General features: G+C 48.8%; 2 protein-coding genes and 1 long non-coding RNA gene across 6 annotated transcripts in view; 1 reads left to right on the top strand and 2 right to left on the bottom strand.

Annotated features, from left to right (window-relative positions):
* Nucleotides 1–25823: 25823 nt before the first annotated feature.
* On the bottom strand, nucleotides 25824–29039 carry LOC124235912 (uncharacterized). The gene is made up of 3 exons (XR_006887600.1): nucleotides 28189–29039; nucleotides 27438–27558; nucleotides 25824–25879 (listed from the first exon to the last, which is right to left on the bottom strand). It is a non-coding gene; the product is annotated as an uncharacterized LOC124235912 (long non-coding RNA).
* Nucleotides 29040–29163: 124 nt separating this feature from the next.
* On the top strand, nucleotides 29164–43076 carry BNIP3 (BCL2 interacting protein 3). Its single transcript, XM_046654453.1, has 6 exons — nucleotides 29164–29320; nucleotides 37195–37345; nucleotides 37975–38059; nucleotides 39920–40026; nucleotides 40100–40249; nucleotides 42252–43076. The coding sequence occupies exons 1-6, from the start codon at nucleotides 29275–29277 to the stop codon at nucleotides 42295–42297; spliced, it is 585 nt and encodes a 194-aa protein (XP_046510409.1). The 5' UTR covers nucleotides 29164–29274; the 3' UTR covers nucleotides 42298–43076.
* Nucleotides 43077–52253: 9177 nt separating this feature from the next.
* PPP2R2D (protein phosphatase 2 regulatory subunit Bdelta) overlaps nucleotides 52254–66484 on the bottom strand; it is a 49740-nt gene continuing 35509 nt past the window's right edge. For 2 of the 4 annotated variants that reach the window (XM_046654449.1, XM_046654452.1), the window contains 5 exons: nucleotides 66148–66325; nucleotides 62384–62548; nucleotides 60328–60497; nucleotides 60164–60255; nucleotides 52254–54103 (listed from right to left, as the gene is read on the bottom strand). In XM_046654449.1, coding sequence (XP_046510405.1) covers nucleotides 53824–54103; nucleotides 60164–60255; nucleotides 60328–60497; nucleotides 62384–62548; nucleotides 66148–66325 — 885 coding nt within the window. In that variant the 3' untranslated portion in view covers nucleotides 52254–53823. The other 2 variants (XM_046654450.1, XM_046654451.1) reach the window with 2 other exon arrangements.

Below are 66484 nucleotides of genomic sequence, written 5' to 3'. Positions count from 1 at the left end.
CCCGGCAGCACAGCACATGCCCGATGTTCGGACCTCAAGCTGGCAGTCCTCCCGAATTCCTTTCTTTCCTCACTCCCTGTCTAATCCATCAACAACTCCTGTTGGTTCTATCTTAAAGCGGCTATACCTCCAAATCTGACCAGCTTCCACCTTTTTCAACCCCATCCCCAGGACCAGACCACCACTCTGGATTCTTGCTATCCCCTAAGTGATGCCCCTGTCCCCTGCCTTGTCCAACGGCAGTTCATTCCACGCCTCTGCCCGAGCCCCACCCAATGGTGTCCTGCTGGCCTGCAAAGTCCCCCATGTTCGGGCCTCCTCCCACTCTCTGCCTGTCTCCTCCCCTGTCCCCTCCCTCTTCTGCCCCAGCCACACTGGATCTTTGCTGGCTTCCTCTGGGCCTCCGTATTGGCTGTTCCTCTTTGGAGAACACTCTTCCCCAAGGTGCCTCCATGACTTCCTCCCTCACTTCCTTCAAGACTCCAAGAAGGGGCCGGCCTGGTGGCGCAGCAGTTAAGTTTGCACATCCACTTTGGTGGCCTGGGATTCGCCAGTTCGGATCCCCGGTGCAGACATGGCACCACTTGGCACGCCATGCTGTGATAGGCGGCCCACATAGAAAGTAGAGGAAGATGGGCACAGATGTTAGCTCAGGGCCAATCTTCCTCAAAAAAAAAAGACTCCAAGAAGATGTCACCCCTTGAAACAGCCCTCCCTAGACAGCCCAGGTAAGGTAGCAACCCTCCTGTGTCCCCAGTCTGGGTCCGTACTCCACTGTACTTTTTTCATTATACGAATTAACCTCTGAAATGCCACGTGTTCATCTGAGCACTAACTGTTTATATGTCTCTCCCCACTATAATGTAAAATTCACAAGGACACAGACTGTCCTTGTGGCTCCTGTCCATGCCGTCCTCCCAGAGCCTAGAACAGTGCCTGTCGCATCTCAGGACTCCACTCAAACGCATGCAAGGATTACAGCAAATACCTGCCACTTTCTTTCTCCATTTCCACTCTGGATGCCATCTTAGTCCTTTAGCAGGATCTCCTAAAAACCCAAATCTGATCACGCCCATCCCCTGCCGGTTAGCTTCATTAAGCATTTTAACCATCTCACGATCCTCAGACTAAGTCCGAAATGTTTCGCGTGCCTCTGAGGCCCTCCACAGTCTGGCCTCTTCCTGTCTCTCCAGACTCCTCTTAGACCACCCTCTCTGTTTGCTCAGTGTGCTCCATGATGAACAGGCTTCTTTCCCTTAAATCTTCCTACTTTCTGTAGCCTCAGGATTTTTTAATGTGTTCTTCATATGAAGAGGAACACTTTTTCTCCTACATTTTTGCTTCAACTTAATGTCACTTCTTCAGGGAACTTTGGATGGATGGATGCAGGGATGGAGGTAGGGAGGGAGGCGGGGGGAGAAAGGAGGAATGGATGAAGTGAGGGATGGATGGATGGATGGATGGATGGATGGGTGAAGTGAGGGATGAAATGATGGAGGGAGGAAGGGAAGGAGGGAGGGATGGATAGATGGATGGATGGAGGCAGGGAGAGATGGATGGATGAAGTGAGGGATGGCTGGGTGGAGGGATGGATGGATGGATGGATTGTTGACAGGTGAATAAATGAATAAAGCTGCACTTAATTGCACTGTTTCTTGGAAATGCAGGCATTGTTTCTGGATCAGGTCTTAGAGAGATAAACAATCTCTGTAAGTCAGGTAATGAGAAACGTTCACAGAGGTGCCTCAGCCCCAAGCAACCATCTTAGCCTGGCCAAGTAGCATAGACACACTGGCACAACTTTGCCCCTCCTGACATCCCGTGATGGCACCTATTGAGGATGAGCTCCACTCTCCCGGGCGCCTGAACTCAGCAGTCGTCACCAGCGCAGCTTGATAGTAAAGAGCACACACTCAGCAGCCACATTGCCTGAGTTCAACTTCCAGTTCTGCTATTTACTCTTGGTGACCAAGATACTAACCCCACTGTGTCTCGGACCCCTCATCTGTAAAATGAGGATTAACTGTCTTCCTGGGAAGTAACCACACAGGATCTTGTGCTCCTGTTATCACGTGGGCAACACCAAACCTCTTTGGCATAAAAATCAGGACTTGAATAAACTGGTCCCAGCCTACCTTTCTAGCCTCTTGTTATGGAGTAAAAGTCTGTGTGCCCCCAAAGTTCATATGTTGAAACCCTACCCCCCAATGTGATGGCATCAGGGGTCTTTGGGAGGTCATTGGGGTTAGATGGGGCGTGAGGGTGGGGCCCTCAGGATGGGATCAGGGCCCTTGTAAGAGTCATGAGAGAGCTTATTCCTGTCCCTCTCTCTCCCACATGAGGACACAGCAAGAAGTCAGCCGTCTGCAGCCTGGAAGAAGGCTCCCACCAGAACCCAAGTGGACTTCCAGCCTCAAGGACTGTGAGAAATTGTGTTAGCCGCTTACGCCGCCCAGCCCGATGGTAATTTGTTATAGCAGCTCAGGCTAGGCCACCGATGGTCTGCCGTTCCACACAGACACGTGCCTTCTGCTCAGTTCATTCAAAACGCTTATGGGTACCTCCTCATTCCCGGCCCACACCCCAACATGATGGCATATATATCTGATTAAGATGCAAACCCCACCCCGTGCCTCCCAGTCCACTTCGACTCGCTTCACAGACCCGGCTCAAAGTCCACAGCTCGGCCAGGTCTGGAGGGACTCTCCCTGCCGCCCCCCGAGGCACTTCGCACACCCCCTGTATCCACAGCGTATGCGCTTTATACACTGTGGCTGAACGCTGTGCAATTCTTCACTGATACTGCAGTTTCACTCAGCTCACGGCTCCTCCGGGCTCTAGGTTTCATCCACTTGGAATCCTCCCCTTCGCAAAGCCAGAGCTCAGCTAGGGTGGGAGGCTAATAAATAGTGGATGCTCAAAAATGTTCTGAATAAATGACTGAAACAGAGGGGGGAGTAAACAGACCAACGAGTAAACATGTCGCTGTCTCCAGGCAAAAGACGAGTCTTATCTGGGAAAGTGTTCCCAGCGTCAGCCCCAGGCCTGGCAGCACCACCCACGCGGCGGGCTCCTCGCACCTCTCAGCAGCCCACACACACGCACGCTGTTTCTTCGTCTCCAGAACAGCTCAGCTCGGTTTGTACACTTTGTGTGGTCATTCATAGCATCTCACTAGTACGTGCGCCAAAGAGACAACCTCCTTGTCTTTCCTTTTTTGAAGAAGAAGATTAGCCCTGAACTAACATCTGCCGCCAATCCTCCTCTTTTTGCTGAGGAAGACTGGCCCTGAGCTAACATCATGCCTATCTTCCTCTACTTTGCGTGGGACACCTGCCTCAGCATGCCTTGACAAGCAGTGGGTAGGTCCACACCCAGCATCTGAACCTGCGAACCCGGGGCCACCGAAGTAGAATGTGTGAACTTAACCACTGCACCACCAGGCGGGCCCCTGTCTTTTCTTTTAAAGCAAAGTTAAACACTTTATAAAATTCTGCATTTTCCCTAACTCGTTTTTCTCAATATTTTATTATGAAAATTTCCAAACATATAGGAAAGTTGAAAGAATTGCAGGTGAACATATATATATATATGCACTGTCTAGATTCTTTGATTAATATAATGCAATATTTCCTTTATCACTGTCTGTCCATCCCTCAATCCATCTTACCTTTTGAAGCATCTCAAAGTGAGGTGCAGACTGAGTTCCCCCTGAACACTGACTTCCCAGTCATTCCCTGGAGTTCCACGTTTGTTTCTAGCTGCTTTCTTGGGAAGGAGAGAGGAAGTTAAGATTCAACGAAAGGCACAGATCTCAAGTGTACCGCTCAGTGAGTTTTGCCGATGGGGCACACCTGTGTAACCCAAACCCCTATCACCACACAGAACGTGGCCACCTCCCAGACCACTCCTGGTGCCCCTTCCTGGTCATCCTGCCCCACGCTCCCAGGGGCAACCATTTCCTGAAGTCCACATCAGTGGAAGCATACAGTGTGCTGCTGTGAGCGAGACTTCCACACAAGGGCGTATACTGGTATTTTGTTCCTTTTTCCTGCTGGAAATTCTTGTGTTGTTTGAATTTTCCCTGGTTTGTTTCTCTCTTCTCCTGGTGAGGGCCACCTGGGCTCTTTCCAGTTGGGTCTGTTAGCAATAAAACTGTGGTCAACGTCCCTGCACAGCTTGCGTCTCAGGCTCTTTCAGGTTTCTGAGTCTTGGACAGCAGGAGGCAGCAGTGAGCCAGTGGATGGAAATGCCAGATTTCCCCTGAGGGAGGAAGCGTCGCCCTTACCACCTTCACATTAGCAGGGCTCAGGAAGAAAGTCATCACGCCGCATATTAATGAATTTGTCAGAGGGACAAGCCTTAGCTATCACTAGTGTGCGGGCCTGGTGGGTTTCCTCCTTGGCAGGGAAGGCCGCACAGGACTACTGGACAAGGGAAGGAGCGGAGGAGGAGAGATGGACGGAGGCCCCCCCACCCCTCAGGCCTCACCCGCACTGCCAATAGACTCCAGCGGGCACCTTCCCCCTAGGGTATTACGCAGATGTCACTCCACATGGTGTCACCTCGAGGCCCTGTGACACGTGTCCTTTGTGACATGCGTCCTTCCTGGCCTGCTCTGCGATGGAAGTCCTCAGACAGTCATTATTTGGGCCCCTAGTACTGCCACTTTGTGCTGTTGTGACCTCTGTATTTCTCACACCAGGTCTCACTCGGGGTGTTATGTCCCGGGTGTACCTGTTCTGCCGAAGCGGAACATGCGAACTTAACCGCTGTGCCACCAGGCTGGACCCAGAAAGGCTGATTATGATGCAAAATCACAGTGCGGTTTCCAGAATCACTAGGAACTCTGTTTAAAATTCTGAGTCCTGGTCCCCATCCCCAAGAATCCCTGGGTCTAGGGTGGGACCTGGGAATTAATCACTTGAACGAGCTCCCAGAAGAGGCTGCTGTGCAGCCAGGTTCGGAAACTGTTGGTCAGGGCAGCTGGTGGGAGTGGGGGCAGGGGTGCAGTATAAGGTCCTGAGCGACCTTATGACCTTATAAGGTCCTTATGATCTCCAAGGGCACAGGAGCAGGCAAGGAGTGCCAAGTGGGCTCTGAGACCCTGTTCCCACAGAGGCCAGTCAGGAAAGGCGCCGGCTGGTGCTTCCCGAGTGCTGTTGGCTCTGCCCTGAGAAGGTGTCCGGGGCCATTGTGCAGCGAGGGGCCAGGCTGCACATCATGGCAGTCGGGGCTGCCCTTGCTTCTGGTCCCCTCCTGCTTCACACCCCTCCTACCTCCCGAATGATGAGGACCGCTGTGCTCACACACGAGGGGCCTGGGCCATCTCTCCCCACCGTCCGCAGGACCCTGAACAGCGGGCTCCTCTGAGTCTCTCCTTTCTCCTTCCCTCATCTAAATCCACATGAAACAGCGGCAACGGCAGCCCCGGCCCGACAGCGACGAGGTGGCCCCCTCGGTGCGACAGCAGACAAAGGGCATCCAGCGGGGTGGATTGGGGTGAAGCCAAATTGGGCATTTTTATATTATTTTCATTATCAGCTGCAGGAGCCGCCAGAAGTGCCCAGCAGCACACACTGCTGTGCATGCTTGATCATCACAGGCTGCTCCTCAGTTACAAGTTGCCCAGCTCTGGGACAAGCTTCATGGGGGATGGAAAGAAGTCTGTCCTGCAGTCCATTTGAAAAAACACACAGGTCCACACCTGAAATGTAAGTGAGCACAGAGGACAGGTGCCAAATGAGCAACAAGACCGAGTGTCATAGGGCCCAGAGGAGAGAGCGAGCCGGGGACAGTGCCCGGGAGGGGGCTTAGTAGGACGTGGGGAGCGTGGCTCAGAGATGGGGGAGCCGGGCTGCGGCAGGAGAGACCAAACATTGCCCTCGTTACTGGTGATGGCTAGTTGAGGGGGTAGTTCAAAGGTTAAGCAGGTCAGCTAACCAAGCCCCAGGAGGAGGCCACTGCCCAGCCTGCCGCAGGCCATGCTGACGGAGGCCGCCCCACCACTGCCGCCGCCTCCCCCCGCACAGCTGTCCCGCGCAGAGCCATTCTCCCGGGACGAGCGCGGCGGGCTGTGCAGGACCGCGTCTTCTTCCGGATGCTGGCAATCGGACGAATTCCTCCGCTTGCCAGCCCCGTCTCAGCCCCCAGGAAATGGAGTAAGGGCAGAAATTACGAGAGAGAGCACTCCCTCCTCAGGGAAGAAACATTAGAAGTGCGAACGCGTTTCCTCCGCCATCAGCTTCTGCGTCCCCCTCTCCAGGCTGGCGGTACGTCGTGGACGCCTCGCTTGGGAAGGGGCGGGGTCAACCATAGGAGTCTGTGGTCTGATGGGGCAGAGGCGGGGCCACAGTGTTGGCAGCCTCCCCGTGCACAGGGCACCATCAGGAGGCTGCCAGATGGGGACAGAGGTTTGCCAAGCAAGTGGCCTCAGGGACGGGAGAGGGCCTGGAACTCTCCGTGTGTGCGTTGCGGGGGGGGCGGGGGGGGGGGGGGGGGCAGGGCGAAGGCTGTGGTCTGGGAGGGAGGGCCTGTCACCTTGGGAACATGCGGTGTGTGCAGCACATGGATCCTGCGTCTCGCGGAGCACTGGGGTGCCCTTTGCTCCCAGCAGCTGATGCAAAGGGGGCTCAGGAAGAGATCCAGTTGTCATAGACAAGAGCGAGGTTTCTAGAGGACCATGGCGGGGTTAGACAGGAATGCGAGGGCCTGGGACAGGAGGGTGACAGGAGGTGGGCCATCAGGAGACGTGCTGGCTTGAAGAAAGGACAGAAATTGCACAGCAGCAATTCTGTACAGGGTGGGAGCCCCCACAGCTGCATTCCCTCCTTCTCAGTTGTCTGTGTGGAGGAGTGAACGTGACGCCAGAGGCAGAGAGAAGGCTCTACAGGGTCGCCACTTGCTTGCCAGGCTGCCTTGTGGTTAGACCCTCTCTCTGCTGCAACCTCGTCGTCTCGGCTTTCCGGGCCACCAGCCAAACCGAACCTGGTTCAGTAAGAAGACTGGCCCAGTGCAGGTCCCCTCAGCTGGACCACTGCCTTCCACCCCCGGCCCCCGGCTCATCACCCACCCTGTCTTTCTAGTGGTGCAACAACACGGGCTGAGACGGGCCTTGGCGCCAGGGAGGCCTGCTTTCAAACCCCAGCTCGTCGCCGGACCTCTCTGGACCTCAGCCTCTTCCTTGCAAAATGAGGACACCTCACAGGGGGCTTTGCCCTCCACTGCTGCCAGAGGGCACGGCCTCCTGCAGCGTCCCCTGAGCACAGGCCAAGTGCACCGCCTCGTCCCGTGAGGGCCCATCCCTGTGCCCTGCTCGCTGCAGGGCCGCAGGACAGTGAGCCTGCAGGAGGTGCTCAGGCCTTCAAGAGCCAGCTCCACCCCTTGCAGGGCCAGCCCAGCCCCGGAGCCTCTTTCCCCAGGGCCCCTGAGGTGCGGTGGGCACTGGAGCTGTGCCCCTGGACCTGCCACCCTGGCCAAGCCGCTGAGCAGGCCTGCTGGCTCGGCTTCTCCTTCTCTCCCGCCAGCCAGCCTGCCCCTCGGCCATCCCGTGAGGGGCCACATGAAAATGTGCCCTCTGCGCCTGGGTCCCATGCCACCCTGCTTGTGATCACAGTGCGTTCTGCAGCCTTGCAGAGAGCAGCTGAGCCACGTATCCAATGGCAAATAAACAGCACCGCCCAGCCCTCGGGGACACCTGTCCAGCCCAGGGCCCGGCAGGAATGTGCCTCTGCCGTGGGAGCTCCTTCCTGTTTTGAACAGTTTCAGGCAAGTGCAGGCCAGGCTCTTATCAAAGAACGCACCTGCCTTTGGAAAGGATCCTGTTCCTTAACCACTGGGGACGGGGACGCAAACAAGCACAACTGGAGACACACAGTGAGGGCACATTGTTTACGACTCTAAATGTTTCATCACACCGACTCCTAAAAATAGCCCCGGCGTAGTGCAGACACCATTGGGAAGTCGTGGAAAAGTTCATGTTTTCCTGGAAGAGGAGGGAAACAGAACAGCGCAGCCAGTGCAGCGGCTCCTTCGCAGGACGCGTTTCCTCGAGGACTCGCTCGCCCTGGAAAGGTGGAAGATGACCTCGGCCTGCGGCCGCTGGGCGCTGTGCAGCCCTCCGTTGGAGGAGAACTAGAAGCACCAAGTGCGTTTGAATACTCACCCCACCCTCTCCGACAGCGCCACAGGTCCAGGGAAACAAATGACTTATAGCAGGATTCCTTTCCCCAGGGCAACTTTCCTGCCCCCCAGGCAAAACCATGCCCCAGACCTTTCTAGCCACTTCTAGATCACACAAACTGCTCTCCTTTGCGCTTCAGTCTCAGTGCAATAACAGTTGTACCCTGGCCAGAGTAACCGTCAGACCCTCCTCCAGCTCGGGTGCGTGCCTAGGAAAGCTGCCTGTGAACTGGAGGAGGCTGCTGCCCCTGCCTCCTGCACAGCCCCTGGGCAGGCGCCAGGCAAGCGGGAGCCCAGGAAGGTCTCGGCTGCCTGTGCACTGCCTGGGGGGGAGGGGATCAAACCTGACCGTGCCCCTCGGCGGGCTGCTGCTTCTCTGGGGTAATCCATAACCAACCTATAAATCAAAATTGGGGTGAGTTTATTATGAGCCAGAGTGAGGATTATAACCCGAGAAGGGTTTGGAAGGCGTTCCAGAGAAGCACGGGTTTCAGTACAGTCTTATATCTTTTTAGAACACAGAAGATACATTAAACACACCCAGGAGACATTTTCAAAGAGGTGTTCCGTTGCAGATTAGCAGGTGAACATGACCAGGATGCCAGGAAAGGGACTAATCCGGGCCTTACCAATAGGCTGTTGTTACCAATAGGGCGAAGGAGGGGAGGTAGGCATTCTTTATCTCAAGAGAGTGCGTTTCTTACTTTAATGGATGAGTACATGTACAAAGTATGTTTGAAAAGCCATAAATCAGGCTTTCTACTTCAAGCCGAATCAGTTTTGGGTTTTTTTTTTTTTAAAGATTGGCAGCTGAGCTGATGACTGTTGCCAATTTTTTTTTTTTGCTTTTTCTCCCAGAAGCCCCCCAGTACATCGTTGTGCATTCTAGTTGTGAGTGCCTCTGGTTGTGGCATGTGGGACGCCGCCTCAGCATGGCCTGATGAGCGGTGCCATGTCCACACCCAGGATCCGAACCCGTGAAACCCTGGGCCACCGAAGCGGAGCGCTCAAACTTAACCACTTGGCCACGGGGCTGGCCCCTGGGTCAGTTTTGAATTTGAATAGTTACCCCATCTACCCCAATATGTGAACATCTCTTGTCAGGGGTCTTGGAGGCTCCAATAAATGCTGGGCCTCTCCCACCTGCAGTCGCTGGCCCTGGCTGCTTGATCCTCATTTGGATCCTGGAGAACCCCAGGCCCACTCCCCACCCACCAGAGCCCATCTGGGCCATGGGCAGCATGCACCTCAGGCCTGCTGGCAATGGGAGTGTGCCTCCTTCTCCAGCTCAGCCCTCTTTATCGAGAGATGGGCAGGCAGCATCGCCCCAACTGTCTCCTCTGTGTGCCACGGCCCGAAAGCAAGCTTGGGTGCATAGGGCTGGGGAGGGAAGAGTGCTCCCGGCCACCAGGAGCCCACTTGGAGTGAGTGGTCATGAGCTTAAAGTGAGACCGGTCAGCACAGTTGTGTCTTTTCTCTTCCACTTCTGGGAGCTTGGATGCAGGCATGGTGCCCAGTGGGGGTCAGAAGGGTAGGTACTGTGCAGGGAGAGGAGACTAGGGCACTGAGGGCATTTACAGGGATGACCAGGTGACCAAAGCAAGGAGATGAAGGCAGTGAGGGGCAGCGAGGGTAGAGATGAGTGGTCTGAGAATAGGATGCTGAACTGGAGCCTAGAGGGCCGGCCACTGTTGATGACAGATGATGACGGGAGATGGTCTCCATTGTTTCGACTAGAACCCCCCATGACTGTAAGCCCGAGCATCTTCCCACGTGCTCATTGGCCATTTGAGCTTTGTCTTTCACGAGTCAGTTCTTCGTCCACTGATCACTGGGTTGTTTGTACGTTAGTTGAGTTTTATTGGGCTATTTGCATATTCTGTGCTGATCCTTTGCTGTCCTGGGGATTGCGATGCCTTCTGCCACGCTGAGTCACTTTGCGTACACAATGCGCTTCACTTCAGTAAAACATGTCCTCCTCTTGTATAAAGAGAACAATAATCCCGCCTACCTGACTGCATCCTTGCGAGGGTGACATGGGGTCACAGAGGGCAGTGCACGGAACTTGGTGGGGCCCACAATGAGGTCACAGTGGTCTTAGCTGTCCTGAGGCCAGTCATTATTACCAATCTTGTCCTTTAAGGACATGCTATGTCTTTACAATTGTCGACGAAAATAATCCATAACCAATCTATAAATGAGCATTTGGGTGAGTTTATTCTGAGCTGAAATCTGAGGACCCTGGCCCGGGGCCTTTCTTCCCGAAGGAAGAAAGGACACCAAAGAAGTGAGGTGTACAGAGTGGTTATATACCCCCAAACAGGCTGTTTCACATATGATTGAAATGTCCCTCCCACAATAGTCACAAGATTGCCCTGTCGCACAGCACTTGATGGACACAGCAGGTAGTGGGTCTGCTCTCTTGGAGGGCATAGCAGGAGGCAAGTCTATTGTCTCGAGCTGGGCGGTCACAGGTGAGCACAGCAATCAGTTCCTAGCCTAAGGAAAGATGCTTAATCCTTAAGGAAATGCCAACATTGGGAGGGGGAGGGAAGTTGCACCTTTATGTCAAGGGCCTTTGTTCTTGCCATAGGGAATATCTAAAGCAGATATACAATGCATGCTCAACGGCCTCAGTTAGGCCCTTTTGGAAAGACAAGGTCAGGCCGAATTAGGTTTACACAAAATGGCTTCCTCATATTCTCCAATATATCCTATTGCTTGCCATTTCTATTTGTCACAATCATTGGTAACGTCTTTTCACGTCTTCCTGCAACATTTCTTTGCATCTTGAACATTTCTTATTAAGTTTATTCTTAGATATTTTGTTGTTGCTCTTATGAGATTTTCCCCATGTTCAAACTGGTCACTGCCAGTATTTAAGAAAGTGATTGATTTTCACATTCTTATACACATTTTACTGAATTCTTATTTGTTTAAAGACTTTCTCCACTGGTCGTCTTGAATTATCTAGGTAAATGACTTTATCATTCTTTGTTAATTTGTTGACTTAATTAACAAATATCAACTGAACACCTACCTGACAAGAGATTTGCACATATTGAGGTATATGGGACTATTCAGGTTCAAAACTGATTCGGCTTGAACTAGAAAGCCTGACTTATGGCCTGTCAAACACACAGTTGTCCGTCTGCTTAACCATTAAAGGAAAGAATGCCCTCTGTCAAGATAAGAACGCAGACTTCCCCTCCTAAACCCTATTGGTGACGCCTGGATTAGTCCCTTTCAGACATCAAGGGTCCTGTTGACCTGCTAATTTGCAACTAAATACCTCTTTGAAACTTTGATGGGAATGTCTCCTGGGTGTATTTAATGTATGTTCTTTGTTCTAAAAAGATATAAGACTGCACTGAAACCCATGCTTCTCTGGAACACCTTCTGATGCCTTCCCAGGTTACAATCCTCACTCTGGCTCAAGTAAAACTCACCTTATTTCTCTTCTCTATAGAATGTGATGTGGATTAAGGCTGCCCCAGCTAGAGAAGCCCAAGGTGACCTGGCCTACATGCCAAACTATATGACCCGGTGGATTTTTTTATGGTATGAATTAGGGCTGCCCCAGGGAGAGAAGCCCAGGGCATCCTCACCTACATGCCGATCTATATGGCCAGATTCGTATCTAAAGTTATATGACCGCACAATAACCAGACCCCATCTGCACTGAAATCATTTAATGACTTTTTACATCATCTTTTCTTTCACCAGTAAAAATAAGTCATGTACCCATGCCTTATAAAATTAGCCCTAACCCTCAACTCAGGGCAGCAGCAGGAGCTCTGACTGCCCACGGGTCCTGTCCCCATGCTATTCCACACTATTCTCTAAATAAAAAGAGCACTACTGCCAGATCTTGAGAGTCCAAGAAATCTTTCTTTCGACTCCTCGGCTCACCGACCCAACATCAGAATGGTTATTGGTGGGGCGAGCCAGGTGGTGCAGCAGTTAAGTCCACACATTCAGGTTCAGCAGCCCAGTGTTCGCTGGTTCGGATCCTGGATGTGGACATGGCACAAAGCCATGCTGTGGCAAAAAGCCATGCTGTGGTAGATGTCCCACATATAAAGTAGAGGAAGATGGGCACGGATGTTAGCTCAGGGCCAGTCTACCTCAGCAAAAAGAGGAGGCTTGGCAGCAGATGTTAGCTCAGGGCTAATCTTCCTCAAAAAAAAAAAAAAAAGTAAATAGAATGGTTATTGGTTATTTTGCATCAACATAACAAGTGCCAGGTCTGGTTCTGGGTGTTCAACATCCGTCAGTGAGCCTAAAAGTCGACGCCTGCCCTCATGGAACTGACACGGGGTGGGGAGGAGAGTGTGTCACTAAGGACAGTTTTGCCTCTTCCTTTTTGGTACTTTAAAAATCCCATTGCTGTTTCCTGTCTTCCTGCAGCACCTTAGACCGCTGACAGCGCCAGGCGTGCTGGCTCCCTCCCGACTTTGGGGGAAGGCAGCAGGGTTCCAGTTAAGTGTGATGTTTACCGTAGGTTTCAGGCGAATACTTTCAGTGGAAGGCTTCTTAGCTGCAAGTCATAGAAGCCAGCTCTGGCTGATGTCAGCGGAAAACGAATTTAAGGAAGGAATACTGGAGGGCTCACAGACTTGCTGGTGACAAGAGATTTGCACATATTGAGGCACATGGTGTAACTATTCGAGTTCAAAACTGATTCGGCTTGAACTAGAGAGCCTGACTTATGGCCTATCAAGCACACATTGTACATCTGCTTAATCGTTAAAGCAAGGAATCTCTCTCTCTCTCTTTTTTTTTTTTTGAGGAAGATTAGCCCTGAGCTAACTGCTGCTAATCCTCCTCTTTTTGCTGAGGAAGACTGGCCCTGAGCTAACATCTGTGTCCATCTTCCTCTACTTTCTTGTGGGACGCCTACCACAGCATGGCGTGCCAAGCGGTGCCATGTCTGAACCCGAGATCCGAACCAGGGAACCCTGGGGCGGCGAAGCGGAACAAGTGCACTTAACTTCTGTGCCACCAGGCCAGCCCCAAGGAATCTCTCTTGAGATAAAGAATGCAGATTTCTCTCTTACGCCCTATTAGTAACAACGCCCCATTGCTAAGGCCTGGATTAGTCCCTGCTAATCTGCAACTGAACACCTCTTTGAAAATGTCCCCTGGGTGTGTTTAATGTATGTTCTGTGTTCTAAAAAGATAGAACACTGTACTGAGACCCGTGCTTCTCTGGAATGCCTTCTAAACCCTTCTCGGGTTATAATCCTCACTCTGGCTCATAATAAACTCACCCCAATTTTGATTTGTAGGTAGGTTATGGATTATTTGTGTCGACACCAGTACAGCCTGAGTACTCGCCTTGGAAAATGGCAGGAACACAGGGCAGAGACACAGCCAGAGGACCTGGGGTCAGACTGCCCTGCTGGTCCAGGGCATAAACTGCTGCAGGACACGGGAACACGTGTCACTGCCCTGCCCACCACCAGAGCCCCTGCTGCCACAGCCTCTTGTTGACGTTCAGCCAGAAGAAACCAGAGTGGGTAGAGGAAATGTCTTCTTCCCCTACATGAACACGGGTCCTATGAAGAGGCGTTAAGTCTGCCTACTCTTGCACAGATCATCAATTCCCTTACTGCTCCTCACCTCCAGTCACCTACCTCCACACTTCAGACCACCTTGTCCTCAGCCCATAAATATCCCTGAGTCCCTATTTTTGGGAAGCAAATTTGAGGCTCTTGCTCTCGCTTCCGCACGTGGCTGCCCTGTGAGTAAACCCCCTCTCTGCTACAATATCCTCGTCTCAGTGTTCGGCTTTCCAGGTGGCGTGCAGAAACGAACCTGGTTTGGTAACAGATGGAGAGCCAGCCAGGAGCTCAGTCCAGACAGACCTTTTTGCCTGAGACCCATCATCCCCCTGCCAGGGTGGAGAGGCTGTGGGCGAGGCCAGCAGCTGCCAGCAGCGTTTCTCTGGGACTGTTCCAGGATCCTTTCCCTGCTTAGCGCAGCTGACTCCATGACGCCTATTTTCACTTTCAGTAGAGAGACGGTTTCTGTGTTTGGAAGACGTCTTTTTGGTGAGTATGTTTCGTACAAGTGACTGCATTGTCGACGAAAATAATGCATAACCAATCTATAAATGAAAATTTGGGTGAGTTTATTCTGAGCTGAAATCTGAGGACCATGACCCAGGGCCTTTCTTCCCGAAGGAAGAAAGGGCACCAAGGAAGTGAGGTATATAGAGTGGTTATATACCCCCAAACAGGGTCTTTCACATATGATTGAAATGTCCCTCCCACAATAGTCACAAGATTGCCCTGTCGCACAGCACTTGATGGACACAGCAGGTAGTGGGTCTGCTATCTTGGTGGGCATAGCAGGAGGCAAGTCTATTGTCTCGAGCTGGGTGGTCACAGGTGAGCACAGCAATCAGTTTCTAGCCTAAGGAAAAATGCTTAATCCTTAAGGAAATGCCAACATTGGGAGGGGGAGGGAAGTTGCACCTTTATCTCAAGGACCTTCGCTCTTGCCATAGGGAATATCTAAAGCAGATATACAATGCATGCTCAACGGCCTCAGTTAGGCCCTTTTGGAAAGACAAGGTCAGGCTGAATTAGGTTTACACAAAATGGCTTCCTCATATTCTCCAATATATCCTATTACTTGCCATTTTTATTTGTCAGCATTTTTATTTCTTCTTCCTTTAAGTCTGACTTCTGAAAGGAAGCCTTGGTCTGGCCTTCATCGTGAGGGTCTTGGTTTTGGGGACTCTTGATATTAAGGAAGAATTAGGGGATCCGCTCACAGAAGTGCGCTGGGTTTGGTTTGGTGTTGAGATCTGGTTCTCGCTGCAGCATGCGTATACTGTGACTGCCCGCGTCTGCATTCTGAAACAATGGGTAATGCTAGCTCGATTCCCACCTGCAGGCTCCGAGGCTGCATTCTTCAAAATTGGGCAACTTTCAGTTATGAGTCCATGAAAAAGAAAATGATGGTATTTTTCTGTAATACCACGTGGCCACAATCAGAGAGCTCTTGCAATGACTCGTCTTAAGAACTTAATCAGGGGCTGGCCCCGTGGCCGAGTGGTTAAGTTCGCGCATTCCGCTGCAGGCGGCCCAGTGTTTCATTGGTTCAAATCCTGGGTGCGGACATGGCACTGCTCATCAGACCAAATAGATGTGAACTAAACTAAACTAAACTAAATAGATGTGAAAATAAAAGTGTTGGGTAAACTTTCGAAAAAAAAAAAAAGAACTTAATCAAATTTGGGATCTCAGCTTCCTCTCTCAGTTTTATAGATGCTAATGTAACCTCCACACTCCCCCCCCACCCCGGGAGCTCTCTGCCTGGTTTTTGGGCACCTGGAGTGATCTCAGGTTGGCCCCTTGGTCAATCCTTTGACTGACAATCTGGAACCCCGTTTTTTTTTTTTTCTGAAAGATTTTATTTTTTTCCTTTTTCTCCCCAAAGCCCCCCAGTACATAGTTGTGTATTTTTAGTTGTGAGTCCTTCTAGTTGTGGCATGTGGGATGCTGCCTCAGCGTGGCCTGACGAGCGGTGCCATGTCCGCACCCAGGATCCAAACCAGTGAAACCCTGGGCCGCCGAAGCAGAGCGCACAAATCATTCGGCCACGGGCCCGGCCCCTGGAACCCTGTTTTGCCTCCTGTCAAGAGCTTGTTGAGGATTTTAGGCTCCTACTGAGTCAGGTATGGGGACAGGAGATCTGTAATTTATTCTCTAAACTGTCTTGCCCTGGAACTGTCGTTTGTGTGACCTTCATCTTGATATCTCTTGGGAAGAGGCTGGGAGGGTGAGGCCGGATGACCTCTTTCCCTTCTTTGTCTGGTTGTCGCCTCCTCTGTTGTCACCAAGTTGGGATTCAGTTCAGGCTGGACCTGAGCAGAGCCTAAACCTTCTGTAACACGAAAACTTGAAAAACGTTCTGTCAGGGACTTAGCTCTCACCCCTGGCATTGGGAGCCCGCCCCGGCCTGCTCCAGGCCTTGGCCTCTTGCCCGCCTGGCTTGCCTTGTGCTGGCTCAGGGACTGAGTGCCTGGGCTGAACAGGACTTGACCCAATCTCATAACTATGTTGACACCTGCAGTGGGGCTCTGCCCCATTCTCCGCCCGCTGTCAGCCAGGCACTGACGGTGCTTTACCAGCACGGGGAAGGCCCCAAGCATCCCCGGAGACTCACCCCTCGGGTGCATTTTAAATAATTGGAAACGATTTCAACTTCGGTGGCTTATGCCCCAGAAACTCTGTCTTGGAGAAAACTTGAGTGGTTCCTCTGTGCCTTCGTGATGTAGCTGGACAGATGGATCAACCCGTAATGTCGTTTGAGTTACAACACAATTTCTGAGAAATCAAGAGCTACTGTCCTAGGAAATCCTCGTAAGACTGGAAAGGCAGCTGTGGAGCCATTCAGGTTCCACCCAATTCCCTCATCTCAGAGAGCTTGCAAATCCTCAGGGGACTACCTAACCCATCACTGATACCTAAGAGTGAAGAAAAAAAAAGGAAAAAGGCCGAAAAACAGCCAGAAGAGCACCCTTGCCAAAAATCTAGCATCTTGAGTGTCTTCACAAATATTAGTAAAAAGGCTTAGAACAAAATTTGGATTCATACCTAGGGAGCTTTGTCTTACTGTACCTGATTCATGGCAGTAATTTGTAAAGCAATAGCTGTGGACACGGTGCAGGTGTGTCTGTATGTGTGTCAGATGTGTGTGGTATTTTTACCTCCGGATGGTATGGCCAAAATTAAGAGCTCTGTTTAATTGGCTAAAAGTAAGCACTTACGTAAATTGTAGATATAATAGAAACTAACCCAAATGTCTTTCAAGTTAACATGATATAAATTAACCTTTGGTAACTGAAAACTTATTCAAATTTGTTGGTTTGATTAAAATGGACATGTCCCCCAGAGTTAGTGCTGGATATGATGCAGACATGTCTGGGTTTATTGGTCAAATAAGCTGATGTTATCTCTATTACAAAACTGGTTAGCAAAAATAATAACTTAAAATGATGGCTAATTTTGTCTAATGTCTCATGAAGTATTACAGGCAATCTAAATAATTATTGGAAACGAGTAAACTAAATAGATGTGAAAATAAAAGTGTTGGGTAAACTTTCAAAAATAATTATGTCTTACGACATGCATATTTAAAATAACTTCCAAAATCTTTCTGGTGACTTGAAACTTTGAAGTGTTGCTAGATAAAATTGAGTGATAAAAAAACTCACTGAGGGGCTGGCCCCATGGCCGAGTGGTTGGGTTTGAGCGCTCCGCTTCCATGGCCCAGAGTTTCACCAGTTCGGGTCCTGGGCGCAGACGTGGCACGGCTCATCAGGCCACGTTGAGGCAGCGTCCCACATGCCACAACTAGAAGGACCCACAACTAAAATATACAACTATGTACTGGGGGACTTTGGGGAGAAAAAGCAGAAAAAAAAAGAGAAGAAATCCTCACTGAACATCTGGGTCATTTTTCAAATAAGATAAAATACTGAAACATTATTGTTAGACGTGTCTAGCTTTATCTATGTTTGACTTATTACAAATAAACTAAAAGGTATTTGGGTCTATGAATAAACATGTTTTATATTTTATTAAGATTGCACTGTGAAGTAGCATGTTTCTAGAAATTATAAAAACTATTTATAAATTTGCCAAGCCACAGTATGCTAATGGAAAAGACACTTCATAATTGCTTAGATTTTAGTTTTTGCTAGGGTGTGTAAGGGTTAAAAATTCTAATTAATACAAGTACTTAAAGCTACTAAAAATTAATAAGGCAAACATCTTCATATCTAAGGAAAGTAAAATGTATGTTTTCAGTAAAGAAGGTATAAAGAATGGAAATATTTTTGTTTGTTGGGTTAAGAAAGATAAATTTGTCCTAAAGTACTACAAGGAAAAAAAGGAAGCATGGGACAAGGAAGCATGAATGTAAAAAGAAAATTATGGAAGTTTTATGAAAGAGAAATTCTGAAAGGAGTTTTATGCCTGGTCAAGTTGGCTAAGATTAAAGTAATTCCAATTAAGTAAATAAGTTTTAATGTAAAAAAAAATGAGCTGGTGCAAAAATTAACATTTGTTTTTCTCTCTCAAGAGGATAATTTTCTTGAACTTTTGGTCTGCTCCTTTTTTTTTTTTTTTAAAGATTGGCACCTGAGCTAACAACTGCTGCCAATCTTCCTTTTTTTTAAATTTTTGCTTTTTCTCCCCAAATCCCCTGAGTACATAGTTGTATATTCTAGTTGTGGCATGTGGGATGCCACCTCAGCGTGGCCTGATGAGCGGTGCCATGTCTGCGCCCAGGATCCGAACTGGCGAAACCCCAGGCCACTGAAGTGGAGCGAGCGAACTTAACCACTTGGCCACGGGGCTGGCCATCTGATCTGCTCTTGATAAAGAGGCTATAAAAGATTTTTTTCTTTATTTTTGAGTAAGTCTACCTAAAAGACAGAAAATCTATGTATTGTTAAAATAATTTCCTATGTTCAGAAAGACTGAGGTCTCTCTATTAAGATTTTTGACTGTTTTAACTGTTTGTTTCTGTTGTCACTCTGATTGAATAGAATGAGTGTTGTTTCCTATTTGACTAAATGTTTTGAAACCTTTTGATATTTTTGACAAGGTACCCCCCACAGACACTGAAGTATTCAAATCCTGAATAAAGGCTTTCTTTTGGCCTGGAAGAAGCAAGAGAATTTCTCGGAGGATTTTCAGAGGGCCCCTGAGACTCCTCAAAGAAATTTGCTCTCTCTTCCTATAAGGAGGGAGACACTGAGTGAATTAGGCTTATTTGGTATGTTAAATTACATGGGAAGCATTGTCAGATAAGTGATCATAAACTTTCTAGGGTAGTATTATCTGGGTTAATGTTATTGATATAAATGTTTTAAAAATTATATAACATTCCTAAAATTATGATCAGTCCTGGTTGTCAGTCATAATTCTGGTTATTATTTTAAAGTATTGTATGTCACAAAATTAACCAAATTTCTTCGTCAGTTGCCATTTTGGGATCCTGTTATTTACAGTTATTGTTTTACTCTGATGCTTTTTAAAAATACGTTTTGTCTTCAGAGAAATTCATGGAAAGGACTCTGACACTCTAGACTACAGTTTTCTGACAAACTTTCAGAAATTACAGAACTCTAAAAGAGAAACTGATGACCTCAGGAAAGTGCTGACAGAAGATTAAGATCAAGAGGGCCGGCCCCACAGCTGAGTGGTTGAGTTCGCACGCTCCACTTTAGCAGTCCAGGTTCTCACTGGTTCAGATCCTGGGCGCGGACATGGCACCGCTCGTCAGGCCATGCTGAGGTGGTGTCCCACATGCCCCAACTGGAAGGACCCACAAGTAAAATATACAACTATGTACTGGGGGATCTTGGGGGGGAAAAGGCAGGGGAAAATTAAGATCAAGAATTGATTACACAAGACCATGTGAACTGATGAGGATGATTATAATTTTTATGACTTTTGTTTGCAATGTTGTTGACTTTTTAATGTTTTGTTTTGTTTCTCAGATTTAAGGAAATCTTTTTCTCTTTTCTCTTATGCTAACTATGACTTACAGCAATTTGGTGAAATTATACTTTGTCAGCAGAATTGAAACATTTATCTTTTTCTCCCTACCTGATCTCTCGAGAATTTGAAACTCTTAGTGAGTGAGTATGGTTATTTCATGGCAGTATAGTTATTTGCATAAATTCAATAAGAATCTGTTCTCCTTATAACAGGACACATTTGGAAACTTTGGCTGTAAAACCAAGGCTTTGAGTGGAATGTCATATTTGAGAGAAACATACAGACTCAGATAGGACAAGACAGCTTTTGCGGAATAAAGGTTGACTTCCTGGAATGAAGCCACTTGGAAGTATTGGCCTGGTACCCTGTTTACAAGGATTCCAGTAACCTGAGTAAGTAAGGAAGGTCACTTATCTGGGAGGTGCCTAGAACCTCAAAATACTTTTGGAAACCTAAAGAGAAGAGAGGAATTCACCCAAATCTAGGGTATTACAGGTGAAACCTGATGACAAATCAGAGGCTTGGCTTTTCTGGCCCTGAGAGGCCTTTAAAGTTCAACCTTAGATTCCTTATTAAAAGTTCCAGCAAAGCAGATTTTATTTTATTTTATTTTTTTGAAGATTTTATTTTTTTTCCTTTTTCTCCCCAAAGCCCCCCAGTACATAGTTGTATATTCTTAGTTGTGGGTCTTTCTAGTTGTGGCATATGGGACGCCACCTCAGCATGGCTCAAGGAGGAGCACCATGACCTCACCCAGGGTTTTAACCGAAGAAACCCCGGGCCACCACAGCGGAGTGCGTGAACTTAACCACTTGGCCATGGGGCCGACGCCTGCAAAGCAGATTTTAAAAAGCCTATATGATCAATGGCTATTCTTGCTGTACTTATGTAAATAATTGAATTAAGTTTTATTGAAACTAGGCTTATTTTGCAAACCAGTTACTCTTAATTTGGGCAATGTTTGGTAAAAATGAGGGTAATTTTAGGGAGAAAAATTATGTTTCAATAAAAACTATAGTACACCTTCATGGATATTAGGTTCTAGTTCTGATAATTGTCTTTGAGGTTTTTATTTTATATCTGTTAACTGTACTGGATCCTGAATTCTTCTAGTCTCTTGAAATATCTGGCTACAAATCTTCAAACTAACATTTTCAATCTTTTTCCATCATTTTCATTTGAAGTCCTTGAGAACTGAACCCGCCCTTTCTCCTGAAGCCCTGCACACTGCAGTGGGACAACTTGATAGAAACTTGAGAGATTCATGTCTCTTGCTGTCTAAGATACCTGAACACCTGATGACATCATCAGAGACACTTCAAACTGTAAAAGATGCTTTGAGGGGGCTGGCCCCATGGCCGAGTGGTTAAGTTCATGCGCTCCACTTCGGTGGCCTGGGGTTTCACTGGTTTGGATCCTGGGCACGGACATGGCACCGCTCATCAGGCCATGCTGAGGTGGCATCCCACATGGCACAACTAGAAGGACCCACAACTAAAAATATACAACTCTGTACTGGGGGCACTTTGGGGAGAAAAAGGAAAAATAAAATCTTTAAAAAAAATTCTTTGACTCTGACACCTAGAAATCTTTTGACTGCTGCCTGGGCTCAGAAATAATTTGCTGGTTTTGCTCCCACTGTTAACCTTGCTTTTCTTTTTGTCTCTCTAGAAACACTCCTTATTAACTACCTGGTTACTTGCTAACACAATATAGGCTGAACTTTGGGAGCCCACCTGCACCACCATCTTACTAAGAGACTGGTTCAATGAGATGGAAACAACCTATGCCCCTGATCAGCAGGATAATCTCTCAAGATTGAAGATGAACAACAAAAGGGGGGATTGATACCAGTCCACACAAGGTTGACATAAGGGAAGCCATATTGTAAAAAAGAAACCACATTGTAACCTTGAATGACCTCTGATTAACTAACCCAGACATGTTTGTAGATTTAATGGACCCTCCCAGCTGCTATGAGTTGGTAACTTTGTTCTTCTGAGTTCCTTAGGAATGTGATGACCCTCAGGCAGAGAGTCTGTGCTGATGGCCATCATCAATGACAACGGAAAGATCAGCGTATAGGCTATTGCTCTGGTCTCTGATGCATATCCAGTAAAACAAAAGACTATCAGGACCTGAGACCAGATGTCTGCCCCACCCAGAGACCAGATGCAGGCCCCACTGGGATTAGGTCTATTTTTCAGGGATTGTTAAAATTTGGGTTGTCTATACTTCTTATCCTTCTGGTCGGACACTTGATTATAAAATGTGCTTTTCAGATGTTTTAGATGTGGAACAAGATACAAAATTCTAATAATACAAAAACATCAACATGAAGCTGGAAACAAGAGTATTTCCAAATAAGTGCTAAACAGTTTCATTTCTTTAGCCCGGATCTAGGCCCCAATTCAGCAGGAAGCAGCTAGATTGGTTGCTGCCCCAAATCCCTCAAAAATGAGGAATGACTAAAGAATAGCGGAGATTGAAACCAGCAAACAGCCATTGATGATCAGGTAGCTAGGCACTAAAGTTTTTTTCCTTTTGCAGTTACTGATTATAGCTTTTAGCTGTTTAACCCACCCACCCACTGTCAACTGTGCTGTTTAGGCAATATGTTCTCTGACTCTCGCTAGGCTCCTATAGATAGCATCTCCCTGGAGCCTGGGTCTCCATGGTAATGGGTGTGTGAGGTGTTCTTCAGGAATTAGAACTCCTTGTCCACTCCAGGCCAATTGAGACCACCAACCCAACTGGGCCCATTCAGCAGTCCGAGAGGCGACTTTTTGACACCAAGAGGCTAAAAACACCACCCTCAGATCATGCTAATGCTTCCATTTTGTGAACACGGGTCCTATGAAGAGGTGTGGAGTCTGACTATGCTTGCGCAGATCATTAATTCCCTCCCGCTCCTCACCTCCAGTCACCTCTCCCCACACTTCAGACCACCTTGCCCCCATCCCATGACTATCCCTGAGTCCCCATTTTCAGGGAGGCAGATTTGAGGCTCATGCTCTCACTTCCTCATGTGGCTGCCTTGTGAGTAAACTCTCTCTGCTGCAATCTCGTCTCGGTGTTTGGCTTTCTGGGTGGCAGGCAAAAATGAACCTGGTTCGGTAACACTAAGCTAACATATGTTGCCAATCTTCCTCTTTTTACTTGAGGAAGACTGTCCCTGAGCTAACACCTGTGCTGATCTCCCGCTATTTTCTATATGGAATGTTGCTACAGCATGGCTTGAAGAGCAGTGTGTAGGTCTGTGCCCGGGATCTGAACCTGTGAATCCCGGGCCTCTGAAGCAGAGTCCGTGAACTTAACCACTCAGCCCCTGGGCCAGCCCCTATAATATTCTTAGTCTTTGAACTTTCAGGTATTTCTGATTGTTAGGATGTTCAAAATATTCTTCTCCTTTAATATTTTAAAAAATAGGGGACAGCCCTGTGGCCGAGTGGTTAAGTTTGCGTGCTCCACTTCAGCGGCCCAGGGGTTCGTCAGTTCGGATTGTGGGCGTGGACATGGCACCACTCATCAGGCCATGCTGGGGCGGCGTCCCACATGCCACGACTGGAAGGACCCACAAGTAAAATATACAACTATGTCCTGGGTAGATTTGGGGAGAAAAAGCAGAAAAAAAAATATATCTATTAAACCATCCTTACATTCCCAGGAAAGACCCTACTTGGTTGTGATGTATTAATCTTCTTTAGAATTCAATTTGATGGCATTTTATCCAGTATGTTTGCATGTGTATTCCTAAGTGAAAATGGTCCAGTGTTATATCTCCCTCTGGTACCCTGACCTGCTGTGAGTCTCAGAGTTGTACCAACCTCATAGAATGACACGGTAAAGTCTCACTACCTAACTAACTGAGCAAAAAAGAGGCTCGCTCCGCTAGCCGCAACCCGGTGCCAATCAATTGCAAACAAGCTGGTGGATGGGAAAGGAAAATTTATACGATTAGCCAGCATAATCGGAAGATGGCAGACTAGCGTCCTGAAGAACCATCTTAAAGTCACCCAGAATCTCGAGGCAGTTACACAGGGGAAACGGGCAGGGAAGGAGGGGTTAGGGAGGTGACCATCTGGTGTGACAAACTTCAAGGCGCCACATTACCTCTTTCTTCTGTCATTTCTGATGGGTACCAATGCAGATTTTTTTCTTTCTGGAGGTTGTAATGTTCTTGGGGAACTGGGAGGACAAAGTTGTCATCTTATCACAGCCGGGAGATATACGTAAGCAAGAGTCAGAACTAGCAGATCATTTTGCAATTAATCATCCTGGGCTACGTGCAGGCTAGAATGTATCCACAGGGACCAGTGAGTCAGGGTCATATATAGTTACAATGTTGCTTCCTTTCCCTAAGATGGCTGTCCTCATGCTAATTAAAGATCTAGCTGTTACATGACCACACCCTGGAAATAACACAGAAGCCATCCATACTCTGAAGGTTTGGCAGAACTCATCCATAAACCGGTTGAGCCTGACATCCTTGGGGAACATGGGTCGTCAATCACCTTTCCAATTTTTGCTACCTCTTCAGAATTTCTACCTCCTTATGAGTCAGTTTTTGTAATTTATATTTTTCCTGGAAAATCATTTTATTTAGTTTTTGTTAGTATAAACGTGTACATGATGTTTGCATCCTGTTCTAAATTTCCTCTGACTTTTTAAGAACGTCCTCATTTATTGTCCAAAATGTTGTTTATCACTAAAATAAAATTCAAATTTATTAAGACAAATCTGTTTTCTCACTTGTTCATTTTGCTTTAACTTTTTAAAAAATGTTATAAATTTATTTATTTCTTTTAAGGTTTTTTCCTAGCTTTTTCAATTAGTACCTAGTTAATTTACTCTATACCTTTTCTTAAAATGTATTTACTACTACACATGTTCATACGAGTAGCATCTAGTATATTATCTTTGATAAACTTTATTTCTTAGAACTATTTTAGATCTACAGAAAAATTATGAAGACAGTACAGAGTTCCCAAATACCCTCACACCCCGTTTCCCCTATTGTTAACATCTTACATTAGTATGGTATATTTGCTATAATTAATGAATCAATATTGATATATTATTACCTAAAGTCCATACCTTATTCAGATTCCCTTAGTATTTACCTAATATCCTTTTTCTATCCCAGGATCTCATCCAGGACACTACATGACAGTCTCACGTCTTAGGCCCCTCTTGGCTGTGACTTCCCTTTATTTATTTACGTTTTTGGTGTTGGAGGCCCATTTACTGTGGACACTCAAGGCCTGGGCAGAGTGGGGAGTGCTCAGGAATTGGGCAGGTACACCCCCAGGCCCATGAGGGGATGCAGAGCAGTGGGGGCTGGCCCAGGCACCCAAAGGGAGTATGAGAATACCAGAAGGGTGGCCCAGACAGGCAGATCCACCAGGGCACCTGCAGGCCTGGTCTTGAGAAGGTATGCAAGCCAGGCAGTGAGTGCCCAGGCTAGAGCCTGGCCAGGGAGGCAGGGCTGGAGCCTGGCCGGGGGCTCCAGGATCCTAGGGGCTGGCATCACTGGGGGCCTCCCCAGGCTGCTGCTGGACTCAAGGCATGTCTGCCAGTTGGACTTAAGCAACTCTGGAGGTGGGCGTGGAGGTGGCTGTTCTCCAGGTGGTCCAAGCAGGAGTCAATCTGGTCCAATGTGGAGCTGACGGCAGTGTATTCTGTTTGCCCCAAGCCATTTTCTTCTCCTTCCCTGCCTCCCTAGGCTGGCCTGCTCAGGTCCCCTTTGGGGTCCCACATTTTGGGTTCAGGTGCTGCAAGGGCTGTGCGACAATGGAACAGTACCTGGCAGAGAGCTGGTCTCCTTTTCTTCTGATGACCTTGACAGTTTGAGGGTACAGGACAGGTATTCTGTAGAATGTCCCTCAATTGGAATTTTTATAAATAGATATAAGACAGGGTGATCAACAAAAGACTTTGAGGGGCCGGCCTGGTGGCACAGTGGTTAAGTGCACACATTCTGCTTCGGTGGCCCAGGGTTCGTCACTTCGGATCCTGGTTGTGGACATGGCACCGCTTGTCAAGCCATGCTGTGGCAGGCGTTGCACATAGAAAGTAGAGGAAGATGGGCACAGATGTTAGCTCAGGGCCAGTCTTCCTCAGCAAAAAGAGGAGGATCGGCAGCAGATGTTAGCTCAGGGCTGATCTTCCTAAAAATAAAATAAAATAAAATAAAAGACTTTCAAAAATGAAAAGAGGGGCCGGCCCCGTGGCCGAGTGGTTAAGTTTGAGCGCTCCGATTCAGCGGCCCAGGCTTTCACTGGTTCTAATCCTGAGCACGCACCAACCACTGCTCATCAAGCCATGCTGAGGTGGCATCCCACGTGCCACAACTGGAAGGACCCACAACTAAAATATACAACTATGTACTAAGGGCTTTGAGGAGGAGAAGGAAAAATAAATAAATAAATAAAATCTTAAAGAAAAAAAGAAAAGACATCATCTTACAATAAATTTATAAGGAGAAAGTAAAATTGACATGTAGTTTCAAGAAGAAAAGTGAAAGATACAAAAGTTCCTGCTAAAGAGGACAATTATGAATGTATATTTTAATTGGACCATGGTAATATCAAATTACTTTGGTACTTAGCAGCCATTGTATACATTTCAAAGCGTTATGGAAAGTTTGATTAAAATAATACGTACAGTGAAACGGGAGCCAACCTGCTTTAACTAGATTCAGTCAGTTGTCCGTTTGCAAAAGCAGTCAGAGAATGCCCTATAAAGCCCACCCTGGGGCTGGCCTGGTGGCGCAGCGGTTAAGTGCGCACGTTCCGCTTCAGCGGCCAGGGGTTCGCCGGTTCAGATCCTGGGTGCAGACATGGCACTGCTTGGCACACCATGCTGTGGCAGGCATCCCACGTATAAAGTAGAGGAAGATGGGCATGGATGTTAACTCAGGGCCAGTCTTCCTCAAAAAAAAAAAGCCCACCCTATAGATGACATCTCTGATGCTTGGGTCCCCACGGCAACGGGTGCTTAAGCTGTTTTTCAGGAACCGCGTGGACTCCTTGTCCAGTTCAGGCCAATTAGGACCACTGACTCATCAACTGGGCCCCAGAGAATGTCTGATAGGTGCCCCTTTGACGTCAGGGGGCCGAATCTCAGATCAGCCTATGCCACCATTGTGTGAACATGTGTCCTATGAAGAGGCGTGGAGTCTGACTACGCCTGCGCAGATCATCAATTACCTCACTTCTCATACTTCCAATCATCTATCTCCACACTTCAGACCGCCCGCCCTTCATCCCCTAAATATCCCTAATCCCTATTTTTGGGGAGGAGGATTTGAGACTCCTTGCTTGGCTGCCTTGTGAATAAACCCCTTCTCTGCTGTAAACTCGTCTTAGTGATTGACCTACCGGGTGGCGGGCAAAACAAACCTGGTTCCGTAACAACAGTATGCCAGAAACAGCATCCTTTGCAACTGTTTACATTTACGGGGAGAAACTTAGGTGTCTACTTGAAATGTGGAAGGAGTAGTTTTCAAAATTCTTTCAGGGGCTACAGGAGCAAAAAAGTGTGCTGCCCACTGTCCTGATACCAGTGCTGTTTTCTCAGGGCAGGGCACCTGAGCTCGGCTGGGCCAAGTGGAGCAGATCTTCAAGTCACGGAGTTTTCCTTCCCACTTGCCCCCTCCAGCTCTGACCTGGGGCTCCTTGGGCTTCCCCGGCAGATGTACCTGCCCCCCTCCCCCAACATGATAACCTTCTCAAAGGCGGGTTTACACGGATGCTGCAGGAAGTCAGGCCTCCCTTGCATGGGGTCCTCTGAGTGATGGCATTTGCTGGGAGTTGGAGAGGGCTCCACGTGGGGAGGGAAAACCAGGCTGCAATGAGAAATATTTCCGTGTAAGCCTTTCCAGGTAATTGCCCACAGAGACTTCCGAGGGTTTATAAAATTTATGAGTATTGGTGAGCTTAGCCAATGGCAGGATGCAACAATACACAAACCCCCCAAAATACACAAAAACAATCAAATGAAATGTAATAAAAGTAATCACAATAACATTAAAAATACGAATATTTAGGGATACATCTGACAAAAGATGTGCAAGCCCTGTACACTGAAAACTACAAAACCCTGCTGAGAGAAATCAGAATATCTAAATAATGGAGAAATACACTGTCTCATGGGTTGGAAGACTTGATGTCGTTGGCTTCTTCAGGGAAGGCAGCTTTCCCAGCAAGGGGCCTGAGGCGCCGGGAGAGGCACCAGCGAGGAGAGGTGCCGGTGGGACCATCCTATGGGGGTTTTGTGATTTGCGTCCCTGTGGGGAAACGGTTTCTGTTTGTTCCCTGTTGTATCCATCTAGAACACGGCTGCAACACGGACGGTGCTGAGCAGACGCTTGTTGAATAAACGAGAATGAGAACTAATGATCAAACTGAAAGGCTAGCCCCTCTATAGCCAGAAAGAGAGCTAAGGAGACTAATGCCCCTCTCAAGAGCATCCTTACCTAGAATGGAAACAAGGACCCCCAGGTGAAAACAGCAGAGGCTGCTACTCAGGGCGCACTGTAGCAGGCGGGGTCGACACTTGTGATGGCAGAAACCCAAAGGTAGGCGGAGGAGCAGAGACTTCAGCGGAAAGAAACGGGGGCTCAGGGTTGCCCGGATGCGGCCATGGCGGATGGGGGCCCGAGGATGCTGGAGGTGGGGATCTGGAAGCGGGGTGTCCTCGCGATTGGTTAGGGGAGCATTTTGGCTTTCTCTGGTTGGTCCCAAGTTGGAAGGAAGGACAGAAATTGGGGAAGCTGTCAGTTACTGATCACGTTCTGGCCATCTGGGGCTGAGTGTCACGGGGTGGTTGTGCGGCCTCCTGGACCAGTTGCTGGAGATGCTGGTCTGACTTCCTGCAACTCTGACTTGTGGCACGCTGGCTTCCCGGCCGGTCGCTGCAGGTGGGGGGCCGGGCTCGTGCGCCGGCAGTCGCGGGTAGGGGGCGGCCGCAGGGCGTGGGTACAGGTCCATCCTTACAGGTGGCCTGGCCCTGGTCTGTTTCCACCTGCAGTCTCTCTAGCAAGCCCCCGGGGCCCTAGGACGTTCCGCTGTCGCATTTCCTTCACTGTTGGAGGGAGAGCAGTACATTCTCCAGCAACATTAAAAGAACAGCGATTGACCCCGCCGGGCCCGGCCAGCGCCTCGGGCCTGTCTCCCAGCCGTGCCTGCGCCGCCGCACGTTCCGCGCGCACTACACCCCTCCCAGGCGCGCCCCAGGACGCGCTCCATGCCTCAGTTTCCCGCCCCCTGAAGCGTGCCCAGGGCGTCCACCACTCCTCGCCCCGGACCCCGCCCCTCGCCACGCCTGCGCACGCGCGCCCCGCGCCGCACGTCTCACCCCGCGCACGCGCCGCACGCGCCGCACGCGTTCCCCCGCAGGCCCCGCCCCGCGGCCAATGGGCGACGCCGCCGCTTATCTGGCGTGCGTCGCCGGCGCATCCATCAGTCGCGGCCCTGGGCTGACGCAGCCCGAGCCCCTGGGCCGGCGCTCCTGCTCCCACGCCTGACCGCGGCCCGCCGGCCGCAGCGCCCTCGCGCGCGCCATGTCGCAGAGCGGGACCCCCGGACTGCAGGAGGAGAACCTGCAGGGTGAGCTGCGCCGGGCCCGGGAGACCGAGCGGAGGCCGGGGCCGGGGTGGGAACGAGGCCGGCGGGGCAGAGCCTGCGGGGCGCCGTCGCCAGGGCCGGTGGTGCGGGCGGCGGGCGTGGGAGCCGACGGTGCGCCGCCGCGGGGTCTGCGCGGCGGGCTCGCCCCGGGCCGCCGGCGCCTCCCTCCCCTCGCTCGCGCGCCCGGGCCCGGCTGGCTCCGCCGGCGAGCCCAGCCTCCACCGCGGGCAGGTGGAAGTGCACCTCCGCGTCGCGTCTCCCGGAGCCCGAGTGCTGTTTCGGTCGTGTTTTACTCCCTGTTCTGTCGTCGAGCCCAGTGCTGGTTTTAGCGAGAAAAGGGCACAAGCCTGGCGAGGTCAGCGGTGCGGCCTTCGCATGAGGCCGTCGCCGGCTGTGCCCCGGTGACGGGCGGCACTTTCTCGGGGCGGGGGAAGGACGGAGGGGCTCCGTGACGCGGGGCGCATGGGCGCCAGCCGCTCTGCTCGGGGAACAGATGGGCAGCGCGCAGAAATGGTGCAGACGTGGAGTCAGTTTTATTTTTAGGCTCATGTTCCAGCAGTACTAGTGGGTCGCTCCAAAACTGAGCTCCGAGTTGGCTTGACGGTGCAGGAGCTGCCCGCTGCCTGTCCCATGCAGCGCCCTGCTGCAGACGGGGCCGTGCTGGGCGGACGCTGCGCCCCGGGCCCGGGTCTCCGACCACCCCTGCATCGCAGAAAGCCAGGGCTCCGGGCGCCACTGCATCTCGCACCGCTAAGCGGGTGGCAGCTGGGTGGTCCGCCCTGTGGTCTTGCCTCAGTAGAGCCGCCCCCCGGGCCTGCTCCTTCCGGCTCAGTGAGTGACCCTGGCCCGGGAGGCGGAGCAGGAGCCGCTGGCCGTCGACCTTTGTCTTCTCTGAAGCAGGAGTTCACTGGGCAAAACCAACATGTAAATAGGCTGTTTAACCCTTTGAGAGTGGGTTGGTAAACTTCGTTAAGACTTTTATGGGCCGGCCCCCTGGCCGAGTGGTTAAGTTCGTGCGCTCTGCTGTGGCTGCCCGGGGTCTCGCCGGTTCGGTTCGGATCCTGGGCGCGGACATGGCACTGCTTGTCAAGCCACGCTGAGGCGGCATCCCACATGCTACAACTAGAGGGACCCACAACTAAAAATACACAACAGTGTACCGGGGGGCTTTGGGGAGAGAAAGGAAAAATAAAAAAAGACTTTGAAAACCCTTATTCAGATAAATTTAGTGAGCTGCTAATTACTTTTCTTACTCCTTAAAATAAGATTTTACTAGGGAAGACAGTCTAATGCATTGAGTAACACGTGTTTAAAAAGTGATAGTCACATTTAAAAAATCCTGTAATTGCTCCTTTTATTTAGACATTGACTAATTCTTTGAAATAGATTAAAGGATTAAATCTTTTCTGTCTTGTCTCTCAAAAGATCCAAGGGTGTTTCATAAACTGCCTTAAAATCATCATTTTCCTAGTTATCAAACGACAACTTCTGACGTTGTGTTTGCCTTATGGGTCCAGCTGTAGTGTGGAAGCCTGCTGATGCTCCTGGGGGCTGGATCTCCCTTCCGTGACTGACAGTAGACTGCTGAGTCACTGGCAATGCAGAATCGCCAGCTCGTGAGATAAAAGATTTGTTTTTCTGTTTTCCGTATTCTGTAAAAAGATGTTTATACACTGAGTGGAAACTCCTGTTCAGGGTTCTTTAGGGCATTCTCCTGAGTGCACGACGTGCGACTGGGCACTGGCTCATGGGCCAGCCTGCTGTGGGAGGCGTCACTTGAGTCCCACCGGGCCTCACAGCTGCCCTGAGAAATGTGAATCTGGGCAAGGATTCCTGGCCTAGGCAGCCCTTGTCCCCTCGGCTCTGTTGTGATGTGATTACCTCTGCACCGAGCAGGAGAAAGCCCTGGTAGGCTGGCCCTCAGGCCACAGCAGACACCCCCCGCTGCGCTGGAATCCTCTGGGACCAAATGTTGCCCAGGAGGTAACAGCACAAATTGATTGGTGCTTCTCTCCTTACCTCCGTCTGTTGACTAGCAAGGTGTTGTATATGCTTTTCTTTTTTCCCTTAGACAGACAACTGCTGAAATTCAGGAGGGAGGCGGAAGTTTGTGATGATACTGTGCCACAGTATCATGGGGGGGGCATGATCCACTTCCCAGAAGGACCCCTGTGTTCTGAGCAGAGCTGCTCCTGAGTCATCAGTGCAGTAAGGTCCGTGCCCGCGTACTCTGAGACGGTCCCACCTCTTCACTTGCTGCTGCATCGGCAGCTGCTGAGATGTTGTAAGCAGCCCCCCGTGGATAGAGGTGTCTGGAGAGAAAAATAAGTCATTTCTTTTGGAGGGGAACTGTAGTGTCATGCAGTCTGAGTTTAGGGTTTCAGACGTCTAGATCATAGCCCAACCCCTATGTTTCACAGATGGGTACAGTGAGGCCTAGAGGCTAAGTGAGGAATAAGTCAGGCAGGCGACAGTTCAGGAAGAACCCGGGACTCTTGATGTGGGGCCGGTGGGACACTGGAGCCACAGTGACAGCAGGCATGAGACAGGCAGCATCCTGTGGCCCGGCCTGGCAAGAGGAAGGGAGAGATCACCAGCTCCTTTGAGGAACCAGGAACTGAATAATCTACCCCTTTGACTTAACGTTTAAAATCACCTGTCAATCAGGTCTCTTGTTCCCGCCCCACCGGACTTGAGAAGCTTTTGAGAGCAGTGGTTTCTTACAGCCCGCCCCTCCCAGGGAAGAAGCCCTCAGTGACAGGGCTGTGGCGCCCTCCAGGCTTGGCGGCCCTGTGCCTCAGGCTTGCCTGCTGGGATGCCACACCTTCTCCAGCATCCCTCTGCATCCCGCTGTCTGGTAGGTTATTTGTTTGGATGCCTGTCATTCCCCTAACCAGTCAGTTTCAACCCTGCCACAATGCCAGGCTTCCACCCAGCATTCCAAATCAGAGTTTTTCCAAGGGCGGTGGAGAAAGTGAAAAAACAAAAGCATACAGGTGATTCTCCACAGCCAGGGTTGAGACCTGCTACCCCAGGCTAGGCTGGAGGCCGGTGGGGGGGGAGTGGGGGGTGTTGTGCAAAGGTGGAGAGAAAGGTCTGCCCTGGGCTAAATGGGGGGCAGCGGGGCTAGGGCGTCCCCGGCCTCTGTCAGAGTAGAGGCAGGTACCGGGCGAGCACTTAGTTCCTCCCCATTCCAGATGGACTTGTGGTCCTGTTGGCAGTGTTCTCGGTGGGTGTGGGGAGAGCAGGGAGAGGGAGTGAAGTTAGGGATGAGGCCTGCCGTGGGCCAGCAGTCTCAGCGCCTTTCTGAGGCTTGTTCTGCTACGTTATTCCATGGCTTATTTGTGGTTCTGAGGAAGTTTTCTAAGGTTGCGAAGCAACCGTAATCCCTATTTTTCTTGCTTAAAAAGATGAGTGACCTTAATTGCATGATGTAAGTAGGTAAACAGCATACGTTTTCCTATTTTCCAGGAAGTATGCTTTCCTGATCCAGTTGTTGCAGGTTAATAATAAAACTCTTGTCCTTTAGTAAATCATTCTTTGGAAACAGCTTTTGGACTCAAAGCATTTGCTCCAACAGTCCAGAATGGGATTCTTTTCTTTTGTAGGATGCTTAGGACTTTTTATGAGATGATTTAAAAAAGGGTATACTTGTCTCCATGGAGTCTTGAGTTGGCCCTTGTGGTATAATTAAAAAATATATACCTGAAACTAATATACTGTTACATGTCAATTATATTTCAATTAAGGAAAAATATACATACGTACACATTTGGTCTTTGTCCCTGGCTCCTGACAGACCTCAAACCCCTTGGAGTTCCTGGAGTGATAGCGCCTTTCTTTATTCATTGTAGGAGCCCCTTTGGAACACACTTGTGACTGGGCCCTAGATAGCCTCATTAGCATAGACCATTAACATAGATAGGATGGGCTGGGAAAGACCAACCCTGTGATTAGAGGGTGGAAACTTGGCACCCACCCCCTCCAGGGAGGGGAGGGGCTGGAAGTTAGATTTTGAGGCCTGGACCACGAGGTTCCTGTGCGTGCTGGGTGGGGCCGCTGGGAGCCGAGAGAGCAGGGAACAGGGAAGCTCCGCCCCTCCCGCCCCCTTGCCCTGTGGTCTCTTCCAGCTGGCTCTCCCTGAGTTGTAGCCTTTCTAGTAAGTGGGTAAACAGAGGAAGTAAAGTGGGAGTTGTTTTTTCCGGGGTGGGGGGGGGGGGCGTTGTAGGAACCTCAGAATCTGTAGGCTGCCAGGCCAGGCAGAAGTGTGGGTAGTGTAGATGTCCCACAGATTTGTGGCTGGTGTCTAACGTAGGGGCAGCCTCGTGGGACTGAGCCCTTTGTCTCGTGGGACCTGCCCTCGAAGCTGACATGGACAGTTGGATGGCCAGTGGGTGTTGGAGAATTGGTTATTGGTGTGGAAACTCCCTCCCATTTCATGTCAGAAAAAAGCACCCCCTTAGACTCCAGTATGTCAGGCCCTGCAGGTGACCTGGGCAGCACTTTGGCCTCCTCAGGGAAACTGAGCCAGGCCCAGAATCTGAATAATGTAGATTGAGCCTAGAGAAAGAGAACCATGCCCAAAGCAGGGGCCCATGTACTGTTTCCTGCCACAGGGCCAGAGCAGGCTGAGTGTCACCTTGAGTCCCAGGGAAGGAAGGGGGACTAGTTGAGGACTCATGCAGGAGCTTTTAGAGTGATACTTCGACATTAGAAGGTGTTGGAGTACTCAGAAGTATGGTCAGCAACCTTGATGAAGATGTAGTCAGACAAGCGGTCTCAGGAAGGGGGTGTGTGGGCAGCTCTGAAGTCACTGCAGCCTCTCCTGACAGGCATAGGCTGAGGGGCCGGGGCTCCCAGACAGACCCTGGCCGTCCTGTGCATTAGAGAGGTGCTTGTGCCGGCCAGGCCAACGTGAAGCAACTTGGAGCTAAAAGAGAAAAGTTGTGCATTAATTTGGAAACGTCATGTGATCGATCCTTTTGTTAGCAGCTAACTGGGAGGCTGGTGTCAGCTGCAAGTTCACATTGATTTCTGGGTCTTTGATTTGCTGTTCTCTGATTAGTAGGATGTGTTCTGCAACAAGCAGCTATTGAGAGGTGGCCAGGACTCTTTCAGAAGAGAGCCTGTTTCGTGTGTTGGAAAGCTGTGCAGCCTCTGGTGCTTCCGCTAACCCAGCGGAGTGATGAGTGGGCTCCGTCCCCCCTGCGCGGTGCTGTGTAGTGCCAGTGCCGGCTTGGTTTGAGCACGGAGTAGCAGCTCTGGGTGACGTTTATTGTAATAAAATGAGAGTGACTACAAACCTGGTTCACTGAGGTTTTTCTAGTACATGAATTGTTCGGTCTTGGGTGGTCTGCCTTCATCCTCTCCTTACTGTACTGTCCTCCGGGTGCCACCAGAGCTGCCGTGCAGGTAGACGTGCTGGAGCTACAGACACCTCCAACAGAGACTGTCCTGGGCTGGAAGCAGCCCTGTGCATGTTGCAAGTTGATTTCTGACTGAGGCGCCGGCACGGAGCAGAGGGCCCGGCAGAGGCAGGCTCATGGATGGTGCTGGGCAGGTGAAGGCCGTCTGGGAAAGCTAAGCCGTCTCAGATCACAGGCTAAATCCAGGTGCATTACAGCCACATCTGAGTGAGTGTGCACCGATACAGCTTTTTGAAGACGACACAGTAGAATATCTTCATGACCTCAGATTAGGGAGAGAGTGAAAATTTGACTGAATTAAAATCAAGAGCTCATGTTCATCAGAAGACGCGTGTGTGTGAGGAAGACTGGCCCTGAACTGTCTGTCGCCAATCTTTCTCTTTTTGCTTGAGGATGACTGGCACTAAGCCAACAACTGTGCCAGTCTTCCTCTGTTTTATGTGAGATGCCACCACAGCGTGGCTTGACAAGTCGTGCTAGGTCTGTACCCAGGATCCAAGCCTGCGAACCCTGGGCCGCCGAAGCGGAGCATGCAAACTTAATCACTACACCACCAGGCTGGCCCCCAGAAGATGTTTTTAAGAGTGAAAAGGCAAGCCACAGTGAAAGTTACTTACAACACATTCACATGAATAAAGGCCTGTATCTTGAATGTTGACCTTGTATAGATAAGAGAAAGATGGACAACGCAATAGAAACGAGTAAGAGAATTTTGAACCAGTAATTTAAAAAGATGCTATCCAATGGCCAGTAAATGTATGAAAAAATGTTCAGCCTCATTAGAAATTAGAGAAATGCAAAATAAACCACACAAGATACCACCAAACACCTCAGAATGGCTGAGTTTAAAGACTGATGATACCAAGTGTGAAGCAACAAAAACACTCATATTGGGAGAATGGTACACGGATGGGTTCACCTGCATCGGAAAGCAGTGGTGTTTTCTACTAACATTGACATCATTTATGTATTACCTTTAACCCGGTAATCCCACTCCTAGGTACACATCCAACAGAAACAGGAGCACGTGGACACCATGAAACATTAGACGAATGTTTACAGAAGCATTATTCGTAACTGCCCCCAACTGGAAGCAAGCCACACATCTAACAGAATGGATAAATCATGGCACAGCCCTACAGCGGAAGCTGTGCGACAACAACAAAACTGTGCTCAGCCACATGCATGAGTCCACAAACACTTGGTAGCCCCCTCAAGTCCAAACCCCCAGGCTGTGCTCTTGGTCCTGACCCACCTCCCCAGTCTCACTGCCCCCACCTGTGGGCATCTCCACCCCAGCTGCACTGGACCTGCCACTGGCAGCACTGTGAGGACAGCTCTCTGTTTGGGCTTCACATGTGTCCTTTTGTGGGACATGTGGGATGTGCCAAAATCATTTTCATCTTTCAGGTCTCTCCCACCTACAGCGCCCCAGTACAAACACACACAGGCAAAACCAGCAGCCCTGCCTCCTCAGCCTGCGCTCGCCCAGCACCTTACTGCCCTGTATTGTGGCTGTGCGTCCACTGAGGACGCTCCCGAGCAGGCCCCTCCAGGTGGGGGCTCTGCCCACTCATTCTGGATTCACAGCTCTGAGCACAAATTTGTGTAGTGTACCCAGATCAGTTGTTGGACTGGAGTGAATTATCGAGCTAACTCCAGATAGTGGGGCTAGCAAGAGACAGCCTAGCTTATGGTAATGGCTTTCCTTGCAGGGTTTGGGGGTGCGGGGAGTGGTAGCTGCTCATGTGCTCTGTTTTGTAAGCAGATGACCTGGTGCTAGGACAGCTCTCTGCGTCTATAGAATCTGTCTGGATGGAATGCATTTGCTGGGGATGTGGAACACGTCAGATGTGGGGTCATGTGAGAGAATGCTGGGCTCCCTCCCCATGGAGACTTGGCTAAGTGGGCACTGGAGGGATGGCTTGCCTCTGACTCATCAGGGTTCGTTGGAAATCCTTTGTTCTATTCAAAGTATATTCACCTGGCTTCGGATGTAAATAAATACAGAACAGCAGTCAGAAAAGAATTTTGTGGGGCCTCAGGGTCAGAATGTGATTCTAGTTCAAATAGGTTTATGAGATAATTTAAACCTTTTTAAAATTTTCAAGTCCCTTAAACTTTTGCTGACACCATTTTGCTTCTAAAAATTGAATGCAGGAAAGCACTGTGGTCAGCTGGACCTGCTCCCTCAGCAGGTTCCCAAGCATCTGCCTGGCGTCCGGGAGGGCAGGTGTGCAGCTCCCGGGGGAGGGCAAGGCTAGACTAGCTGCTGGAACCCAAGTGCTGGAAATGGGCGCCAGGGATGTGGTTCAGGGAGGTGGTGTCCCCAGGACCTCTTGGGAGCGGAGGGGTGGGCTGGTTATACGTTAGGACCAGACTCCAAAGTGGGTAGAAAATTCCAACTGTGCCCTTTTTTGTCGCCATCAGGCTCCTGGGTAGAATTGCACTTCAGCAATAATGGGAACGGGAGCAGCGTTCCAGCCTCAGTTTCTATTTATAATGGTGAAATGGAAAAAATACTGCTGGATGCCCAGCATGAGTCTGGACGGAGTAGCTCCAAGAGTTCTCACTGTGACAGGTGGGTATAAATAAGCGTGTGTCTTACAGTGCTGACTGTAAGTAGGTGAGCAGTCCCAGTTGTAAACGCCTGCTTCAGCTCAGCTCAGGCCACATGGGGCGTGGCTTCGCCAGCCCTCTTTAGACAGTGGGCCCCTTGCCCTCTTGTGGGAGGAAGTGACTGAGGCTTGCTCTATGGAGGGGCCATTTTAAAGCCAGGGGCAGATCGGAACTCGGTCCCTATGCTTCTGCCCCATTGCATGGATTAGCTTTGTCAGGCTGGTCATCATGGGCCCATATCTCAGTACTGCCAGTGAAGCAGGCAGCACGGCTGGGTCAGAGATCAAAGGTCAGGTGCTCCTGAGGGCTGTGTAACAGACCACAAAGCCAGTGGGTGACAAAGCCCGCCACCCGCTGGCTGTCCATGTCCCCCTCCCGCCAGAGGACTGGCCTAGCTGATGCCTGTTGAGCTCAGCTGAAAGATGGAGGACCAGTTTGGCCCTGATCTGCAGGGTGGGAGGGAAGAGGTGGGCACTGCTGAGGGCTTCCTCCTCACTGAGGAGATGCTCCCCTGCCTGGGGTCTGCTTCTCGTGAAGTGAATGTTAACATGACATTCTGTTCTTCCTGTTTTTATTCACGTTGTCACCCAGCCCGCCTCGCTCACAGACCCCACAAGATACTAACAGAGCTTTTGAAACAGACACCCATAGCATTGGAGAGAAAAATAGCTCTCAGGTAAGAGGAGCAGTTGCAGTGTTTGTGATCTATTTATACAGGAAGTTTTCAGTGCAACTGAGTAAAGTCCAGCTTTCAGACTGTCTCTTGCCTTTTTTCAAACCATGTGGGGTCGGGGAGTCCCCAGCACTTGGGTTTCACACTGAGCCGACCAGAGGAGGTTCGGGCTCGGGTTAGGGTGTGTAGCACAGGCCCCCATCCAAGGACACAAGGGGATCGACGGAGTGGGAGGGTCCTCTGCCCGGGGAGGGCGGGAGTGGCAGTGGGAAGGCCAGGAGTGAGCCAGGTGGGAGCAGTCTCTGTGGCCGTCGGTCGGGCAGTGAGTGGGTTTTAACATCTAGCTGCTTGGGGGCCTGGCATTACCTGCGGGGCCCTTCAGGACCCTCTGCCATCATCGTTGTAGTGCTGACGCTCCTCCCTCACTGGGCGCTGTAGTTGCTTCCAGAAACTGTGCCTCAGGCCGTGCAGCTGGTGCCTGGGTAGTTCAGTGTAGGAGCTAGCCAGGCTGGTCCTTCAGCCCGAGGTCGCTTGTAACATCTGCCCCACAGATATTTAAGGGGTCTTACATGTCAGGCACTAAGCTTTGTTGTGAGGCCACAAAACCTGGAGGCTTCCGTCTGTGAGAACAAGTGCCCCCCACGTTGTGGCCCGAGTGTCCTGCTGCCGTTCTGGTCCACCCACCAGAGGACCTGGAGGCAGCGTTCTGTCTGCTGGTGCTGCGCCTTGGGCACACAGTGATGCCCAAGAAGTGTCTCCTTGGGTGACTTTAGTCATGGTGACGTGACAGTTGAATTTACTTGTGTGTCTTACAGAGCATGTCTTACAGCCAGTACCACTGAGTCACACGCTCTCCCAGGCTAGTCTCCCCTCAGCCTCCCTCGCCAAGGCATCTGGAGTCTGCTACCCCAGGCTCTCTCAAGGAAGGCTCCTGGCCCCAGCCAGACTCCGAGGCTTCCAGAGCTCAGGAGGAGCCCTGACGGGGACGGGGTGTGCCCCAGGGCAGCTGGCTGCTCCCAGATATTCGGCTCCACGTCCAGCTTTGGTGCAACATTCTGGAGTATTTCCAAAAGTTTAAACAGCTTTTTTCCTGTTTATACTGTTTATATAATTCCTTTAAAAAGGATTTATATGCTCAGGTACAGAATTTTTAAAATACAAAAAAGTAGGGCCCGGCCACCGGTGACGCAGTGGTTAAGTTTGCGTGCTCTGCATTGGTGGCTTGGGGTTCGCAGGTTCAGATCCTGGGCACGGACCTAGCACCACTTGTCAAGCCATACTGTGGTGGCGTCCCACATAAAATAGAGGAAGATTGGCAACAGACATTAGTTCAGAGCCAGTCTCCCTAACAACAACAACAAAAGTAGAGAACAACATGTATAATCCTAATTTTTAAAGTCTGCTTTAATTAGTGTTACAGAATTTTTAAAACATAGCTGAAATCATAGGTCTGTATAGGTTTTGGTTGTTACCCTCTTACGTAACATGAGAGTATCTTTCTTTTCGACTCGTTTGCTCTACGGTGTCCATTTACTGAGCTGCCCCCCAGTCTGGGGCCATTTTAGGTGGTTTTCATTTTCTTCTGTTCTAACGCTGCAGGCAGGGCAGCATCTGTGTGTGGACATCTTCGTGCTCGCCTGACACTGCTTCCCAGGGACAGTGTTTGCTTTTCATAGTGGACCGGGATCTTACAGTTGGGATGTCACTGGAGTGGTCTCCCTGTCCCTAGAGGAGGGCAGCTGCCCGCCCTGCTCTGTGCAGCCCTTGGAGTGGCTCGGCTCAGTGGCCATGGGCTCTGGGCTCGGGTGCTTTCTGGCCTGGATGCGGTAGGTTAATCTACCTTCAACGTTTCCTTTTTCTTAGTCTGAGGAAGATTATATTGAGAGAAGGAAAGAAGTTGAAAGCATCTTGAAGAAAAATTCAGACTGGATATGGGATTGGTCAAGTCGGCCAGAAAATGTCCCCCCCAAGTGAGTCTATTTTCAGTATCACGGGGTCGTCTCTGACTCAGCACTCGACTCATCCTCGCTCCTTCTTCCCCAGGGAGTTCCTCTTCAGACACCCGAAGCGCACGGCCACACTCAGCATGAGAAACACGAGTGTTATGAAGAAAGGGGGCATTTTCTCAGCAGAGTTTCTGAAAGTTTTTCTTCCGTCTCTGCTGCTGTCTCATCTGCTGGCCATCGGATTGGGGTAAGTGACTCCCTGCATGACACGCATTGGGAAAATTCTGGGTCTCGGTAGTTTATTTTTAAACATTTACTGAAGTACAGATCGTAAGTCACAGCTAATATAAGTGTGTAGACAAACCTGCCCAGGTCAAGGGACAGAAGCAAGTCCCCCCACCAGTCACTGAGCCCTACCGTGGGGCAGCCCCGGGCTGACCTCTGACTCTGGAGACTAGTTAGCCCGTGTTTCCCCTTCCGCAGACAGGGCTGTGTCTGTTGTGTGCTGCAGTCGGCCGCCTTCCTTCCTCCTCGCGCTGTGCGGGTGCTCTAACCGTCCCTTTCTCTGCAGATGGGTGGGCTCAGCTCCTGTACCTCCTCTGGGACAGGACTGCTGTAGTTCACTCTCAGCAGTGACACAGGCGAGGTCTTCAGTTCTCAGGCTTCTTGCACTGACTGTGCAGAGACCATCAGGTGCGGCCATGGATCCTAACGCCGTTCAGTCCAAACGGTGTTGAGGAGCCAGAGCACGCTGCTTGGGGAAGCCATGGCTGCTCTTTTTTCTTGGCTCATCCTCACCCTCTGTCCAGGTGGGTGGTGGTCTCACTAGTCTTGGTGTGTGACAGCATTCTGTGGCTGCAGCTCGTTGGACAGACTGGATTGTCAAGATGGGCTTCTGATTTTGTGGGTGCTACTTGGCTGCAGGGCTCACATCTAGGGCACAGAGGGAAATAGGATGAAAAAGCCGCTGTAGCACAGTCACCCTTTTCCCACATTCCCTGAGTGTGGCAGATGAGACCAGGTCTGTCCTAAGTCTTGGGGCAGATAGGAGCTTATGGGTCTTGCACGTTACCCCAGCCCTCCCACCTGTGGGATGTAGGAGTGGAGTCAGCTTCCTGACCTTCTGAGCCCAGACCATAATTCGCCCAGCCTGTGGAAATGGCTTCCTAGATGAGCCGGTGGCTGCTCAAGTCAGCATAACCAAAATGAAATTCACCCAGTGTCCTGGGCCTGAGCCCAGCATCTCGCTCCCCTCTCTTGGGGGTTCTGTCTCAGCTGTTCTCTCAGCACAGCCCCACTGTCTGGATTCTGGCCACTGCCTTTTGGAGTCAGATGCACAGCAGTGCATGTCTTACCCAGGGAGTTTATAGATCCTGATTTCTCTGGAGCTTCCCCCAGAACTAGCAGGTCAGATTCTGCGGGGCAGGGCCAGTAACCTGTCTTAAATACCTAGTTTAGGTCTTGGTTTCAGGGTGGCTTTCTGCAGCCGGCTTCCAGCTAGCGTCCCTGCCCTTCATCCTCCCAAGGCCTGGTGGTGTCATTCCCTGCCCCAGACACCTCAGGGCTTCCCACCCTCTTCACTTGGTCTTGAGAAGCTCCCGCAGCAGGGCCTGCAGGCTGTTTCTCACCACTGCCCACGAGCCTGCCAGGCTCCTCTACTTCTGCCCCCTCTCCAGGAGGCATGTCCTCCTGCACCCTCCCTCCCCGAGTGCCTGCTCTGCAGGCATCAGCTTGAGCCTGTCTTCCCAGGAAAGCCTTCTGACGCCCATGGCCCTTAGGTCCGGGCACCTCTTCCACCTCCAGACTTAGACTGTGTGAGGGCAGGGGCTTCATTCTCAGTGACAGCCTCTTTGAGGCTGGGGGTAAACTTACAGTGTGTCACCTGGCCCCAGGGGACTTCCTCCAGCAGTGTGGTCCTGGGTCACGTTACACACAGCAGAGGGAAGGCAGCAGGCGTTGTGTGGAACGAGAGCGATTCAGGCGGGTTAGCAGGCTCCGTGGTCCTAGTACCGAGTGTGCTGCACTGCTAGAGCACAGTTGGATGTTTTCTACGCTAGATGACTATAAAATGCATACCAATGAAGAAGAAAACGCTTCGTAAGATTGCAGATAGATTCATCACAAGATTCTTAAAAATAGGTGTGAGGTAGCCATTCCCCTCGCACGAGCTGTAACCATCGTCAGCTGCCCTGTCGAAATCACCTGAGTGCGAGAGGCCGCGGTAACTGCCCATTGCTTTTTCTGTTCAGGATCTACATTGGAAGGCGTCTGACGACCTCCACCAGCACCTTCTGATGAAGCACTGAACGCGGCTTTTTCCACATAGCAGGAAGTGTATCGGAGCTCGCAGCATAGCTAACTGAAGAGCGATCTCAGGCCTTGAGTGGCTGCACCATTTGTGTGTTTTTGTTCTGTAAATGCTGCGTTCCTAATTTAGTAAAATGAAAGAATAGACACTAAAACCATGCTAATCTATAGTCATACCTATGGGATCAATTAATAAGCATGTCATTAATTCCTACTGTAATAATTTGGTAGTAAATTTTCTTTGGATATTTTCCGTATCTAAGTATAAATAACTTTAACATACTAGTTGTGATGTATGTAGTGTTTTAACAAAAATTATCTGCAACCTTAGTTAGAACACTTTATATTTTGGAAGAATGAACAATGTTGATATTAAAATGACTACATAAGGGATTTATCCCAAATAAATATTGTGGCCTTATACTCACACTACTGTAGGAAAGACTGTGTTCGAGGGGTGCAGGCTGTCTAGCACAGAATGCTCAGCTCTGCTTGCTGTTGGCTGTGCAGAGAAGCCAAGGCGCACGGACTCCCTGTCGTCGGACACTGGACTGCTTGCTTCACAGGGTGATGACTTCAGTCTCCAGCTGTCAGTAACCACCCCACGTGGTCAGTAGCCACGGTTACTCTATCACTCTACGTTGCTGAATTTAGTCTCATCCTTTGTGTTCAGTATTTGCGTGCTCTTAGCATCGGCTTCATTCTAGCAAATCTGTCTACAAAAGACTGGAAATAGAAAAAAATAAACCTTTGCCAAACCCTTCTGAGATTACTTACACATGGCTTAAAATGAAACGTCATAAGCTTTTTGAGGAAACCAGGCTTATTCCCTTGTTACATTCTTTATCTTTTCTACAGCATGATTTTTAAAAGGCTGCGTCTTTCATGTACTGTATATATGCTGTTGGGTATTTGTTTCACTTTTCCACACTAAATTAGTTGTGTTAAAATAAATAACATTTTAATTTTTTAAATCTTTGTTGATATTTAAAGTTACCTTGGAAGTAGTAGCTTATAGATCTTTCATTTGGAGACAGCTGGTTGGATGGCATCTGAATTCTTTATGTAGTTTATCCTCTAAAAAAGAGAAAGCCTGGGAGGTCACAGTGAATCTCTCTGGCCAAGCAAATTCCCTTTTGGTACAGTAAATGTGTCTTTCATCAGAAACAAAGGGGTTCCATTCCTCTGCTTCTCTCGAGTGTCCTCAGAATTAGCACCCCTTAACGTGAGCTCAGTGAGTCCCCGATCACCATCTGAACCCATGACTCAGGCGACTTGGGGCCCCTGACAAAGTCACATCTGTCCCTCATCGATGGCGTCAGCTGAGCCCTGAGGGAGACTGGCTGGAGGGTACCAGTGGTGGTTACAAAAGCGCTTCACACAAATGAGCTGGGCGATCACAACTCTGCTTTTCAAGAGGCTTTTTTCAGATGCCAGCATTACGTCAGACATCTTATTCATTTAAAATGGTCCACTGAAAACATGTATGTATATTTGTTATGTATGTGTGTGTATTTTATCTTTCAGGAAAATGGCTGTATATAATTGAGCTTTTCAAATAGCCTTTCTTTCTGCTGTTTTACAAAAAGCACCTTAATCATTTTATTCACTGAAGAGCAGGTTTACAAAATACTTAACATAATCCCAATCAATTTTGGGTTAAAAAAATTTGAACACTTGGCTGCTATTTTTAGACACAGTTTCCTGATCGTGACGTTTGCACTAACCCGAGTCTGAGTCTGCAGACTGTAGTGTGACACCTGTACGTTGCTAGAAGGAATGCAAATGGACACAGCTCTCTGGTGGGAAACTGGGCCAAAAACTATCCCTTCAAGTTCCTTTTTTTTTTTTTTTTTTTTTTTTGAGGAAGATTAGCCCTGAGCTAACTACTGCCAATCCTCCTCTTTTTGCTGAGGAAGACTGGCCCTGAGCTAACATCCATGCCCATCTTCCTCCACTTTATACGTGGGACGCCTATCACAGCATGGCGTGCCAAGTGGTGCCATGTCCGCACCCGGGATCTGAACCGGTGAACCCCGGGCCGCCGAAGCGGAATGTGCGAACTTAACCGCTGCGCCACCAGGCCAGCCCCTCAAGTTCCTTTTGATGTACAACTCACTTCTAGGAATCTACCCTGAAGACAAATCTCTAAAGATCTGAAAATGGATACACACAAGGACGTAACTAAATATAACATCTAAGATATTTGAAACAACTGTAGTGCCTGTAACAGGAGACGGGTTGAATAAGCTGTGGTAATTCAACAAAATGGAGTACCACGCCGGCCCCTGTGGCCTAGTGGTTGAGTCTGGCATGCTTGGGTTCCATTCCCAGGCATGGACCTACACCACTCCCCTCTCAGTCGTCATGCTGTGGTGGTGGCCCACCCACAAAAAGGGGAAGACTGGCAGCAGATGTTAGCGCAGGTGAATCTTACTCAGCAAAAGCAAAACCCAAAAAACATGGTGTCAAAGTGTCTACGTATCCCCAGCACACAGGAAACAGAGTTGGCAATGGGGGGCTTTCTAATGGTGAGCTCTCTGACGGTCAGCCCTATGATCAGAGGCCCCCTCTCTGTGCCCTCCCCTGGACTCCGGACTGCTTGGCCAACAGCAGGAAGCAGTGATGCTGGCCTCTCTCTGGGCCCAATCTTAAACTGGCAGCTACAGCCCGTCTCTTAGAACCCATCCACCATGCTGTGAGGAAGGCAGCCCACCTGGGGAAGACAGCCAGCCATGTGGGTGATCCATGCTTGACACGGATCCTCTGGCTTCAGATGAGGCAGCCTAGCTGATACCGTTTGGAGGAGAGAGGAGCTGCACTTGTTGAGCCCAAACTGTAGACTGGTGAACAAAATAAAGTGTTTGGAAAAAAAAGAACCTATGTGGTATGCTGCTGTTTACGCATCTGCTCATTTGTGCAAAAGAAATATGGGGTCATTTGCCAGAAATGAAAGACACTGGCTACCTCCAGGGGTGGGTGGTGACAGTAGGACGAGGGGGAAAATGGGGAGGCACTAGGGTGCTCTTTGTATGACTGACTCATGCCCAAATCCATAGATCAGCCAACATTTGGGGGGAATCCAAAAATGGAACACAAACAGGAAGGGGGCCTAGCTGTGACACATGAGTGAGACATGAGTGAAGCCACATGGAAGGGGTGGGAAGGAAAGCACTAGCCTGAGTGCCTTGGGAACAAATCTGGACTGCATTCTCGAAAGGAAAAGTGAATGCACATACTGTTCTCTGGCCAGTAAGCTTGATTGTCATGAAGCTGTGGGCTAGCAGTTCTGAAGCCGCTTTGCGTGTATGCTAATAGAGAGCATGTGAGTCTCATGGGCAGTGAGAGCCAGGAGGTCTCACTGGGACAGAGGAGTTAACATAAGCAGGGGGGAGGTTGTGAACTGGAGGTGTTCGTATTAACTCATGGTTTCACATGTATAGAGACATACAGAAATAGAGAAGTGTGTGTGAGTATACATCTACTAGCTCTCTTCAGTGAAAAGGCTTAGGAGTAATGACACTTCAACAGCAAGAGCCGGGCTAACCCCCTCATCCTGGTTTCTAATAACACTCTCCAGAGCTCCTTGGAAAAGTGGTTGATTCCAGGGCAATATGAGTCTGGAACATTCGTGATGCCAGAAAGTTAAGGATGTGCTCAAAAGATGATGGCACACTGAAAAGGCTAAGGAGCCAAGGTGAAGGAACTCCCAACAGCCCAGACTGTCTGGGCCAGATGAGTACCAAAATCGTGGTGGTAATGGGTTTTTACCCATAGACTAAGGCAGAATGTATTCACAGGTCCACAATGATAGACACACCGAGCAAGTGGGAGAAGGGACAGTTCTTCCTTAAAGAACTCCAGCTAATAAATACAGAAGGGGTGACAGCAGGAGTCCTCATTAGGCAAACACCACAACTACTGAACCATCAGTGGATGCTAAAGTTAGTGGGCGAAGGTCTGATGAAAAATAGTAGTTTCACTGTCTCCCCACGAAACAGTAATTACAGAAACAAAACTAGTAGCTTCACAATGAAGAAACTTAGCAGACACTATCTACCTCCCGATGATGTGTGGGGAAGCCACAACATCTCTTCTGTATTATTCTAGCCAAAATATGTAACTGCAGGTTAATCAAAAGAAAATATCAAGAAAACCTAAATTGGGGAAGAATCTACAAAATCAGTGTCCAGGGTGAAGGTCATGAAAGACTGAAGAACTGTTGGAGATCGGAAGATGGAGAGAGATGACAACTAAATGCAATGTGGATCCCTGACTGGACCCCGGACAAGAAAAAGACGTCACTAAGAAAACCAGGAAAATCCAAAGGCTTGTAGATGAGCTCATAGACTGTTGATGTTACTTTCCAGGTTTCCATACATCAACACGCTACGTAAGATGTTAACATAAGGGAAAGTGGATGAAGGTTATGCAGGAACTCTCTCTGAGTTTTCCAACTGGTTTAAAATCATTTCAAATAAAACATATTAAGAAAGTAAGATAAACAGTTGATACCTTTACTCCAAGCGCAGTCCCTGGACTAGCGGCATCAGCATCAGCCTGGCCAGCCCTCGAGCCTACTTCTTGGTGCTGGATGCTTCCTCCCAACAGCAGAGGAAGCTCCCCATGAACTGCAGTGGGGAGATGGCCAAGACGACTGTGGTGGAAAGGGAGAGATGCAGCAGTGTGCACGTGTGCTACCTTGTGTGCACCAAAGAAATGAGAACACGTTTCTGTAAGAAAAACGAAGTATGCCCAAGAGAAGAGTAACAAAAACTACCCACGGGGGGTCAGGGGCAGGGGCAAGACTTTCCTGTGATTCTTCTAAAGATTTTTGAAATTTGTACAGGCATTACCAGTTCAAAACTTACATTCATTAAGGAAAAAAATTTGTTTCTCAAAAAGACAACAAGTGTTGGAGAAGATGTGAAGAAAAGGGAACCTCGTGCATTGTTGGTGGGAATGTAAACTGGTGCAGCCACTATGGAAGACAGTATGAGAGCCAGCCCTGATCTAGTGGTTACGGTTCAGTGCTCTCACCGCTTCAGCAGCCTGGGTTCACTTCCAGGTCGTGGAACCACACCACCCATCTGTTGGTAGCCAGGCTGTGGCAGTGGCTCACACAGAACTAGAAAGACCTACAACTACGATATACAACCATGCACTGGGAACTTGGGGAGGAAAAAAAAAAAAAGGAAGATTGGCAACAGATGGTAGTGCAGGGCGAATCCTTCCCTGCAAACAAAACAAAACAAAACAGTATGGAGGTTCCTTGAAAAATTAAAAATACAACTATTCTATGATACAGCAATCCCACTTCTGGGTATTTATCCAAAGAAAATGAAAATACTAACTTGAAAAGATACATGCAACCCCATGTTCACTGCAGCATTATTTATAACCACCAAGATCTGGGAAACAACCTAAGTGTCCACTGACAGATGAATGGATTAAGATGTGGTGTGTATAGATAGAGAGAGAATAGTATATTATTCAGCCATAAAAAAGAATGAAACCTTGCCATGTGTGACAACATGGATGGACCTCGAGCGCATTATGCTATGTGCATGAGTCAGAGAAAGACAAACACTGTATGATCTCACATGTGGAATCTAAAAACAAAACACAAACAAGTTCATAGATGCAGAGAACGGATTGGTGGTTACAAGAGGCGGGGGGCGGGGGGTGGTGAAATGGGTAAAGGGGGTCCAAAGGTACAAACTTCCAGTTATAAAACAAGTCAGTCCTGGGTATGCAATGTCCAGCATGGTGACTATAGTGAATATTGTACGGCATATTTGAAAGTTGCTAAGAGCATCGATCTTAAAAGTTCTCATCACAAGAAAAAGAAATTTTGTGACTGTGTGTGGTGACAGATGTTAAGTAGACTTATTGTGGTGATCACTTCACAATATATACAAATAGGAATCAGGTGTTGTACACCTGAAACTAATGCAGTTATGTCAATTAGACCTCAATTAAAAAAAAGAAAAACATCTCTAAAAAGAACCAGAGTTATAGTGCATTCAGATATTTAGGTTTTAGAGAAAAAATTTTTCCCTGAAAGTTTTATTTTTCCTTTAAAGATTGGCACCTGAGCTAACAAGTGTTGCCAATCTTTTTTTTCCTGCTTTTTCTCCCCAAATCCCCCCAGTACATAGCTGTATATTTTAATTGTGGGTCCTTCTAGTTGTGCTATGTGGGATGCCGCCTCACCCTGGCCTGATGAGTGGTGCCATGTCCGCACCCAGGATCTGAACCAGCGAAACCCTGGGCCACCGAAACCACTCGGCCACGGGGCCGGCCCCTCCCTGAAAGTTCTTAATAACAAATCAATGTTTTTCTTCCTAGGGAACACATTTTTTAGAGGTGTCTCAAGATTCCCAAAGATAATTTCCTAATAACAATTAACTCTCAGGCAGACAAGTGATTTCTCTCTGGGCATGGTCATCTTGAAAGCTACAGTAAACCCAAAAGAAACATCCGACAGGTTCACTAGGGATTGGATGTCACATAACGAGGACTCCACGAGGAGTCCTATATGAACCTCTGGGCCTCAGCTGCACTCCTCTGTGGCTGTGGCCCAGTGGGCAGCTCGAGTGGACCCGGGGCAGGCCATGGTGGGGTGCCTCCATGCACCAGGGTGCATCCATTCTGACGGAGGGGGGGCCTGCAAATGTGCAAGGGCCCCAGTCTCCATTGGAGTTCCTGGTCCAGGAGCAGAGCCTGTTAGCAATGTCAGTGACATCTCAGAGACATTAAGCAAAGGAGAGCTACAAAGCCTGAGATGAGATCTGCAAAACTGAAAACTGTATCACTATCAAAATTATTTTCAAACCACCAAATGGAAAATGACAACTGAACAAGTCACCTGCAGTGACTTGGCAGACACTGACTGTCATCATCGAGCAACCGCAAGTTTTATTTGTTCACAAGGTCTTGAAACAGCATGGAGTTCGAGGTGAAGAAACGCTTTCTTAGAACAGTGTCCTAACAGTCCTGAGAGCATGAGACCTGAGGCAGAGGTGCGAGACGAAACCGGATAGGGAGGTCGCACTGGCCCGGGGTCCAGCAGCCCCACTAACTTCAGAAGAGCCAGAAAGCAGGACGGCCAAATGCGGGTTCCTGTGTGACATCAAACAGCTACCCGTCCAGCCTCCACCAGTGTGACTGCCACCTGCCCTGGACGTGGACGTGGAATTCAGGGACACAGTTGGTGCACCTACCTCAGGTCGTGTGTAGAGGTCTGACTGCCGGACAAGAGGTCCGGACAACTGAAGCAGACTCCAGGCCCAGAAAACACCAACCACGCACGTCCTTCAGTCGATGATTCCCTCCTCGCAACCTGAGGGGCACTGCAGCTCCTAAAACATCCAAGTCAAGCTCCATGGTGTGCGAGCGGCGCCCCGCCCAGCACCAGCGCTCGCCAGCAGTCCACTGTGCAGCACCGAACCACAACCCGACCCCACCCCGGTGACCGTGGGCAGCAGTGTGTCCTCCTGTTAGCCACCACCAGATTGGTGTTACAGAGACTCAGCCCAGTGCCTGCATACAGCACACACCCAGAAGGGGGAGGTCACCATTACTGTTACCATCTCCTTGTCACCCACACCAGTCAAACCCCACCACTCCCTACGGCCAGGCAAGTGACAGGCCTGCGTACACGTGTGAAGGCAAAGCTGGTCTACACCGCACCCACACGTGGCCTCCAGCACCACCTGTGTACAGAAGGCCCTTGTGGGGTAACGTGCTCAGCCTTCTCAGGCAGCCCCTGCTGTGGGCACAAGTGAGCCCCTTTGCAGCAGAGGATGGGACCCAAGGGAACACAGTTGAGCCCGGCCCGGCAGGTCTGTGCTGCCCACACCAACAGGCCTTTGGAGTGAGTTAAGGGGCCTGAGGTCAGCAGGTAGACACCCAAAGGCTGGTGTCTGTGGGCCATTACCAGTCTCTCCCTCTGAGCTGCATCTGCTCTCCACCTGGAGCACCCAAGGATTGGAGTCCTGGTTATCCATCACAGCAGCTCACATGAGAACTCGCATCTGGCCCCCAGGCTCCCCTGACACAGCACCTACGGGGCACTTCATAAGGGAGCTGACTTCCACTCCCGGCCAACACCCCTGCCATCATGCCAGGGCAGAGCCCAGTGTCAGACCAGGGCTCAGCACAGAACGAGGGCCTGCATAGCGGGCACCGACTCTCCTTCACCTACAGTGGCCACGGAGACGCCATCACCCAGGCCCTCCCCAGTCTGGGCTCCTGTCCTCTGACCTCACTCACTTCCAACATTCCCCTGGTGACTGCAATGCTGCCGGTCCATGGACAGAACACTTCAAGTGAAAAAAGTCTAAGTGTCAATTCTGACGTCCTTCTCAATCCCCTTAAGCAAGGACTTGCAGACAATTCCTCCTAAGAAAGCAACACAGAGCCCTCTGCTCAGCCGGGCCAGGAACTGGACACACTACGTCGACCAGCTGACAGCTCTGGGGACGGCTTCTGGTTGTGAAAACTATGGCTCCTCAGCTCTCCATAGGAAGAGTGGGCAGAACTCAGCATTTACTCCTCTGTCCCACTTACTAATGGCAGGCATTTGTGGACACTTTAAAATCAGACTTTGACTCTTGTCTTGTAAGGGCTTACAGCAGCTCAATCTTTCTTTTAAAAAACACATGTCATGGGGCCGGCCCGGTGGCACAGCGGTTAAGTGCGCACATTCCGCTTTGATGGCCGAGGGTTCGCCAGTTCAGATCCCGGGTGCTGACATGGCACCGCTTGGCAAAAGCCATGCTGTGATCCGCGTCCCACGTATAAAGTAGAGTAAGATGGGCACGGATGTTAGCTCAGGGTCAGTCTTCCTCAGCGAAAAGAGGAGGATTGGCAGCAGTTAGCTCAGGGCTAATCTTCCTCAAAAACAAACAAACAAAAACAACAACAACAACAAAAACCCATGTCTAAATTCACAGGTAAATAAAGCTTATTTCTCTAGTCCAGGTCATCAGCCTGTAGAGCATTAAAGCTTCAAGTAAAACAGGAGCACAGAATTCCAAGCAATGACAAAAATTCACAGATTTAACCTTCAGGAACAGATAAAGCTTATGTAGCTCTCTAACTTTAAATGAGAGAAAAGGGGCAGGCCTGGTGGCGTATGGGTAAGGTCGCGTGCTCCGCTTCGGCAGCACAGGGTTCGCAGCTCTGGATCTCGGCATGGACCTACACGCTGCACATCAAGCCATGGGACAGGGACAATTTTCCTCAAGCAAAAAGAGGAAGATTGGCAATGGATGTTAGCTCAGGGCCACTCTTCCTCTCCAAAAAAAAAGCTAAGATTGGAGACTCTGGTAGCAAAGCAGAGATTCAGCATGGCATCTGTCTACCCACCAGAACCTACTGTTTCACATTTCTTCAAGGCAACTGCCCATAAACTTAGGTGTAAGGAGGCAAAACCCAGAAAGTTACAGGAAGAGACAAGAACCATCAGACTTTCTAACTGACGTCAAATAAAGAGATGAGACAAAAGGGGACAGTTTCAGAAGAGTAAGAAAATGATATTTCATAAATAAATATAAACAAGAAATGTAAGTCTGAAAACCATAGGATTTATACCTCTTTGCGAGGGAAAAAGGGTTAAATGGAATCAAATATAAAAGGGAAAAGGATGAGGGAGAGATTCCTGGACTCGTGTAAAGGGACCCGTTCCTGGGAGCACCTCAAGGACCAGCCCCGCCACACGGGGCTGAAGAACCACAGGAGGGCCCCCGAGCCCGCAACGACACCATCAGGTAATCCGCACCCCAGGCCACGTGGCAGCCCCTGAAACCCCCAGACACGCCCGGGGCCCTTACCTTCTGTGCCGTCCCCTCCGAGACACGGAAAGGCTGGTTTTCTATTTGGTGGGAAATATGTTTTAAAGGAAAGATGGAAAAAGTTGTCCAAATACACAGTACAAATCCAGTTAAATATTTAAAATTTATTAAACTTTTTGGTCAAAATAGCTGAACAAATATATACAATCCCATTTTACTAGAACTTCTTTTTTCTTAAGGATCAGGGTTGACTAACACTTAACTCTGTTCCACATCTTAGATTTGTAAATTGTGTCACAACCAATATACAGTATAAGAATTATTGTAAAATTAAAATAAATTCACTTTTAGATTCTCAATTTTTAACTTAATGTGAACTTAAGTGGCATTCTGTTAATATAAATTCAGGGTAATGAGCGCTAAGACATTTTGTCCTTGTATATCTATATCATCAGTAATCAAAATACACCAATTTCCAGAGCGTGTGAGTGTGACTCTCTGCCCCGCCCTGGGAGGCCACTGTGATTTGGGCTCACGTGTGTAATTCCACGCAACAAGCTCCAACCACTCAGCCTTGTTACACCTGTCTATTTTTTGTTTAGGGAAATCCTGATTTCTGATATCAAAGATCCCACTTTTAAAATAAACCACCAAGGTACTGGTGGTATCACATAATAATTAAAATGGTTTAATTTTGCTGGCTTGAAATGCAAGATGAAATTCAGCATGCATATAATTTTAGCAATTTTTAAAAAGTATACCCCCCTAAGTACTCTTGAAAAAGTTTTAAAAGAAAGCATTTAAGTTATCAATCGCAGTGAACTTGAGGTGTACTTGAAACCAGGGCTTAATTTTATAGCAGCAATTCTGTGGCTGTTCCTTGCAGTTTCTTTCTCAGAGGGGGTCTAGTTAAGGCTTTTCCCGACCTTACCTGGTCTGCCATGTGTACTATTTCTACAGAAACAAAACAAAGTCACAGAAGTTTGGGGATAGATACTGTCAGTGTGAAGTCCCACGCGTGTTCCACCACTATGTCAACGAAGGACAAAAGCTTTCCACAGCATCATTCTGCATAATCTCATTATATGTAATTAAAGCAAATAAAAAGACGATACTTCTGTTTGGATTTACAAACACTCTTTATAGCGTGTTGCTTTTATTAAGTGGTTGTAAACCAGAAGGTGTGACGGTAGCTACAGGTGTGTGGGGGAGTAAAGCCGCCTGAGCCTGCTCGGGCTGAATCTGTGCATCACCGGTGTGCCCACCTGGGCTCAGAGGAAGGCCGAGGCGAGGGCAGACAGCCGCCACGGCACACGCGTGTGACGGCCCCAGTATGATGGCAGAGGAGGAGGGAAAAAGACTTGGAGAGAAAAAGAGAGATGACATCTGACAACTTTTCTCTTTGATGTTAATTTTTTGGTCTATAAACTGGAAAGGAAGGCTCAGACTTAAATAAATACATTTATTTTGAGTAATGGCCTTTGTAAGCACTGTCCATCGACTCTGCTTCGAGTGGGTTTTTGCTTGAGCAGCGACCCCGAGGCTCACCTCGCTGAAGGCAGATGCGCGTGTGGGCTCCACGAGGCCTCTCCGGTCGAAGAAGGAAGTGGTAAGGGCACTGCTGCCCTCCACGGCGAGGAGGACAGGGCCGCTGCTGCTGGAAAACCACTGGACTCAAGTGTGCAGGATGCCACGCGGCCTCACGCTCACTGCCTTAGTTGATTTTGTCCTGGAATATGTACAAATTATTGGTGGCAGCCACGGCAATAATGTTCTCCGTGGGGTGCCAGGCCGTGTGTAGAATCTTCTTATTGAAGTCCAGACTGTCCACACTAATCTCGTCCTTCTTTCTCTTGCCACCTGTACATACTTTGCGAGGCTTTAAGCTGGCTCGAGGCTTGCTGTTCTCCCTGGAGGCTTCCAGCGTCACGTCCCTCCGTGCGTTTCTATCAAACATTCTGAAGAAGTTGTTGTAGGACCCAGTCATGACCGCACTGTTCAGAACAAGAAGAGAGGGACACAGCTGAACGAGCTGGCAGCAGCACCTCCACCAGAGCGCTGGGCCCAGCATGCTGGGCACGCGGTGCGCAGCACTGTCACCCTCCGCTCCACAACACAAGTATTCTTAGAAATAAGAATAACAATGGTCAGGAGAGAAACGCAGTGAGTATTTCTTACTCAACTTTATATATATAATCATGTCAGTAAAAATAATTATTACAGAATAAAAAAGGAAAAAAGTAATGGATTCATACTTTTAATTACACTAATGCATTTTTAAAAAGGTAAAAAAACCTTTCCACATTCATCTCAGTCATGAATAACAGTATAATTTTTTCCAAGTCTTAACTTCTGCACTTTGTCAATGACGCAAAGTTGATCTCCACATATTCATCTTCCACAGACATTAGATTTATCACTGTATCTTCACTGACAGTTGATCAAAGAATGTTTTAATTCATTTTAATTTCAAAAAGGTTTTTCACATGAAACAGCAGATATACAAATAGGAAAAGTCTTAAACTCTAAGGTAAGTGTGGGAGAAATCTAGACCTTGTTTCATTAAATTCCAGACACTGGAATGCTACCACTGTTTTTATTTCTTCAGATTAATTCTAATGGCTTTCAGTGTCTTTCTAGTCAAAAAATTCCAGGGAAACATCCATCACCATAATATGTTTCTATTATATTGGTAAAAACTTCTGGTCTTTTTCTACAAAGACGAGAGAAAAACGGCTGAATGATGGTGAAGGCGGCCATGATCTGACCCATGGCTTTAGAGTGAGTCCAGTTCTGATGAGAAGCGTGTTCCAACGACGACCTGCTGACTTCTGGCAGGAGGAGACCTGAGCCTTCCGCACGTCTCCCGCCGTCTTCCTCCTGTCTGGTCACCTGTGGCTGGTGGCTGATATTTCAGGCACCACTCAAGTTTAGCGTTCCACCACACGGCTCAGGGCTGCCCCTGGCTGTGAGCACTTTAGTGGCTGGTCAGCCTCAGCGAACACTTAACAAGAGGAAAAAGATAAGCTCAGAAAAGACAAGTACCTGCAGCCACTCTGCTTATTTCAACTCTACTGTTTAAACCCAAGAACTCACAGCCCTTCAGGAACTGGGGAAGCGAACTGCGTAAGTGAACTCTGGCAATACCAGGCTGCAGCGCCCGCAACTGGAGTTCTCCAAACTAATTTCTTTGTAGAATACAATGTTCATGAAAGGAGGAGCGATAAACGTGCTGATCTGAAGCTTACACTCATGTTACTAAAACTCAACCACGACTGCAACAATTTTCAGAAGAGACAAATAAAAGGTTTTTTCCAGGAAGGAGTATTTTATTACCGACATTGATTAGAATTGCCAGTGCATGGTAGAAATAAAAGCAGACCAACCGTTTTTGTTTTTTTAAACATTTTATTTTTCCTTTTTCTCCCCAAAGCCCCCCAGTACCTAGTTGTATATCCCAGTTGTAGGTTCTTCTAGTTCTTCTGTGTGGGACGCCACCTCAGCACGGCTTGATGAGCGTTGTCATGTCCGTGCCCAGGATCCAAAGCAGCAAAACCCTGGGCTACCGAAGTGGAGCGCACGACTGTAACCCCCCCAGACCAAATGTTATACAGTTTTATTATTACTTTAGAATTCCTGACAGACAACGCCTACACGGAAGGTGAGCGTTCTTACTGGCCCACCCTCCACACTGCATAAACGAGAACCTTCCAGAGCACCTGGCCAGGTGTCGTTCTGTTCCCTAGGTAGGAACACTGCCAAACGCAGGTGTAAGTGGAGTCACAAGCAAGCAGCTCTATCTGCTTTTGCTAGACAACCCAGAACACAGGAAAGCAGTGCCCCTCAACAGCACGGTCCCGGCAGAGTGACAGATCTCACCTTACTTTACTCTGTCCCTCAACAGAAGCTTCCAGGGGACCGGTCCCGTGACCAAGTGATTAAGTTTGTGTGCTTTCCTTTGGTAGCTCAGGGTTTTGCTGGTTTGGATTCTTGGGGCGGACATGGCACCACTCATCAAGACACATAGGCGGCGTCCCACGTAGCACAACCAGAGGCACTCACAACTAGAATGTACAACTATGTACCGGGGGGGTTTTGGGGAGAAGAAGGGAAAAAAAGAAGACTGGCTACCGATGTTAGCTCAGGCGCCAATCTTTAAAAGAAAAAAAAAAAAAAGGCGGCAGCTTCCAGGCAAGAAGGGGGGGGGTTGGGGGGGCGGTTCGCAAGAGTGAACAAACAAGTAAACATTCCAGGAAAGCTTTTGGATGTTCCTGGTGACGGGTAATTTAAATGTATTTTGCAGTATCTCAGATATACAAGAATAATATGATGAATATCTAAGTACCCATAAGCCACTGCTAGTAAAGTTAAATCCCACTGTGTAGCCTTCTAGAAAGATGGTCTCCCCTCCTGCCCGCCTGCTGGGGCTGGCACCTGTTAAACCATTAGGAGTAGACAACATTCCCCTATCTATTCCCCTAATGACGAACACCAGAGATGTTTCCGGCGTTTGCTAGTCCAGGTTTCTGAAGGTTTTCTTGTCTGCACAAGGGAGAGGCTCCCACCTGCCTGGCCGTGGTCGAGTTTCAAAAGAAGGGCAGGTCAAACGCGTGGGCCTCCACCTGTCCACTGACACCTTCAGCACTCCGGCGGGTGTGAATGGGTGTCACAGTCACTTTTATCTGCTGAATACTAATGAGGATGAGCATTTTTATTCACTTTTTCCCCCATTTCTGTTCATTCCCATTCATGACTTGTTTGCCACTTTCTTACTGATAGAATCCTTTAAATATTCTGGATACTTAATCTCCGCTGGTTATATTTGCTTTTGTGGGTTTTATTTCATTGTTTTATTTTGATATAAAGAAGTTTAAATTTTTTTTTTTTGAGGAAGATTAGCCCTGAGCTAACTACTGCCAGCCCTCCTCTTTTTGCTGAGGAAGACTGGCCCTGAGCTAACATCCATGCCCATCTTCCTCTACTTTATATGTGGGACGCCTACCAAAGCATGGCTTGCCACATGGTGCCATGTCCACACCCGGGATCTGAACCTGCAAACCCCAGGCCGCCAAAGCAGAACATGCGCACTTAACTGCTGTGCCACCGGGCTGGCCCCCAGAAGTTTAAAATTTTAATGCAGTTGAATTTCTTAATGGTTTTTGGGGCCTTGTTTAGGAAGCCCTGTAGTCTCCAGAACTCACAAAGATGCTCTCCCACAGCTCCTTCTCATCTCTAAAACACCCAGAGTTTGTTTACTGTCTGGTCTGAGGGTTCTAATTTCTGTCTCCCCAGCAGACACTAACTTACACAAATCACTACAGTTTCACAGAGTCAATGTTCCTCTGGCGTGGCTCATGTCTTCACCGACCATTTAGCCTGTCAGTCTATTGTAGGTCTCAGACCCTCTTTCCACAGTCCCTTTCCTTCTAGAAGTATATCGTTTAGCAAGTTCCTTTAGATCTCACTTTCATGAGTTTCTTGTTATGGTAAATTCTGTTTTCCATCTGAAAATGCCTTTAGCACATACAAACCCTTGAATGATCACTCATCTCTACATCCGACTCCAGGTTGGCAGCAGCCTTCCCCCAGTACACCGAGTGAGGAGGGATCACGACACACTACGTCTCAGCGTCCTCTGCTTCCACTGTTGTGCCGAGAAGTCTGCTCTCAGTCTGAACATCTTTTCTCTGAAGGTAATGTATCTTTTTTGCCCCTGTCTGCTTTTAAGATCTTCTCTTTGCTTTTGGTGCGCTATAACTTCATTATGATATGGATGTGGGTTTCTGCGCTTTCTGAATCTTCGTAGTAAGTCTTTCATCAATTACGAAAATTTCTGGCTATTATCACTTTAATCAGGACATCTCCACAATTCCCTACTTCTGGACACTTCTCTCCATTTAGGTGTCTGTTCTACCTTACCCTAGCCTCCATGTTTGTTAACCTTCCAAATTTTCTCTTTCGTTCTCTGAGCTGCATTCTGGATAATTTCTCCGGATCTCCTTAAACTATTTCTGACCTTCCTCAGTTCACTAATTCAAGATCTCTTTTGATGCACTGGATCTGCTACTAAATCCATATGGTGATTTTCAAGTATTACATCGTTCTTTTCTGAAGTTCTGTTTCTTTCCCAAATCTCTTCGGTTGTTTGTAATGGTCTGTGGTTCCTTGCTGAGGGTGTGGGTCCTTCCTTTAATCTGTAAGTATTTCCAGCACTCTTATTTCACATTCTGTAACTTGTGATTTCGGTACCTGAATTCGCAAAGGTTGCGGGTTTTGCTGACCTGTTCACAGTGCCTTCCCTACATGTGCTTGGTAGTTTTTCCCTGAGCTCACATTAAACTGATTTTCATCTGGGGAAATCCTGAGCCGTGGCTGTAGTGGGAGAGGTGATCCGCCATGGGCACTGGGTGCGCCTGCATATTTGCAGTAGGTTGCAGGAATGTGATGCTTGAGCAGTCACTACCTGAGCATCTTAGAGCTGTGCTGCAGCAAACTGCAGGCTTGTTTATCACTTTCTGTAAACGCTGTGGACCTCCCAGCTCAGCGGGCATTCGCTGTGACACCAACTCCACTTCTTGTGCGTCATCTGCCTGGGTCCCCTGTGTCACTCCTGTGGGACCTGGGGGTGCTTGGGAAACTGATGCCAATATGAAGCTCATGCTGCTTTGCTGTGTCATGAAGAACAAAGTCCTCTGTCTCTGACCCTGGAGTCTCACGTCTTCAGCCAGTATCCATGACACACTAAGAGTGGCATGTCAGCTTGTGAACAAGCTAAAAAGCCCAGACCTGACACGGTTTACCCCTCCAGATACCCAGAGCACTGCCCGCTTGGCAGCACTTCACTCCTCAGTTAGCTCTCCTAGATCGTGTAGCCAGTACAGATACAAATTCCACATCCTTGTGAAGAGGGCAGGCTTATGGTTACAAATCTCAGGAGATTTTTATCTACCCCAATCCAAGGTCTCAGACAGATTTCCCTTGGGACTCAATCTCAATGAAGATGTATGCCTTTTCCGTAACACTTGAGGGTCCCAGTTTCAACTGCCGTCCTTGTGTGGGTCCAAGACTACAACTCTTGTACACTCCTGGGCTGTTAAAACCAAGGCAGCAGGTTCCTGGTACCAGCTGATGCCTCCAGGCCAGGCTAGGGCTTCAGGGTTCATCAACAATTCCGGTTTCAACTCTGCCTTCATTTCTGGCCACTGTGAAATTTCCCTTACTTATGTGTGGGCTCAACTACGCATGTGAAGAGATTTGTGGTGTCATAGCCAGCGTTTCTAGGCGTTTGTGCCAAAGAGTTCTTCAGAATGTTGTCAGTCCTTTATTGCCAGCAGCAGAAGTCCTCTCTCTGTTCACTCACAATACGGCGAGCACTACACTGCACAAAATTCCATTAAAGATGGTCTCCTTCTATCATCGGAAATGCACTCTCTGGTGTAAAGACATAATTCTCTGCAGTGCTAGTATTATCATCATCTTTAAGGAATACGCATAAAGTCAATCACCGAGGCATCAGAACTGTCACATTACAAACTAAATCAGGATTTCACCTCAGCCATCTCCACTTTTTGTCCAAGCATGACAATCAGTAAACTCAGGGCATTTTCCTCTACTTCTCTCCAGAAGAAAAGGCAAACTGAAATGTGGCCATTCCACATACCTAATAGGAAACTCAGTTCCCCATTTCCTCCCTTGTCACTCACCTTGGAAGTAATAAAAAACTAGGAAAACATCATTCACTCAGCACTGTAATAACAGCCAATACAATATGAGCCTTGTATTCTGCTTACTGTCCAAATGTAGATGGAATTATAAGTAAGGTGAGAAATTTGCTCAAAGATCCTATTTTCTCCACCTCAATACTGTCATCAAACAAAGAAACAAAAGGCCCGGAAGGAAAAGTCCATCCGCATTCCTCCTCCGCGGCCCCAGACTGCAGCTCACCTCCCTCCCTCCAAACCCCGCACTGGCCTTCTGCCCTGGCTGCTCCCGGCCCCGAGGAGCCGCTGAGGGAAATGGGCATGCTGTGGGGTGAGTCACAACACAGGCCTTACCTATCCGAACCGTTCCAGCAGCACTCAAACTTGTCAAAGATGCAGTCATTTTCATACAGAGAACAAAGCTTGCTTCGAAGGTATTCATGGACCTTAATGAAACCAGAGGAAGGTTAGAAAGCGTCCCGTGCAAGGGTTGGCGCCGTCCCCACACAGTGGCTCACCTGGTGGGTCTCCACGGGCCGGCTCTCCATGTTGAGGTCCCACACCTTCACCGACAGGTAGTCTCGGGTCATCATGTACCGACCACTATGACTGAATTTCACGTCGGAGATGGAGGAAATTATTTCTGAGAAGAAAGACCTACTGCTGGGATCTTCAGGTTCTTCAAAAACTGAAAAACACAATGTTTCCAGCTTCTGTTTAAAAACTGGACAACTCATTTTCAAGTTCAAGTGGGACTTGGGCCCTCCCCAGAGGCTCCAGAGGGTGCAGCCTTGACACCACTCAAACTTCCAATCTTTTTGATCTCTCTAAGTTTTTGGTCTTCGACTTCCACGCTTAAGAGGTTTACAGCAGACATTCCAGCGCCAGTTACTGACAAGAGCCAGCATCAGCAGCACAGGCCCTCAGTCTGACCCAGACTCGGAACCAGTGTCCGAGGGTGCAGCCCTGAACGGCAGTCTCCAAAGGCTCCTCAGGACACCACACTGTGTGGGTCCTGGCTGAGGAGCCCTGTGCTAACCTGAGGCTGTTACTGCACAAACTCGGCCTCGGAGGACCAGGCCCTACCAACCAAGTCCTGCCCCATCCCATCCGTGTCACAGGATGAGACAAACAGCTTTACATGAGAATGCAGACGCGGAACTCCAGGGCTGCTAAGAAAGTACTCGCACTGGGGGATGACGGCCCACCTCAACCTGGAACACTGTGGTCCAGATTTCAACCACCAGAATGGTCCTGCCCACTGAAGCCAGCCAGGAAAAGGTGGTCTCATCCTCACTATGCAGTACCCTGATCTACTGTAACAAAACTGCACTACTATTTCGGAAAGATTTTCTATGCTTCCTCGGCAGACCTTTCTTTCTCCTACCATTGTGCTTTCTCAGCAGTTGTTCAATGGCCCACTGCAGAGAGCTCCCCGACGCTCCACTGGACGCCGGACCCCCTGGTGCACTGTCATGCCTCCCGCTCAGCAAACTTTGGGTGAGGTCTGTACGTCCTTTCACTTTTAGCTGCCTTAGCTTTTTTTTTTTTAAATATAGGAACCTGTATGTTTCTTGGCTCTGCATTTGAAGTTAATTTTCAGTAAGCTGGTGGCAATATCGAGCATTTACTCAAATAAATTACTTTGCTGACAAATAAAACTACTCTTGGAATCTAAAATTGTTTATTCAAGAATGCTATCTTGAAGACACAGGCCAAAGGTTCTTAAAGGACTCATTCTTCATTGCAGGAATTCTACAAGGGTAAGTGTTCTTCAGCACACTTTAGCCTCAAAACAAGAGAAGGTGGCAAAAGGTTACTGAGACCTGGTCAGCAAGCACATTTAACGTTAGGACTGCTGGTGGTGGTGTACTGTAGGAGGGAGACACGCTAGACAGACTGACCAATGTGCCGACTGCACGGAAACCTAGCATCTCAGGGTATGGAGGCATTAGCACTCCCCTGGACGGGGACAGCGGGGGGCTCATCCACCAGTCCCTCAGGGACATGTCAGCAGAGTTCCTATTACGTGCGTCACAATGCAGTACACACAAGACTACTGGTTTCCTACAGAGTTGGGCCTATTCTTTATGGCTAAAAATAAAAATGAAACTCAAAGTCTCCACACCTAGAGGGAACTTCAAGGCTCAGTGGAGTAAAGCACCAGACGTTCACCTGAGCCCACTGTGAACAGGGCCCATTCCAACAGCTGAGGAGGGTCACGAGTGCAAGGCGGCTGGCAGCCTCAGTGTGGTCCTAATGCTCAGAACCAGAGGCAACCAACGGTTGTGGCTGGACCCGGCCAAAGATCCCTCTGACGAAGCAGAGATTCTGGGCAGGAGCAAACCCACAGGGTTTCCCCACCACAGAGTCTGTGGAAGCATGACCTCGTGTTTCACTTCTTAGCAGCAATAGCCCATGACAGAGCCACACTGGGACTTAGGAAGCACAGGAAGGGTCCTAAGCTTGCACGGGGATACGGATACCCGAAGAAGCCTCTAAGTCTCTGGAGAGGGTTTTGCGTCTGGAAAACAGGAGATTTAAAGGAGACACTTTAAACAGGCCTGCACTTACACTTGGAGTGCCTGTCGCACAGGGCCGAGGAGCGCATGTCACACAGTCGGATGGTCCCTTTGCTGCTGCTGTAGACAAACACGTTACACTGGTGCGGGTGGAACTCGGCCGCAGTGATCACCTCCGTCAGCTCTTCCATGTTTGCAGGCTTAATATCCACAATGTCTGGAGCGCACAGTTAAGGCAGAGCGCTTGCTGGTATTTTTAGTCCTCATCCACGCCAACAGCAGGCATGGAATAACCCAGCAGCAAGGTTTAAGAGATTAGATGTCAAAGCAGCGATTATACATATTATACGCCAGAGAAACGCTCCAGCGCTCCAGTAAGAGGATCTGCGTTAGTGCATTCATCAGACCGCAGTAATGTGCCCGATGGAGCTGGAGCTACACACAGACACGAGTGCTGCCTTCATCTGTTGCTACTACTAACCTTCTATGAACAGACTTTCATGGCCAAATACATACTAAATGATCTCAATAAGAAAAGCAAGCACCCAGCTGCACAAAATCCCTAACTTATATCCATAAATAACTACACACACAAGAGTAGAGCCAAATTCCAAAAGCTTCTGCTTTTCCAAGTATCTGACATCAAGAGCTTTTTCTTCCTTAGAACAATGTCACATGGTAGGTTGCCAAATACAGAAGTCATTCAACTGAAAAAAACACAAGAGTAGAAGTTGGCTTTGGGCCAACACAGAGCAGCAGAGACCAGACTGTACCCCTCCACTGAAACTAGGAAAGCTGACAAACTAGGGGACACCACAGCTCAAGTCACTGGACATGAGACAGCACGGGCAGTGACCCCAGGGGGACTAGAGCCCTACAGCTCCCTAGTGTGCCACCTGGGGCGTTCCCAGGCCACTGTGTAGGGTGAGGGATGCAGGCTGGGAGTCTGGGAAAGCTCATGGGACCCGCAAGGCTAAGTGCCAAAGAGCTCCCAGCAGGTTCGAGAAGGACCGGTCAGCACAAGCCAGTGAGGAAACGGCCCAGGGTGGGGAAGGAGCCACCTCCACAGAGCAGCACCCCAGCTCAGGCAAGAGCTTGCCCAATGGCACAGCTGGGCACGGTCTCAAGATTAACCAGGGGAGCAGCAGCCCGAGGCACACTGAAGGACAGATGTCAGAGGAGCAGCCCAAGGAGGGCTGTGTGTACAGAGCTATGAGGGCACTGGGGCAGGGGGCTGAGCATCTGGGAGAAGACAATTAGCCCCCATCCCTCTCATGGAGTGGATCAAAGGTAGTTTAAAAGAGTTAATAATGTAAGTATATGAAAGTGTATGTGCTTTAGAGTGTTGTTCACAGGGGAGGGCATCTGAAGCATGAGCATGGGACAGAATTTTTTAAAAAGCAATCAAAGATATGACTGCATAAACAAATGCTTTATGTTTTACAGTTCTCACAAATCATTAACGAAAAATAGGAACTTCCACAGGAGAAAAAATGACAAAGGATGGTAAAAAAAATCACAAAAATGGACATCAGATTAATAGATATTGTAACTCAGCAACAATCAAAGAAATTAAAAACTGTCTTATTTTGGTTTCACAGAATCGAAAAGTTATTATTTTTTTTTAAAGATGAGCACCTGAGCTAACACCTGTTGCCAATCTTTTGTCGTCTTCTTCTTCTTCTCCTCCTCCCCCCAAAGCCCCCAAGTGCACAGTTGTGTGTTCCAGTTGTAGGTCCCTCTTCTTGTGCTACGTGGGACACCGCCTCAGCGTGACCTGACTAGCGGTGCTAGCTCTGTGTCCAGGATCTGAACTGGCGAAACCCTGGGCCACCAAAGTGGACTGTGCAAAGTTAAAGACTTGGCGATGGGGCTGGTCATGAAAAGTTAATTGTTAAATACCTAATTTTCTGCTGAAAACAAGCACAGTACTCACAGCTAGTAATGAGCACCTCAGTCTCAGATTCTGCATGAAAACGTACAATGCACGGCCCTTCAGTCCAGCTCAAGTCCTGGGGACTAGGTCTAACATAAGTGTACAAAGATGCACGAACACAGCCACATGCTGTAGCAGTGTGCACAGGGATGAAGTGGAAATGATGGACAGCTCCTCAGAGGCGTTCATAAAATAATGGAACATATATACGATGAGTTCTGCAGTTACAAACCTGTATTCCTACTGACATGGAAAGATGGTCGTAATATGTTAAGAAAAACTGAGGCTAACGGTAGGGGTTTACTGCCGTGCAGCAGGCACTGTGCTGAGAGTTCTGCTTCTATTCTGTTAGTTCTCACAATAGTCCAAGGAGGCACATTCCAGTGCCTTGACTTTAGAGGAAGAGAAAAGCTTGGAGAGACTTGATGCCAAGGTAATTGAGCTGGATACGGGCTTCCCGACCCTCCCTAGTGCTGGAAACTTCATTATCACTGTGCACAAGAAGAGCCCAGTTGTTTTTAAAACACAGACATAAAAAGCTTGGAAGGCTTTGCCTCAAACTTACAATGGCTACTTCCAAAGGGTGAGATTAAGGGTGAGAATCTTCCTTCCTCTGTATTATTGGAATTTTGGTTATGTATCACCAAAAGGAAAAATTATTAAAAACATAAGCGTTTAGGGAGAATAAAGAGAAAGCAGGGGACACAGTTTATACAAAGTCGAAGAAAGAGAAACAGAGGGAGTTAGAAATGCTGTCAGTTCACTAGCATGGCTGCCTTGAGCATCACCGCACCCTGGGGGTACACCCCGCCTAGGCTTCCTCCAACTGCTGGCTCGCTACAGAGATGCCAGTGCTGCCACGCACACTACCTCATAAACTAAGGAACCAAACCAAGTAAAATGACAACAAGTAATAAAATTTACATGTGAAATGCTAGAATTTAAGAATCACATACTTCATGAGATTTTCCTAAGTAAAGCCTGGTCTGAGCTGAGCACAGGACTCATCGAGGATTATCGTCCAACTCTGGCCAGCTGGACACCACTCCACGAGGTGGAAAAGTCTGACTGAAGTCACCTGATATGCACATATCAGAAGCCTCTCTCATTTTCTGGAGAAATCAGTAACTTTTTAAATGCATGATTAGCCAGCAATATTTAGATTTTCATCTTAAAAATAACAGTACCACGATATCATCTAAAAGAAATGAGTCTTTCACTATTCCTGAAACAGCTTGTCTCCTAAAACAGAACTCTTTTTTTTTTTTCTCCCAAAGCCCCCCGGTACATAGTTGTGTATTTTTTAGTTGTGGGTCCTTCTAGTTGTGGCATGTGGGACACCGCCTCAGCATGGCTTGATGAGTGGTGCCATGTCCATGCCCAGGATTTGAACTAGCGAAACCCTGCACCGCCGAAGCAGAGCACGCGAACTTAACTACTCAGCCGCGGGGCCAGCCCCCTAAAACAGAACTCTTACATCATCAGTCACTTCTCTGGTTGAGTAATTAAACATCACTCTAACCAAAGCCAGTATTTTCTATTCTATTACCTATTAGCAAATTTAGAAGAAGGAAAAAAAGAACAGGCGACACTGAACTTCCAAATCTACACTATTTAAAACTGCCTCTGATTCAACCAGGGAGGCAATGGACTTGAGGTCACTCCCATTATATAGAGAACTTTCCCCAACGGCAGAGATAAGTTCCTATTTTTAGGGACAAACACTTTAAATTGCAGAGAACTTACATTCACAGGCTACTATGTAGCAAACCATATTCGAAGAGTAGACTGAGATACAGGAGTATAAATGCAGGTGAGAATCACCCATCTGCAAAACAAGCCTACGAAGAATGCCGGCCTGCCCATCTGATGAAGGATACTAAAACTTCTATCTGTGATTTCCAAATGCCACAGATTAATTCTCAGGTCATCTGCAGAAAGATATGTTTCATGGTCACTATTTACTGAAATGGAATTTACATGATACGTGTGAGCGTTTGCAAAAACACGCCGTGGGCTTGCTTCTACCATAAGGTCCATGGGCTTCAATACCGGGACCTAAAAATGGAAGGAGATAGGAATTCAAAACAAAGATCACAGCAGCATAAAATTAGAACACTTATATCAGATAACAAAATGGCACAAATCTATATTCACACTTAAGTAACAGTTTTGTACAGGTAATACCCAAAATAACCGATTAACAGAGTTGTGACA

The sequence above is a fragment of the Equus quagga genome, chromosome 2 (assembly GCF_021613505.1).
Source record: "Equus quagga isolate Etosha38 chromosome 2, UCLA_HA_Equagga_1.0, whole genome shotgun sequence".
NCBI lineage: Eukaryota > Metazoa > Chordata > Mammalia > Perissodactyla > Equidae > Equus > Equus quagga.
The sequence above is the reverse complement of the archived record's forward strand: the minus strand, read 5'-3'. Positions and strand labels throughout refer to the sequence as shown.

Excerpts from the sequence above, each read along its gene's own strand:
- BNIP3 (XM_046654453.1), top strand. The coding sequence starts at position 29,275 with ATGTCGCAGAGCGGGACCCCCGGACTGCAGGAGGAGAACCTGCAGG. Across the intron at positions 37,346-37,974 it reads AAGAGTTCTCACTGTGACAG|CCCGCCTCGCTCACAGACCC; the intron begins GTGGGTATAAAT and ends GTTGTCACCCAG. Across the intron at positions 38,060-39,919 it reads GAGAGAAAAATAGCTCTCAG|TCTGAGGAAGATTATATTGA; the intron begins GTAAGAGGAGCA and ends CCTTTTTCTTAG.